Here is a 72,089-nt window from a genome sequence, read left to right on the forward strand (position 1 = left end):
GTGGGTATCCAGAAGCAGAGGGGTTAACGCAAGAGCAGTAGGTCACAGTATGATTTCAGGACTGAGCGTGTGCCAGGGCACCCCTTTACGTGATAGTCGGCGTGTACAAAGGGAGAGGAGTCATTTACTTAAGTTACAAAATAAAGGGGCTGGACTCTGAATAAAGAGATTGTAAAAATTACTAATGAAAACACAAAGACTTTTGTTGAGAGAATAGTTCAAACATATTGTTTCAATTATCCTCTCTCTGACCAGTATATCAGACAATCAGAAAAGTAATGAACAAAAGTTAAAAACAAACAAACAAACAAAAAACCGTTAGGGGCCCTTGGCTGGCTCAGTCGGTTAAGCATCTGCCTTCAGCTCATGTCATAATCCCAGGGTCCTGGGATCCAGCCCCGCAATGGTTCCATGCTCAGCCCGGAGCCTACTTCTCCCTCTTGTCCCCGCTCATTCTCTCTTGCTATCTCTGTCACTATCTCTGTCTGTCTCTCAAATAAATAAATAAAATCTTTTTAAAAAAAAAAAACCCCATCATAATCCACATAAATGTTTAGAGACCAGCATAGAGATAGTAGGAAAGTTAAAGTTATTTAACAATATGAATTCTTTTTTTAAAAGATTTTTTATTTATTTATTTGACAGAGATAGCCAGCCAGCGAGAGAGGGAACACAAGCAGGGGGAGTGGGAGAGGAAGAAGCAGGCTCATAGCGGAGGAGCCTGATGTGGGGCTCGATCCTGGAACACCGGGATCATGCCCTGAGCGGAAGGCAGCCACCTAACGACTGTGCTACCCAGGCGTCCCAATATGAATTCTTTAGTATATATTCAATTCAATATTGCCATCAATTTTAATAGATGAATAACAAGAATAATGACACAGGTAATATAGTATATATTTGGTTGTTTTCTCAATTTTTCCTTTTGTTAAAGAACTTATTAAATGAATAAAGCATGATTTGATTTCATATCTGTGGCTTCTGATAAAATTAGTTTATGTATCAGAAAAAGAATTCACTATCAGACAACGTGTCCAGATTTTTAGTTTGTCCAGTCATCACTGTCAAAGCAGAGAGGAGGGAATGACTAATTTCGCCTGGGGAAGTCTTTCACAAAGAAGGTGACTTTTGAGCTGGCTCCTAAAGCATGAGTTAGCCAAGCAGGGAAGGGGAGGATGGGCAAAGCTCAGAAGGAGTGAAAAAACGTTTTTGAAAGTTGCCATTAAGCTGCTCCCTTTTACAAAAGACCTATATCAGTACCCGTTTTCGCTAACCTAAAGAAATCTGGAGGATTTTTGTTTTTACAAAAAAAGGGGGGAAAAGGCAAAAAGCGAAGACAGCGTGGCTCAGCATTTGTCTTGCAGCCAGCCGTTATAGAGGCAGTGCACCCCCAAGCAGCAAGAGCGGCCTCGTCAAGCTCTTTCCCTGGGAACCATCCCCAGCCGCCATAGCTTTGAGCTATGTTTGTGAACATCTGTGGGTTTTTTTTTTTTGTGAACATCTGTGTTTTAGCTCAGTTTTGTGCCTCCGTTAGCAAGATGTGTCCTAAGGTATCAGAAAAGCCTAAGAGAGGTTATTTTTTGCGTCTGGGAATGCTCAAAACTTTTCCGAATAAATGAACGGTAATTGCTTCCCCTTTGCTTTGCACTATTTTGATTTCTGAAAGATGTCATAGGAATGCTGTACTTTTAGATAGCGAAGAATCTGTATTGAGCATAAGGTTTATGGGGGTAGCAAAAGGAGATGTGCCATGATCATCTCACTTTTACCATAGTCTCTTCTCCCGGGAGTGCCTTTCCTACCTCCCACTCCCACTCCACCTACTCGAAGGTCTTAACTTTTATTTTACCGCCCTGTGAATCTCTGACTTCTCAGACCTGGGTGAAGTCCTATAACCCTTTGATTTTACCTCCAGGAGAGCACTTGTGTCATGGGATTGTCCTTGCTAGTCCATTTATCTGTCTTCCCTGCTAGCATAAAAGCTCCTTAAGCACAGGCTCTGGGTCCACAGTTGTATTCCTAGCCCCAGGCACAGTGCCTGGCACACAGTATATGCTCAATAAAGACTTGTTAAATGAACACCTACAAGGGTCTGAATATATGTTCTCCAATTTAGCATCTACTCACCCTTCAGGCCTTAGCCTAGACCGGACCAACAAGTATGCTGTGAATGGGGTACCCGTGTGCTGAGACAGGGATCCTGTCGGTCCTCAGGGTGGCCAGGCAGAGCCTGAGACAGCTAGACGCCCTAGACGGTCACCTCCAGCCAAGAGCAATCTGTGTGTGCTGTGAGAAACTTTGAGAAGCACTTAGACATTACCTCCTTTGGGGTACTTCTTTCTGGTACCCTCACTTTAGCTTCTTGTTTGTGGCCGCCACAGACCACATGCTGAGCGAATGGTGTCTTTATCACAGTCGGATCCTTACCGCCTGAGCCAGGACTCTGCACATAGTTCAGTGTTCAACAAGTATTTGTTGAAAGAAGGCATGAGTGAGGGAGCATTTGTATTAAAATTTTAAAGACAGTCAGAATTTCAGTGTGTAGACGAAAAGCAGTCCGTGGAGAAGGATGACACATTTGAAGGAGAACTTCATCTGATTGTTTGATTTAGGGTCCAGCAGGTCCTCGAACAGTGTCTGGCACACAGACATTCAATGAATAATTTTGAATGACTAGAATGAAATGGCAATGAACATAGGCAGAGATCTGTGAAGAATCTGGAGTGGTATCGTGGAGGTGAGATTCTGTTTGTCTAGAATCAAAAGTGTATGAAGAAGAATACTGATAAGAGGTTGGTTTCCCCTTTACTGTAGTTCGATGAAGGCTTTGGCTACTTTATGCTTATATCTAAGTCAGATAAACTCGGGGGAAAACAGCAATTCTATCCAGGATTGGAGAAACAGCCTCTAATGCTGGGATTTTTAGGCCAAAAAAGGGCTAATTTATATAGTTAAGACTGTTGTATGGTGTTTAAGGCCCTTTCAGTGGGGGCCCCTTTTGCTGAAACTGCATCCTGCTCCAGGCAACCCGATGGCTGCTCTGGATTAGGACTATCTTGGCTCCAGTCTGATCTCTCAAGCCTTCTGCCTAGAGCCCCGGTGGTTATAAATGCTCATGCCGGCCAAACCCACAGATGGAATCATCAGCCCCCTTCAGGGAGGGGTGGTATTGATGAAACCTTAAACTGATTATGTAAGTCCCTTACGGAAAATAATTTACCCCCTTTTGCCCACTGGAATTACCCTATCCTAAAAGATTTATCAGTCATTTCCTTGCCTTCTTACCATTCTCTGCCTGCTTGGGTTTTCCGTGTTTTATTTGCTTTCCTTGACTAATAGCCAGGAGGCTGTAGCCTCCAAGAAACCTAGAGCACAGATCCCTTCGACATTTCTGTTCTTTGGCCGTCTACTAACATTTGACTGGAAAAAACATTACTGGCATATTACCGTGATTCAGTTTTCCAAAATGTCCAATTTCACTGATTCTGTAGGTAGACCTCCTTGTCATAAGGGCACAGTAAAAATGTCTTATGTTGGGAGTGCCTTTTGGATCTTTCTCTTGGATTTCTTTTTTTTCTTTTTTCTTTTTTTTTTAAAGATTTTATTTATTTATGTGACAGAGAGATAGCCAACGAGAGAGGGAACACAGCAGGGGAGAGGGAGAGGAAGAAGCAGGCTCCCAGCCGAGAAGCCCCATGTGGGATTCGATCCTGGAACGCAGGGATCACGCCCTGAGCCGAAGGCAGACGCTTAACGACTGCGCTACCCAGGTGCCCCAGATTTCTTTTTTTTTCTATATCGGGATTGATTATCCTTCTTAGAATTTTTCTGCCATGTGGGTGGCACAGAAAACGCCTGGGGCCTCTTCCCACTTGAGAGAGAACTGGGAAGATGAGTCAGGAGGTATCCCAAAGAAAGAGGGGAGCACGATGCGGCTGTATGCTAGGCAGGAATCCATGTGGCACCAGGGTGGTAATGCCTGGCTTAGAGTATTCATTCAAGATCTGGGCCAGGGCTCCCGCTACACTGTTCCTTGGCCTGGAGTATCCTCAGCATGTCTCTTCCATAGGGACCTCGCAGGGTTATAACCACATTAGGCAGTTGGTCAAAATTCAATGGTTTTGAATGTTGTGCTCCTGGCCTTGTACAATCATGAGTAAAGATCAAACATTCATGAAATTCCACAGAGATAGGGGCGCCTGGGTGGCACAGCGGTTAAGCGTCTGCCTTCAGCTCAGGGCGTGATCCCGGCGTTGTGGGATCGAGCCCCACATCAGGCTCCTCCGCTATGAGCCTGCTTCTTCCTCTCCCACTCCCCCTGCTTGTGTTCCCTCTCTCGCTGGCTATCTCTCTCTCTGTCGAATGAATAAATAAAAAATCTTAAAAAAAAAAAAAAAGAAATTCCACAGAGATAGGTTCAACTTCTAACAAAGATTTAGGAAAAAACACTACACTACTAAACTCAAATCAACATAGGCTATTTAAAAAATATGTAGGGGTGCCTGGGTGGCTCAGTTAAGCGTCTGCCTTTGGCTCAGATCATGACCCCGGGGTCCTGGGATGGAGCCCCACATCAGGCTCCCTGCTCAGCTGGAAGTCTGCTTCTCCCTCTCCCTCTGCCTCTGCCCCCTACTCGTGCTCTCTCTCTTTCTCGCTCTCAAATAAATAAATTTTTTAAAAAATGAAAAAAATAAGGCGCCTGGGTGGCTCAATCGGTTGAGCGTCTGCCTTTGGCTCAGGTCATGATCCCAGGGTCCCAGGATCGAGTCCGGTATCAGGCTCCTTGCTCAGCAGGGAGTCTGCTTCTCTCTCTGCCCTGCCCCGTTGTTTGTGCTCGCTCTCTCTCTCACACACAAAAAGAAAATAAAATCGGGGCGCCTGGGTGGCACAGCGGTTAAGCGTCTGCCTTCGGCTCAGGGCGTGATCCTGGCGTTCTGGGATCGAGCCCCACATCAGGCTCCTCCGCTATGAGCCTGCTTCTTCCTCTCCCACTCCCCCTGCTTGTGTTCCCTCTCTCGCTGGCTGTCTCTATCTCTGTCGAATAAATAAATAAAATCTTTAAAAAAAAAAAGAAAATAAAATCTTTAAAAATAAATAAATAAATAAAAATGAAAAAATATATGCTGTTTGTAATGTATCTTCGAAAATTATTTATTCCTCTATTGTAAACTTTTGCTTGAACTAAACAAAACAACCTCTTTGTCCCACCCTTGCCCCAAAGGGGTACAGAGATCCAGGGGAAAATTCTGAGAGGCATAGAAGTTTAGACCTAGATATGATCTTAGAAATTATCTAGTTTACTTCTCATTTGAGCTAAGAGAACTGAGAACCAGAGAGGCGAAGTGCTTGCTGTTCCTTAAGAGCAAAAGTAGGATATTGTTCATAGTGAAACTTCCAGCACCTACTGACATGTATATGACAAGCGCTCAGTAAAAGTTTGTCAAATGACTAAATCCGTTCCTTAATACACATAGTATAGTGCTTTGCATGCAGTAGGCACACCAATAAATTTTTATATTGCAATTATTCCACCAGGTGCAAATATAGCCAGAGAGTGGTAAGCCTGGAACCAGACCACAGATGTGTGGCCTTCCTGACTGGTACTCTCTCTACCCCTCTGGACTGTGCCTCTGGAAATGCCTGCAGTCATCTAGTCTCCTTGAGATTGAATGAGGGTTTGGGGTTTTTTTTGGGTTTGTTTTGTTTTGTTTTGAGAGAGAGAGAGAGTATAAGCGGGGGAAAGGGAGAAGCAGGCTCCTGGCCGAGCAGGGAGCCTGATGCGGGGCTCGATACCAGGACCCTGGAATTACTACCCACGCTGAAGGCAGGCAGACGCTTAACTGATTGAGCCTCTCTGGCGCCCTGAGATTGAATGCGGTTTAATCACGGAGTCTACTAAGCCTACATCCTAGTCTCAGCCTCCTGCCTTATTCTAGAAAGGAATGATCACTGGATTTGAGTGTGCATGGCAACTTTGAATTGACTTTAGAGCTAGAAAGAAGCAACAGTGCAAGTAATTGAAAAGTCACTGTGTTTGGCCAGTGCTTCTCTCCCTGACCGCAGCTGACTTCCTAAAGTTTGCTTAGGAAAATAATAAAAGCCATTAACCTTCCTTGAGCCCACATTAGCCAGATAGTGGGAGGAGGCCAATGGAAGCATAAAGAATTGTTCAGAGTCAACAGGTGAATACACGGGTAATTATGAGGTAATCAGAGCTCTATCCATGGAGATAAAGGTCAAATAAACAGTGATCCTTCTAATTACTATGAGTGATGATATGTAAGAATGCCTCAGAAACCAAAATGATTCTTCATGTTCTAGGCACAAAAGGTTAAACACTTGATATTCTTGTTAGAGATCTTTTAGTTGCAAGAAAGAGAACCCAGCTAGCTCAACAATGGGGAGTTTATCATTTTCACGAACATCTAGACGTAAGGTTAGTTATAGCCAAGGTCAAATGGGCTGTAACAACATCTATTAGGAATCAAGGTCACCCTTTGGTCTCTCAGGACCCTTCCTGCCTGTCATCCCCACCCCTGCATCTGTTTCATTCTCCTTCTCTTCCTACTTTATTCCCTCAGTATTCCAGTTTTAAGTTCTCTAGAGAGAGAATATGATTGGTCCAGCTAAGCAGAGATGTCATTCTTGATCAAATAGCTGTGGCCATAGCTAAGACATGACGGAGTCATCTAATCTGTAGATGATCAAAGCTCCATCTTGGAGCTGATGCTAGTGAGAGAATAGATTCACTTAGAAGGGACTACGTGGGGAAGTAATGACTGTCATTTCTTTATTATAAAAGTAATGTATATTTATTTTTAAAAATTCAAAAAGCACAAAATTGTGGGTAGAAGGTCTGATTCTCAGTTCACAAACTCCACTATACAGGAATTACAATTTTGTTTTCCAGATAATTTATTGTCTGACTTCATGACTCAAGCATCTGATCTGCTGGGTCTACGAGAAAATGTCACCATAGTCCTTCCTGAGGTTTATACCCTTCCCAGGGCTTACTTCATACTCTCGAGCTCTTCACAGGGCCAAGGGACCATATAAAAGCCAGAAAAAGAAAGACTACTGGCACTTTAGTACATATTTCTATGTATATATATGTATGACATAGCATATATGGTCATTTCCGTAGATGACCATTTTCTATATGCACACATCCATGATCTTTAACAACAGAAAACCTTGCTCTTATTTTTCAATTAACCATGTATTATGCCAGGTGAAATAAGTCAGTCAGAGAAAGACAAATGCTCTGTGATTTCATTCATATGTGGAACTTAACAAAACAAATGAGCAAAAAGAAAAGAGAGAGAAGCAAATCAAGAAACAGACTCTCAGCTATAGAGAACAAACTGACGGTCACCAGGTGGTGTTGAGGGGGATGGGTTAAATGGGTGATAGAGATTAAGGAGGGCACTTGTGATGAGCACCAGGTGTTGTACGAAACTAATATTACACTGTATGCTAACTAACTGGAATTTAAATTAAAACTTAAAAAAAACAGGGGCGCTTGGGTGGCACAGCGGTTAAGCGTCTGCCTTCGGCTCAGGGCGTGATCCCGGCGATCTGGGATCGAGCCCCACATCAGGCTCTTCCGCTATGAGACTGCTTCTTCCTCTCCCACTCCCCCTGCTTGTGTTCCCTCTCTCGCTGGCTGTCTCTATCTCTGTCGAATAAATAAATAAAATCTTAAAAAAAAAAACTTAAAGAAAACATTATGTAAGAGCTAATACTCTGGAGTTTTCCCCAGTTTTATAGAGATATAATTGGCATACAGCACTCTGAAAGTTTAGGTTGTACAGCATAATGACTTAATTTACATATATCATGCAACGATTACCACAGTAAGTTTAGTTAACATCCGTCATCTCATATGTATATAATTTTTTCCCTTGTGATTAGAGCTCTTAGGATCTACTCCCTTAATGACTTTCATATATATCATACAGCAGTGTTAATTATACTCATCGTGTTGTACATTGCTTCCCTAGGATTTGTCTTATAACTGGAAGTTTGTGGCTTTTGACCACCTTCATCCAATTTCCCCTCACCCCACTCCCTATAATATTCTCTTTTTAAAAGCTGAATAATTAATAATAATAATAATAATAATAATAGCTACCATATATTATGTACTTATCATGGGCCAGACACCATCTTAAGGGCTCTACATGTTTATTTAAGCCTCACAATAACTTTGATTGATGTAGATGCTCTTATTATCCCCATTTGATAGATAAGAAAATCAGCATTGAAGGGTTAAATAACTTTCCCAAGAGGACAGAGGGGAATAGTGTGAAAGTTCCACAATTAATTAACCAGTTCCCCATTAATGCACATTTAAGTTGCTTCCGAATTTCCTTACTTATAAGCAATACTACAATAACCATTATAGAGGATATTGGTTGCCATGCCAGCATCCATTTTTATACTTTCCCACCATTAATACCTTGTTTTTCACTTGGAAGTTTCATTTTTCAGTTTTGCACCTTGGATGAGATTGATCCCTAGGCCCTTCCTGGATTAAGCCATATGATCAGGGGTACTTTCTCCACCCACTCTCTATAAACACTTGGAAACATGGGATAAAAATTTACATTCTCACCTATAATGTGCTCATTGCATCACTCTCTTCCAATATTAGTATTATCCTCTCATTGCTACTGGTAGTGCCTTGAAATTAATTTTAAATATATATAATAAAATTGATAAGTATGATCTAATAAGAAAGAAACAGCATACATGACTTCCATGTCATTGTAGAAAAAGAGAAGGACCAAAGAGAACTGGATCATTCTGGCAAAATAAGAGGGAAGTAGGAGGAAACAAGAATATGTATTTAGCAGAAAATAAAAAAGAATAAGAGGATAGGACTAAGCCCAATCTAAATTATCACACTATATGTAAATAGGTTAAATTTCACTAATCAAAGACAAAAGCTCTCAGATTGAGTAAAGAACAGTCTAAATGTTGTTAATAAGAGACATTTAAAATGATACCAGGCACCTGGGTGGCTGAGTTGATTAAGCGTCTGCCTTCAGCTCAGGTCATGATCCCAGGATCCTGGGATGGAGTCCCACATCAGGCTCCCTGCTTGGCAGGGAGTCTGCTTCTCCCTCTGTCCCTCCCCCCTGCTCATGCTCTCTCTCTCTCTCTCTCTCTCTCTCTCACACACACACACACACAAATAAATAAAATCTTTAAAAAATATTAAAATGATACCAAATTAATCTATGACAAAGTAGGCAAAAATATATAATGGGGGAAAAGACGGTCTCTGCAATAAATGGTGCTGGGAAATCTGGACAGCCACATGCAGAAGAATGAAACTGGACCACTTTCTAACACCCTACATAAAAATAAGCTCAAAATGGATTAAAGACCTAAATGTGAGACCTAAAACCATAAAACTCCTAGAGGAGAACATAGGCAATAATTTCTTTGATGTTGGCAATTGCAACATTTTCCTAGATGTCTCTCATAAGGCAAGGAAAACAAAAGCAAAAAGAAACCATTGGGACTACATCAAAATAGAAAGCTGCACGGTGAAGGAGACCATCAACAAAACAAAAAGCAACCTACTGAATGGGAGAAGATATTTGCAAATGATATAACTGATAAAGGATTAATATCCAAAATATGTAAAGAATTTACATGACTCAACTCCAAAAAACAAACAATGCAATTCAAAAATGGGCAGAGGACTTGAATAGACATTTTTCTAAAGAAGATATGAAGATTTCCAACAGATACCTGAAAAGATGTTTAGCATCACTCATCATCAGGGAAATGTAAATCAAAACCAAAATGATGTGTCTTGAAAGAAGTTACTGTGGCCAATGTTGAAGAGATTACTGCCTATGTTCTCCTCTAGGATTTTAATGATTCCTGTCTCACATTGAGGTCTTTAATGCATTTTGAGTTTATCTTTGTGTATGGTTTAAGGGAATGGTCCAGTTTCATTCTTCTATATGTAGCTGTCCAATTTTCCCAGCACCACTGTCTTTTTTCCATTGGATATTTTTTCCTGATTTGTCAAAGATTAGTTGACCATAGATTTGAGGGTCCATTTCTGGAGTCTCTATTCTGTTCCATTGGTCTATGTGTCTGTTTTTGTGTTAGTACCATGCTGTCTTGGTGATCACAGCTTTATAATATAGCTCAAAGTCAGGCAAAGTGATACCCCCAGCTTTATTTTTCTTTTTCATCATTCCCTTGGCGATTTGGGGTCTTTTCCGGTTCCATACAAATTTTAGGATTGTTTGTTCCAGCTCTTTGAAAAATGCCAATGGTATTTTAATAGGGATGGCATTGAAAGTGTAAATTGCTCTGGGCAGGATAGAAATTTTAACAATGTTTATTCTTCTAATCCATGAGCATGGAATGTTTTTCCATCTTTTTTGTGTCTTCCTCAATTTCTTTCATAAGTGTTCTGTAGTTTCTAGAGTATAGATATTTACCTCCTTGGTTAGGTTTTTTCCTAGGTATCTTACGGTTTTTGTTGCTACTGTGAATGGAACTGATTTCCTTAATTTCTCTTTCTACAGTTACATTGTTAGTGTATAGAAAAGCAACTGATTTCTGTGCACTGGTTTTGTATCCTGCCACGTTGCTGAATTGCTGTATGAGATCTAGTAATTTGGGGGTGGAGTCTTTTGGGTTTTCCACATAAAGTTTCATGTTATCTGCAAAGACTGAGAGTTTGACTTCTTCTTTGCCCATTTGGATGCCTTTTACTTCTTTCTGTTGTCTGATTGCTGAGGCTAGGACTTCTAGCACTATGTTAAACAATTGTAGTGAGAGTGGGCATCCCTGTCATGTTCCTGACCTTAAGGGAAAAGCTCTCAGCTTTTCCTCATTGATAATGATATTTACTATGGGATTTTCATAGATGGTTTTTATGATATTGAGGAATGTTCCCTCTATTCCTACACTGTGGAGAGTTTTAAGCAGGAACAGACGTTGTATTTTGTCAAATGCTTTTTTTGCATCAATTGAGGGGATCATATGGTTCTTGTCTTTTCTTTTATTGATGTGCTCTATTACATTGGTTGATTTGTTAATGTTGAACCACCCTTGCATCCAAGTGAAAATGAACTTTTGGGACTTCATCAAGATAAAAAGCGTCTGCACAGCAAAAGGAACAGTCAATAAAACTAAGAGGCAGGCCTCGGAATGGGAGAAGATATTTGCAAATGACATTACAGATAAAGGGCTGATATCCAAGATATATAAAGAACTTCTCAAACTCAACACTCAAAAAACAAATAACCCAGTCAAAAAATGGGCAGTAGACACGAACAGACACTTCTCCAAAGAAGACATACAAACAGTTAACAGACACATGAAAAAAATGCTCAACATCACTAGCCATCAGGGAAATACAAATCAAAACCACAATAAGATACCACCTTACACCAATTAGAATGACAAAAATTAACAAAACAGGAAACAACAAATGATGGCGAGGATGTGGAGAAAGGGGAACCCTCTTACACTGTTGGTAGGAATGCAAGCTGGTACAGACACTCTGGAAAACAGTATGGAGGTTCCTCAAGATGTTAAGAATAGAGCTACCCTACAACCAGCAATTGTACTGCTAGGTATTTAGTCCAAAGATAGAGATGTAGTGAAAAGAAGGGGCACATGCACCCCATTGTTCATAACAGCAATGTCCACAATAGCCAAACTGTGGAAGGAGTCAAGATGTCCCTCAACAGATGAATGGATAAAGATGTGGTTCATACATACAATGGAATATTACTCAGCCATCAGAAAGGATGAATACCCACCATTTGCAACGGCATGGATGGAACTGGAGGGGATTATGCTAAGTGAAGTAAATCAAGCAGAGAAAGACACTTATCATATGGTTTCACTCATATGTGGAACATAAGCAATAGCACGGAGGACCATAGGGGAAAGGAGGAAAAACTGAAGCGGGTTAAATCATGGAGAGAAATCATGAGAGACTCTGGACTCCAGGAAACAGACTGGGAGTTTCAGAGGGGAGGTGGATGGGGGGAGGGGTAACTGCATGATGGGTATTAAGGAGGGCACGTGTTGTGATGAGAGCTGGGTGTTATACTTAACCAATGAGTCATTGAACACTACATCAAAAACTAATGATGTACTATACAGTGGCTAACTGAGCATAATAAAAAAATAAATAAAATAAAATAATTCAGTCACAAAAAGAATCCCACAAGATATCACATTACATCTGTCAGAATGGCTAAAATCAAAAAGAAAAAAAACAACAACTGTTGGCAAGGATGTGAAGAAAAAGGAAACCTCATGCAACATTGGGGGGAATATAAATTGGTACAGCCACTGTGGAAAACAGTGTGGAGGTTCCTCAAAAATTTAAAAATAGAAATACCATATGATCCAATAATTCCATTACTGGGTATTTACGCAAAAAAAATGAGAACACTAATTTGAAAATATATATGAACCCTTATATTTATTGCAGCATTATATACAATAGCCAAGCCTAAGTGTCCATCATTAGATATATGAATAAAGAAGATATGGGATGTACATATACACACACACATATATATGTACATATATCTCCCATATATATGTATGTATATAGAATAGAATATTATGCAGCCATAGAAAGGATGAGCTATTGCCACTTGCAATAACATGGATGGACCTAGAGGGTATTATGCTAAATGAAATAACACAGGGAAAAACAAATACCATATGATTTCACCCATATGTGGAATCTAAAATACAAAACAAACGAATAAACAAAAAGCAGAATCAGATCTCTAAATACAGAGAACAAACTGAAGGTTGCTGGAGGGAAAGGGGTGGGTGATGGGCAAAATGGGTGAAAGCGAGTGGAAGATACAGGCTTCCAGTTGTGAAGTAAGTCATGGGAATGAAAGGTCCAGCACAGGGAATATATCAGTGATATTGTAACAGTGTTGTATGGTGACAGATGGGAGCTACACTGTGGTGAGCCTAGCACAACATATAGAGAAGTTGATCCCCTATGTTGTACACCTGAAACTAATGTAACATTGTGGGTTAACTATACTCAAAAAAAAGAAAAATAAAATAAAATGATACCAAAATGATGACAGTTAAAGAATGGTGTATCAAAGATATACCAGGAGAATGTAAACAAAAAGAGAACAAAAAGAACAAGTTAACATCTGACATAACCCAAGGCAAAAAAAAAAAAAAAAAAGAACAAAGGTGAATATTTTTAATAATACAAGGTTCAAGTCACAAAGAAGATGGAAATCGTGAACCATCACACACCTAACAACAACAACAAAAAATAAATATAAAGCAAAAACTGGAAAAATTATAAGGGAAAAGAAAAAACGATAATTTTAGTAAGATAAATTAACATTTATCTGGGACTATTTTATCAAGTGCAGAAAAAGTAAATAATAAGAACATCTTGAAAAATATTAATAGCTTGAATGTAATCGATTTAGAATAATTTTCTTTTTTAAAAAAATTATTTATTTATTATTTATTTGGCAGAGAGAGAGAACACAAGCAAGGGGAGCTGCAGGCAGAGGGAGAGGGAGAAGCAGGCTTCTTGCTGTGCAAGGAGCCCAATGTGGGGCTCGATCCCAGGACTCTAGGATCATGACCTGAGCCAAAGGCAGACACTTAACTGACTGAACCACCCAGGTGTCCCTGGAATCATTTTCTACACAAGTAAATTTAAAGCTTTGCATCTTACACATTGTTTTTAAATGTCTATAGGAAGTTGAGAAAAACTGGCAAAAAACCAAATATTACTAAATTCCAAAAAGTGGAATTCTCTTTTTCATTTTTTGAGGTATAATTGACATATAACATCATATTAGGTTTAGGTGCACAACTTAATGATTTGATATTTATATATATTGAAAAATGATCATCACAATAGTCCAGTTAACATCCATCAGCAGACATAGTTACATTTTTTTTCTTGTGATGAGAAGCAAAAAGTAGAATTCTTATAGGACATGTTCTTTGAGCATAATATATTAAAACTAGAAAAAAATCTAAACATGTGGATATATTTTTAAAATTCTAAAAAAAGGGGTGTGTGGGTGGCTCATTTAGGTGTCCGACTCTTGATTTTGGCTCAGGTCATGATCTCAGAGTCCTGCGATTGAGCTCTGCATTGGGCCCTGTGCTCAGCAGGGAGTCTGCTTGAGATTCTATTCTCTCTCTCCCTCTGCCCCTCCGCCCACCCTCGTCTGCTCTCTCTCTCTCTGAAATAAATCTTTAAAAAATAATAAAAATAAAAGGACAACTAAACATACTAGAAAGCTTATGCTTTGATACAGTAATTTGAATATTCAAATTACTGTAGCTTCCCCTGTGTCCCAAGTTCAGACAGGAAAAAATATCCCAAAAGATACAAAAATACTGATTCGAAGGGGCACCTGTACCTGTTTATAGCAGCATTATCAGCAATAGCCAAATTATGGAGAGAGCTCAAATGTCCATCAACTGATGAAAAGATAAAGAAGATGTGGATTATTTATACAATGGAATATTACTGAGCCATCAAAAAGAATGAAATCTTGCCATTTGCAACAACGTGGATGGAGCTAGAGAGATTATGCTAAATGAAATAAATCAGTCAGAGAAAGACAAATACCATATGATTTCACTCATATGTGGAATTTTTAAAAAAGATTTATTTATTTATTTGGGAGGGTCCAATCAGTTCAATAAGGCAAATTTTATAAACGAAGAGACAGAATTATTGCTCTCTGATGACAATATAATGTTTACTTAGAAAACCCTAGAATTAGCCAAAGGAGCTATTGAAATTAAAATAAGTCAAGTGGCCTGTTAAAAGATACATACATAAACAAAAATAGCTGATTTATATGTTAGCAAAAATAAATTAAAAGTTGAAATGGGAAAAAAGTGGTTCACAAAAGCAAGTGGGTTAAGCTATGTAAAGCACCTAGCATGGTTCCTAGTAGATAAGAGGTTATATTAACAAGCTATAAAAATAATATTGATTTCATAGATTCCTAGAAGCGAAATTACTGAGACAAAAGATAAATTTTTGAGATTCTTGATTTTATATATTGAAATTATTATTTTAACTTTTAAATGATCAAAGTGTAGTGTATATATAGGACCCTGGTAAACAATGCCCAGATCAAGAAATAGAACATTCCCGGCACCCCTTGCGTGCCCCCTCCTAGTCCCTAGCCATCTTCCTCCCAGGGGTATTTCTGACTTCTGACGGCACAGATTTGTTTTGCCTGTTTTGCACGTCACATGAATGCAGTCCTACCGATGTAGTCTTCTGATCTGGCTTCTTTTGCTCCGCGCTGGGTTTATGAGATTCACCCACATTGCTCACGTGCTTGTAGATTATTCATAGAGCTATATAGTATTTCACTGTATGAATTACCACAGTTTTCCATTCTTCTGTTGATGGGCAGTTGGGTAGTTTCCAATTTGGGACTCACAACAGGTGCTGCTAGGGGCATGGTAATACACGTCTTTTGGTGGACATGTGGACACTTGTCTGTTGCCTACCTACCTAGAATGAGAAGGGCATGTGTTTATTCAGCTCCAGCAGTATGCCAAGCAGGCTTTCAGTGATCACACCAATTTACACTCCCAACAGAAGTGTATGAGGGTTCTAGTAGCTCTGCATACTTGCCAACACTTTTTCATTTGAACCATTCTGGTGGGTATGTAGTGATATTGCATTATGGTTCCTCTTTTTTTTTTCAAGTGGTGAACCCTTTTATTATCCAATAGAGGTAATTGACAGCGATCACATGTTATGTCAGGTTTCCCCTCAGAGAGGCTCTATGAAGTTCAGATTCTCCAGAACGCACTCTTAAAAATGAACAAGACACATTAATAGCCGCAGAATACTAATCACATTGAAAGAACAGAGATGCTCTCTACTTAACTTATTCCTATTCCAGTTCTACAGACAGATCAGTAATCTGGAACAGTAGTTGTCAAATTGTTGTGATCCAGCACAAAGAATAATCGCCCAGCCCCCCTATAATTCATAAATTATATACACAGATCGTTGTCATTCTAGGAAGAGCATCTAAGTACAAAATAGGAGTTTTAAAAGGATGAAATAAAACGTTGTACAAATTAAAGTTTATTACTTTCTCTGCATGTCCATGATCAGAGACTACTTTTACTAAATTTTAGGTGTTATTTGATTAAGAAACTCAAATATCACACTCTGTTGAGCACCATTCGAATGCTTTTTCAAGTATTAATTCATGTAATTCTCATAACTACCCTGAGAGAAAAGTACCGTTATTCCCATTTCACATATATGGAAATTGATGTATAGAAGGCTAGATAATGGGCCCAACATGTGAGAGCTAGTACGTCGTACTGCCAAAATTTTAATTGAGGCACAATCATAACTGCTACTCTATTCTGAAGAATCATCTATCTCAAAAGTCATTCATTGTTAACTCAATCCAAAATTCCCAGGTGCCCCGGTGAATTATGGTTTTTATTTGCATTTAATAAAGCCGAGCACCTTTTTGTAGGTTTATTTGGCCATTGTCATATCTGGCAGAACGTCAATTAAGGACTTTGCTTGTTTTTCTATTAGGCTGTCTCTCTCGTTGATTTGTAAGGGTTCTTTATATGTTCTTGCTATGAGTTTTTTGTTAGATGCACATACTGAAAAGATCTTACCCCGCTTTATGGATTGCCTTTTTACGTTCTCGGTGGTATCTTCTGGTGAATAGAAGTCCTCATTATTTTGTTTTGTTTTGTTTTATTTTATTTTATTATTTTATTTAGATTTATTTATTTGAGAGAGAGAGAAAGCACAAGCAGAGGGAACAGCAGAGAGAGAGGGAGAAGCAGGCTCCCCACTGAGCAAGGAGACCAGTGCAGAGAGAGCTCCATCCCAGGATCTGGGGACCACGACCTGAGTTGAAGGCAGACGCCCAACCAACCGAGCCACCCAGGCTCCCCTAGAAGTCCTGTTTGTTTGGTTTTTTTTTAAAGATTTTATTTATTTATTTGACAAACAGAGAGACAGCCAGTGAGAGAGGGAACACAAGCAGGGGGAGTGGGAGAGGAAGAAGCAGGCTCCCAACCGAGGAGCCTGATGCGGGGCTCGATCCCAGAACGCCGGGATCACGCCCTGAGCCAAAGGCAGACTGAGCCACCCAGGCGCCCCTAGAAGTCCTGTTTTTTTTTTTAATTAAAAAAAAAAATTCTTGGCCTACGGCAAGGTCGCAAATGTATTACTCTGTTTTCTTCTAACTAAACTGCTTTTTTTTTCAATGCCATGAAATTATTTTAAGTTCTTTTTCTTCATGACTGAACATACACAGATAACGGAAGTAATGGAAACATTCTTCTGCTGTAAAGATGGGTGGAATATACAGAAATTCACGTGTTGAATTTTCTTCAAGTTGTCCTCCAGAGCAACTCGAAGAAAAGCAGGAACTGCTTTCACAAGAACACTGCTGTGGAAGGACCTAGCATGCTTTCAGTGCCAGTGTGCTGGGCTAGCTATGACATAAATATTTCATCTCTCACATTTATACCTTGGTTCTTCCGTAGAAAATCCTCTTGTGAAACACCATGTACTGTATTTGTCAAACAGACAGACATCCAAGGGAAGGAACACCCTTCTTCTGCAACCGTGATAGGGCGCTGCTCTCAAGCATGTGACAATGCCCTGTGCTTTTCCAGTGTGACTTGCCACATGAGCTGTATGAAGTTCCCTTTTACCCAATAGTTCTAGTGTTAAATGAAGAGTGTTCTGTGCGTTTTCAGCATAATTTTTCACTTCCTGGTGTTATGATGTGCTTTGTCATCCAAATTGTGTCTCCTTTACCAGTGATTTTCATAAGCCATCTTTTAGTCAGAGTATATCTTTGGATAGGAGCTTCCCAGCCCCCTTTTTTTCTCTCAGTCCCCTGTGGTGGGGGCCTGGCTTTTCATCCCCCCTGAGACTCTGTGAGGTCAGTCTGGGGCCCAGGAGTGAGGCCTCCCTCTGCGGGTGCCTCCCCCTAATTCACTGGCCCCCGGCCACCGTGGTGGAATGTTACAGTATACACCATCCACATGTTTTTCCAAAACTGCATTCACATCAGTCCCATTGTTTTCTCAGAGACTGAGTCCTTAACCAGCCTGAGCCAGTTCCACATTGAAGGGCAGCAGGGCAAGAGCGGCGCTCCAGGATTCTGCAGGGAAGGGCTGGGAGCAGAAAGAGCCCTCATAATCTGGTTTCTGCCGCCGTTCCACGCTGTGTCAGGGTCCGATGGCTTCAGCCATGCTCCTTCTGGCCCCCGGACGCTGCAGGGCAGCGGCTGCCGCACAGCCTGGGGACCCCAAATTGCTTTTTAAAGTGGGGAAATGGCAGTATACACAGCCACCAGTGGTGCACCAATGCTTGTATTGTCATATGCATGCAGGCTCTAGTAAGTTCCCAGCTGGCCAGAGCATCCTACCTGTCAGTAGGCCTGAGAGTCCAACGGGGCCTGCCCTGTTCCTGCAATAGCTGGAGAGCTGCTTCATTTACCAATCAGACACTGGTCCCAAAATGACCTGTTAGCCCACATTACATCAGTATCCTCTCTTTGGGAACGTTCGGGTTTAGTGCTACCAGTGAAGTGGGGAGGGGTGACACGTTCGAGCCATCAACACGGGTATTTCATCTGTCTCAGGGTAGCCTGTGCCAAGGTCATGCTCCAGAAAACTTGGGAAGACAGTTTAAAAAAGAATAATAAGGCTGGCTGGCTCAGTCAGGAGACCAGGGGACCCTTGATCTCAGGGTCGTGAGTTCGAGTCCCACGTTGGGCATAGAGAGTACTAAAAAAAGTAAACTTAAAATTTTTTAAAAAAATTAGATAGTACTAAGGCATTATGCTAAGAGCTTTGTGCATATTATCTCATTTAATCCCACAAAATTCTATGAGGTAGGAATGATTATTAACCCAGTTTTAGAGATGAAGAAACTGACGATCAGTGAGGTCAAGGAAGTTGCCCCAAGGAACCTAGTCAGTAAGTGTGGGACGTAAGTAAGTGCTAGAACGGGGATTGAAATACAGGCCTGCGTATTCAATGCCTATGTCTAGCTCCCTAGGCATGCGCGCGCATCTCGCAGTCATGCCGTGCAAGCCAGTTTGCTGCAGGTGGAACAGTCTTTCCTATAATCAGGCCAGTAGTGCTTGTGTATTACATTAATTGAAACGTCACAATATAATTGCATGGCCCAAAGGACCTTTCGTGATCTCACTCTGGCCTATATCTGCGACCCTTGGAGTTTGTACCTAGCAGAACCACACTGCTTCTAGCGCCCCGAGAACCTCATGCTGTCCGTGGCTTCCTGCCTTGAGACATACTATTATCCTCGCCTCAAATGCCCTGTCACCTCTATTAGCTGGAAAATTCCTTTGAAATCCAGCTAATACATCACCTCTTCCGGTAAGCCTTCCCTTGTTTTCCTCTGACAATGTTAACCATTCTGTTCTCTGTACCAACCCTGTCTTTTATATAAAAATATATTGCCGGGCACCTGGGTGGCTCAGTCAGTTAAGTGCCTGCCTTCAGCTCAGGTCATGATCCCAGAGTCCTGGGATCGAGTCCCATATTGGGTTCCTTGCTCAGCAGAGAGCCTGCTTCTCCCTCTACCCTTCCCCCTTGCTCACGATCTCCCTCTTTCTCTCTTTCTCTCTCTCTCTCAAATAAATAAATAAAATCTTAATATATATATATATATATATATATATATATATATATATATGGCTCATTCATTCCTTTAACATTAAATACTATTCTTTCCTGGCACTGGGCTAAATACTGGGAAACAGAGAGTCAAATGACACTTCGAGAAAGAGGACTTCATGCTAGAGCATGGACATAAGCTAGCTAAGTGCCAGTTGTCCCCCCCAGCTGACATAAAGTATAGGTTTTGGCAGGTCGGGGCGGGCGAGGAGAGGGCATGCTGGGAGAAAAGTGTGATAGGGCATTCTGATTCAGCCCAAATTTAGGACTCAGAGTTTATCTGTTCGTGGAAAACAAGAGCTGGCAAAGCAGCTGGGCATTTATTTGAATAAATGTCCAGAATGGGGAACAGGATGGCGTCTGTTCAGCATCTTGGACTAATTTTGAGCCCTTGTGGGAGGAGGAGTTAGGACCAACGCTGAGAGAGTTGTTTGAAAAGAAGACTGTGAGCTCCTCTGGGCACAAGCTACGCTGGCTGTGGAGGCAGGGAAAGGCCATTCTCCTCGCTTTCACACAGACCCAACCCTGCCGCCGGCTCGTGAATGGTAGCTTTCAGCGCGCTGGCGGGTAGCCCCCTGTGCTGGGGAGACTGGCACTTTCACACGGGGGCCTGGCAGCCCTGGCCGCGGCGGGCAGGGGTGTAACGCCCTTCGATGGCTTCGTGAGTAGAGGGCATTGAAGAGCGGGAACTCGAGCAAGAAAGGAAGAAAAGGCTGGATGCTGCCTGCAGAACCGTGGCCGACAGACTGGTTCACGAGCCTCCGGAGACACACCTGGGCCCTTCCACTCAGCGGTGGGGCAAGAGCGTGAACGCCGTCCAGGCTGCTGGTCATCTTGAGTTCTAACCACAAGCTATTGTGTCCCCAAGACATCTGAGTTAACTTCTTTATTGGCTGTTGGGGAGCTGTCTCTTATTCATCTTTTTACCCAGATCCTAACACAAAGCCTGACACACAGCCACTGTTGACTGATGGAATATTTGTGGATTTATTTCATGAAGGAGCTGAAAGGAGTCAGAGAAGGGAGGGTGGGGAGTATCACATACACGTGCCCCTGATTAAAATGTGATGATTTGGTCCTGATCTGATCAGACCCAGAATATGAAACAGAAATGGAATCTGGGCCACGGGTTCTGGCCCCGTTTGGTTCTGCCAGCCTGTGCGGGAGGCGCGGAGACAAATTCCGTGGCAGTTAGAAAGCCAGATAGCTGCCAAGATGGAGAAGAGGGAACATTTAGTCTTGACCTTCTATAATCCTAAGGCTCCCAAAATTCAGGGGAACCGGAACTACCAAAGGGTGAGGAGGTACCTAATTGCAGGTCAGATGGGAGGAAGAGGACTTACTTCAAGGCGGGCCTAGACAGAGCGTCCTAAAGATAGAGAAAAGATCACCCTGGGTAGGGAGAGACATCCACAGATCACACCCACATGGGGAGACTCAAGGGAGAGATGAGTTGGAGACCCTGGGGATCAAGGGTGATCTTTCTGGGTAGGCAATGTTTCCCTCCTCCTTGTAGCCTACCCTCCCCAACAGACATCCAAGTGTCACGATGCCACCCCAGAGGCGACAGCAGCATGTGGATCGGACACACATTTACATCCAAATGTTCTGTGGCAGCCTGTGTGGTTTTGGTCTCCTAATGCTGATCTGCACAACCCCACTGAACTGGGTGCGGTTCCTGGTGATCAAGAATGGCCTTGAGCTCTACGCAGGACTCTGGATCTCATGCAGCCATGAGCTGTGCTGGAGCCGAACACCCCAACCGCCCTGTGAGTGCCACCAAACTAAATGCCACAGGCTCCGCAGTTCCCAGAGCTTTCTGCCACATGGGCTCTGCATCCTTCTTCCTCCAAGATCTCTTCGCCCTCACCTCTCCAAGTCCAAGATGGGTCTCAGGCAAATTGTGAATGTAGCCATCTTTTTCTTTGGTGTTCTCAGTGTACCCTTTCTCCCTTCTACTCCTAGTTGTTTCCTCTTGCAACTTAGTAGTTGATACTCTCTTTACTCTCTGGGAAGATCTCTTGGGGCCTTTATAAGCCATCACTGTGCAGCAATGTGATGAGTATTGTAATGTGGCTCGCAGAAATAGAAGTAATTGATCAGAAATGGAAAACAAAGCAAAGTGGCTCAACCTCTATCAGATTCAAATTTTTATAAATTTTCTTTAAGATTTTCTTTATTTATTTGAAAGAGAGAAAGCACAAGTAGGGGGAGAAGGAGAAGCAGACTCCCCACTGAGCAGGGAGTCCGATGCAGGGCCCGATCCCAGGACCCTGAGATCATGATCTGAGGCAAAGGCAGATGCTTCACTGACTGAGTCACCCAGGGGCCCCGCAGATTTAACTTTTAAGGTCAATTTGTTCTTCTGCTCACAGTAGGGGGAATACAAATGCATGTCAGATATGTGGTATAACAAATGCCAGCAATTTAGAGTAAATTATTAATGTCAAATTTTATGTGAATTTAGGTAAATCTGAAAATGCAATACAAAACATTTAAAAATAAGTTTCTAGGGCTAGAAGATACCATATGCATAAGTTTGGTTTTTTTAAATCAGAACCAAGACTTAGAGGAAAGACATAACTACACTGAACAGTTTCCCTCGAAAGATACATTTACACAGAGAAACAGATGTTGTGAAAGAAAACATACATGGATAAGGCATTTATTTCTCCTTCTCAGATAAGCAGGGGCCCTAGATGCTGGAGGTGGGGTTGGGGGTTGCACCTAGGCTCCACCCTGAGCTGGAGCATCTGTGGCATGTGGAATGAAAGAGTAGGACACTTACACAAGATCTTGAGAAGAAACTAAAATCAAAGGCAGGCAGACAATTCAATTGCATCTTCAGCTTAAAAGAAGAGCTAGGGGAAATATTTGCAACAAATAGGAAAGATAGAGGACTAATGGCCTTGATATTTTTTTAAAAAAGTATTATTAATAAAAAGGCAAATGCCCCAATAAATAAATTCTTGATAAACAGGCAATTCACAGAACAGAAACTAAAAATATCTAATAAACACAAGAAAAACTATTTTAACCTTAATCATCATTAAAGGAAGGCAAATTAAATGAACCATGAGATAGGATTTTTCAAACATGACAGGAGCAGAGATTTTTCCATGATGATGCACAATGCTGGACATTCTGATCTTCACTGGGGACCATAAATGGGTATAACCAAAGCAATATGATTATGTGTATCCAAAGATTTACACTCAAGAATTCCATTTCTAGAGAAATGGAGTAAAATATACAGGTATAAAAATTGAGCTGCCATCCTATTTACATAATTGTGCCAAGGCTAAAATTCAGGACTTGAGATTATTATTTAAATGTTAAATGAGTCAGAATCTTGGAATTTTGTCACTTACAGTAGCAAATAGTTCATTTCTTGCAGTCTGGAAGTCACCTGAGGCCAACTGTTAATGATTTAGAGAAGGTCAACTGAGTCCTTTAAGTACACAATTGTAAGTCAAGTAGCTACCCTATTTCCACTGTTAACTAGTCCTAATCCTAAGATCAGCAAGTAATCTGCAATACAGAGCTCATAATGAATTCCCCAAATGTAGTGAGTATGTCCAGGCTTCATCAACCTGTGACAACATGTTATTATTGCCTCAAACATTATTATCCAAATTCAAGAACTTTGAACTTTTACCTACTGATTGCAAGACTTTAGCCCCTTTTCCCATGGTACCCCCCTGTCGTTTCTGAGAGTTTCATGGGGACTCAGGTGGGCTCAAGAATATGTGTGCTCATGATCTTGTGTCCTGGACTCACATTAGGCCATTGTGGGTCTGGCTCTGACTTCACCTGGTTCTAGATGACCGATAGCCTCTCTGCTGTAGCTGCTGCTAATGGAATGGAGAAGGGGTGGGGAGTAGTAGGCACCATCCTCTCCTTTTATTGCTAGGTCTCAAGTGTGGAACAGACCCTTCTGCTAACTCCTCTGCAGCACAGGTGAGATCAGACCATCGCGTCAAGGAATGTGTTGCCACCGAGGGTAACTTGAACCATCTGGAGGACTGTAGGGAAGAAGGGTAGGTCTTTTAGTCAGAGCACTGGAGCCTCCAGAGCCAGGGCCCTGGGAACCACTGCACAAGAAACAGTCAAGCTGCCTGGGGATGCTTGATTCTGACATTCCAACCGGGTTACCAGGGAACCTAAATCTTAAGCCATTTTCACAGCCTCCTCTCCAGGGTGCTAGGTCTCCATCCACGATCTTGTCCATTTCCAAACCACCTTCTTTTCCTTGAGCCTGGGGAGGTTTCGTCTTGGCCTTATGTGGCTGGAAAGAAGGTGCAATGTCAGCAGTGTGGAGGTTTAGATTTGGCCAAATAAGTGGGCCGATCTCTCAGCAGCACCTTCTTCATCCATCTATCCATCCATCCAGCCCCCCACCTCCACTCACTCAGTCGAGTTCTTTCATAATTAAAAGAAGCCTGATCTTTTTAGAGCACTGCCTTCTTATCCTGGCCTTGAATTTTGCTGAAGGACCTAAGGTGCAGTGAGAGGAATCCCACCCCCAAATCTCTTTGGTACAGCTGAGTACCAGGCGCTTAGCATTTCTGATGGCTGGCTTCTCTCCTATGCTGCTTTCTTCTCATGTCATCTCAGCTTCCCCCATTGATTCCTTCCAGAGTATCAAGAGCTGTAAAAGAAAAGAGCATCTAGGGTTAGCTAGGCTTATTTGTTCACAAGAGCAAGTAGACTTATAGCCCTGCCCCTCTCACTTTCCAAAACCTCCAGGACAAAGTTTTACTTTCGTAACAGTAGAAGGAGATCCTGTCCACCAGTTACAAACTACCAAGTGATGAGTGTTCTCAGTTTGCTGAGAACCACTACTGGTTTCTGACAGAGTCGTATTCCTTCCAGTCTTGGTAGCTTTTATGTCCTACCTGATGGTGCTCTGAAGTACAGAATCACTGCCAAGGATCTTACCAAGCTTTTCAAATGATTCAGACTTCTTCCTCTCCAAACTGGAAGTGACATCCCCTCTCCTCCCAGGGCATTAACTTCATTGCCTTCAGTAAACTGGGATGTTTGCCTTGCTTTTCCTGCAACCCAAGGCCACATCAAAGAATATTACTAAGGAAATCTTCAGAAATGTTTGGATACAGATGACCTACGTGGGTGTTCCTTATATCTAGGGCACATCTCTTTCCCTGGACCAAAGCTTCTTACCGACAAGTAGGGCCTTTTAGTAACTTAGGTCCTAAGATCTTTGAAACTTTGACAAGTAAGCTGCTGTAAAACTGATGTTTAAAGGCTGGTATAGCTTTAGGTCTTATAGGAGATGGAGGTTCAAACTCAGCTTTAGGATATTTCTTTTGTTTTGCTCAGTGAATAAGAAAAAAAAAAACTATGAAGTTAACCAAATGCAGCCATTTTATATTATGGAGCTAAGTCTTCAGTTTGGTCAGATAATTAGTTGTGCATGATTATGACTAGTAGACTTGCTTTCTTTGGAGGTAAGACTATACCATGCTGCAAATCTCCAGCCGTTCCTTTGGAGGTATGAGTGATCTTATTTATGTAGTTTCAGGAGATGAGGATCTAAGACAGAGAAGACTGTAAGAACATGAAGGCAAGTCTTCCCCTCATTGGTGGAAGAAAGACTAGACTGTAACATATCTTAGACAGGACTGGATATCTTGGTACACTTTAGTGTTTTATTTCATCTGAACTAGCATAAGCTAAAGAGTGAACCTATTTATGAAGATTCAGAAGAATCTCATAGATTCCCAAAGGCAGGAAGCTCGTGTACCTGAGGAGATTCCAGAAGAGCCTGGGATCTCAGACGAAGAAAATCAAGCCTGCCACTCAGTCTCTCTAGAGTTGCTTTGGCGCTCATCTTTGTTTATACTTCGCTTTATCGCTACGGCTCAGTTTTTCCTGTTTATTAGTATACGAGTGCCCCCAAAGTGATATCTGTCTGGCTATGTATCTTCCTTGGTTCAAGCAAGCAAAAGAGGAAATTAGTATCAATCAGTCTCAAATCCAAATTTCCAAGCGTAAGAATCAAATTGGTCTAACATGGGTCAGATCGCCTTCCTTTTTCCAATTACCTGTGGTCGGGGGACTATAGGCAAAGGGCCAGGGCTACAGGCAAGTGCTGCTAAGGCCTGTGAGGGACTGTGGGCTAAATACCATGAACGATGCCTACCACACTGGGCTTCATGCAGCTCAAAGCAGCCTGATGGTTCTGACCGGCTACATATCCTGCTAATTCTAAATGACCCAGGTTTTAGGAAATGCGCTGCTCTTGGGTTATCATGGTTTAGTGTGGCATAACTTGTTTTGGCCACAGAACAAGTCACCTCTGTAGGTAAGAGTGTGATTTCTCTTCATGGACTTTACTATTATCGATGATGTTAGTCAGTGGTGAGTTCTAGAGAACAAAATAAGACTTAAGAGGCAGATCTTAAACTGGGATAAGCTTTGACATATTTTCTTCTCTCTGGGTTACTTGGAAGCTGGACTATGCTCAGGCATAGAAGTGCTTAGAGAACTTTCAATGGTAGAGACGAGCTGGCCCCGGCTACCTTGAGACAGGAAAAAAGCTAGTCAAGGAGGCACCCTCTAAAGGATATTGAAGAGACTGCAGGATCTGTAGCATCTCAGAAGAGTTCTATTTACTTGCAATTGTGTGTTATCCTTTATTTCTTTTTTTAAAGGTTTTTATTTAAATTTCCGCTAGTTAACATACAGTGTTTTATTAGTTTCAGGTATCCAATACAGTGATTCAACACTTCCATCCAACACCCGGTGTTCATCACAAGTGCACTCCTTAATACCCATTACCTATTTCACCCATCCCCCGACCCACGTCCCCTCTGGTAACCATCAGTTTGTTCTCTAGAGTTAAGAGTCTGTTTCTTGGTTTGCCCCTCTCTGTTTTTCTCTTTGCTTGTTTTGTTTCTTCAATTCCACATATGAATGAAATCCTATGGTATTTGTCTTTTCTCTGACTGACATATTTAGCTTAGCATAATACTCTGTAGCTCCAACCATGTCATTGCAAATGGCAAGATTTCATTGCTTTTTATGGCCGAGTAATATTCCACTATCGATATAGATATATAGATACAGATACCCACATATATCTATATATATCTATAGCACATCTTCTTTATCCATTCATCAATCGATGGACATGGGCTGTTTCCATAATTTGGCTACTGTAGATAATGCTGCTATAAACATCGGGGCGCATGTGTCTTAAAAAATTGCTGTAGAAGTCAAGGGAGGGATCTGTTTCGTATTAGGGAGGTGGTAGCTAAAAGTAATGTTTAGCATGCCCCTTCTTCTCTCTTACCAACATCCAGTCTGCAGAGAGCAGAGATCTTGAGCCAGGAGGTGAAGGAAGAAGCCGTGTACTTGGGTAAGGGCTTTGGAGCCAAAGAAACTTAGCAGACCTCCACCTGAGCAAACGCGTGGCAGGGCCTTGAAGGACTCTCAGGAAACAAAACAAAACAAATAGAAGGTATTTTTAGGGTGTGAAACTCCTGCAATCCAGTAAATTTAGGCTTGAAATCATTACGTATGGGAGTTGAAGTAAATGGGACTTCGTTTTGTAGTCATAGGCTGACAAGGCCCGTGCAGGCCAGATATATTTAAAAGAGAAATAACAAATAGAAACAAACTACAAGGGCAACAATGGTTAAATCATTCAGAGAAATATGTTAATATGATAAATTGTTCCGGGAACCATTAAAAATGATGTTTACAACAGATGACTTGGGAAAAGAATCTTACCATATAATCTTAAGAAAAAAAATCACCTGATAGTCACTATCATATTCACCATGTACAGAGGATAGAAAAACACTGGAAAGAAATAATGTAAAATGCTAACAATAGCTGCCCTGGGTAGTGGGACTGTGGCTGATTTTCTTCCTGCTTCTTGGTACTTTCGCAGCCTTTCCAAAGCTTATATTGAACATGTATTACTTTCAGAATTAGAATTAGGAATAAAAAAATGTTTTAATCTGTGTTGTGATTTTATTTTATTTTATTTTTTTTAAAGATTTTATTTATTTATTTGACAGAGATAGAGACAGCCAGTGAGAGAGGGAACACAGCAGGGGGAGTGGGAGAGGAGGAAGCAGGCTCATAGCAGAGGAGCCTGATGTGGGGCTCGATCCCGCAACGCCGGGATCACGCCCTGAGCCGAAGGCAGACGCTTAACCGCTGTGCCACCCAGGCGCCCCTGTGTTGTGATTTTAGAGTCACACCTCTTAGAAGCTAGTTTACATCTAAGTTAAACGGGTTAATACATCCAGAACTATTTGTATATTATCTTCAGTTTAACAACCAAGGCTTTGCGTTTACAGTAAGCAAATTCCAAGTATCAGTGAAAAACTGGGAAGTAAGATCCTTATTGGTGCCCTGGATGCCACATGGCGAGCTCTGCTTCATCTCCCTTAGTCCTCACATCCTTCTCTAAGACTCTGTCTGGTTTTCTTCTTTCTTTCTTTCTTTCTTTCTTTCTTTCTTTCTTTCTTTCTTCTTTCATGTGTTTTCATTTTTAAAAAGATTTTATTTATTTATTTGACAGAGAGAGACAGCCAGTGAGAGAGGGAACACAAGCAGGGGGAGTGAGAGAGGAAGAAGCAGGCTCCCAGCAGAGGACCCTGATACGGGGCTCAATCCCAGAACGCCAGGATCACGCCCTGAGCCGAAGGCAGACGCTTAACGACTGAGCCACCCAGGCGCCCCTCTGTCTGGATTTCTTAAGAGAGGTCCCCCACTGGACTAATCAAGCTTTCCCTCTCTCATTCTCTTTGGCAGATTACCTTCAATTTTCCAGGGCTTTCTTCCTCATCTCTGTCTTCTCCATACTCGTCGCCCTGGCCTGGCTCATCAGCTCTTGCCTGCCTAGAAGAGGAAGCATAACCACCAACTTGGATCTGAAGGTATCCATACTCAGCTTCATCTCAGGTACAGACCTAGATTGGCAGGGTAATACCAGGGTGAAACTGTCAAGGGAACTAAGTTTCTCCATGGGGCTTTCATCCTCTTTTTCTTGTCCCTCTCCTCTTCTTCAGTATCACATCAGGTTGCCAGCTACCTGCCCTTTCTTACTGTATAAAACACACTTCACCTGACTTAGCCCAGGGGAGAGGTAGAAGCCCCTTTCTCTTTCCTATCTTGGTCAATCCCTCAATTTTAATTCTGCCATACATATGGCATCTGGAAACAGAAGAAGAGTTGGGGGTGGTGGTCAAGGCAGACTGAAGACACTGATGGGTTGTGACATCTTTTCTTCTGGTCCTAGCCATCTCCCTGCTCCTCTGCCTCGTCCTGTTTCTGGCACAGGTTCACTGGCATGCTAAGAATGCCTTGGAGCCGGATCTCCTATGGGCCTATCATATTAATTGGTGGAGTGACTTCTTATACATGTTTTCTGGTGAGTCAGTCCCCTGCCTTATGCAAGAAGGATGGAAGAGGAGGTCACTGCTTGAAAGGGAGGTTGAATCTAGGAGAAATAGGAGCACTGACTGTTCCTATTTAGAACATTCATACATGGAGGGGCAGCATGGTATAGTGAGGAAAGCATGGATTTTGGAATCTGGAAACCTAGATTTATCGACCTGTTCTACCTTTAACTGAGGGAGGCATGCGCACGTTGAGTGACTTGCCTAAGACTACACAGAAAGTTGTGGAACTATCATTTGAATCCAGGAGGTTCAAGCTTTGTCTTCACCATGTGAGAAATACTATAATGCAATGAGAGCACAGGAAGATAAAGTAACTCTGCTGGGGGAGAGGAGGGTTGGCTTTTAGAGCTGAGGAAAGCATGAGCAGGAATTTTAAAAGTCAAAAGACTATCTATCTGTTGAAACTCACCTCAAATTCTTCTCCTCTAGGGATCATCTCCTTCCTCAACCACATAACTTTCAGATTTCCTTCCCTTGATCGAAATGTCAGTGCAATTCCCATAGAGCAGTCAAGGCTGGGGGTTGGTCCAGTGACTACGGTAGAATCTGGCAAAGATGAAAGGTTAAGTTCTGATAAGGAATCTCCAGTTGAGGAAGAGAAAACAGACCTAGAAGCAGAACCATGATGGTGATAGGAAAACCCAGCTACTGCTTGTCTTAAAAACGGAGGAGAGGCTGAACTGGAAATGATGGTGCAGATTCTAGGAAACTCTCCTAATATCATGTCCATGTTACTAAAGGAGAAAGCATTAAAGCTGCTGAAATGTGTTTTGTGTGCACTGGATCTAAAATATGTATTATAGTCATAAAGAAAATAATTAAAATTTACTTAAGAAAAAATTTGTAAGAGAAAACATCAGTAGTTAGGGTCACGAATGAAAGAAACTAGCAACAGATGCAGTGTGTGGATCAGAGATCTCTTCGGGCATCAGGGATCTTACAGACCAGAATGATTCCCGGAGAAGATGCCACCTAATTCTATTTGACGTTTTCTTTTTATGTGTGGCCTTGGGCACACTCAGGGTGGAAAGCATTTGGCCAATATTGTTGAATCTGAATTGTAGATCATTACCAGCAATGGAACGAATACCAGTGGAGATTATACCTACCATCCAAAGAAGCTGAAGGGTGCCTGGGTGGAGGCTGGGTTCTGGGGAATCCGTGAGGTCCCATTTCCTATGAGGATTGGTAATTTGAAACCCTTACAGTCTTATTACATTAACACACTGCTTCTCCCTCGGTGGGGAAATATCTTTTTTTAAATGTTTTTTTAATTATATTATGTTAGTCACCATACAGTACATCCCTGGTTTCTGATGTAAAGTTCGATGATTCATTAGTTGCGTATAACACCCAGTGCACCATGCAATACGTGCCCTCCTTACTACCCATCACCAGTCTATCCCATTCCCCCATCCCCCTCCCCTCTGAAGCCCTCAGTTTGTTTCTCAGAGTCCATAGTCTCTCATGCTTCATTCCCCCTTCTGATTACCCCCCTTTTCTTTATCCCTTTCTTCCCCTCCCGATCTTCCTAGTTCTTATGTTCCATAGATGAGAGAAATCATATGATAGTTGTCTTTCTCTGCTTGACTTATTTCACTTAGCATTATCTCCTCCAGTGCCGTCCATGTTGCAGCAAATGCTGAGAAATCGTTCTTTCTGATTGCTGGGTAATATTCCATTGTATATATGGACCACAACTTCTTAATCCAGTCATCTGTTGAAGGGCATCTCGGTGGGGAAATATTTTAACCAGACCCCCCAAGCTCTCTGAAATTCTACACAAAATTTACGTATGCAGTTTTCTGTGAAGAGAGCCACAGACTCCATCAGATTCTTGATAGGCCTGTGACTCTTCTGATTCCTTAGGCGTCAGTTTTGTTTTAATGAGCCAAACCAGGCTAAAGGACTTTGTTCAGCCTAAGTATATATGTGAACCAAGTTGAAAGATTATTCCATGTTTTCGGACACCTGGGTGGTTCAGTAGGTTAAGCAGCTGCCTTGGCTCGGGTTGTGCTCCCAGGGTCCTGGTATCGAGGTCAGCATCAGGCTTCTTGCACGGCGGGGAGCCTGCTTCTCCCTCTGCCTGCCGCTCCCTCTGCTTGTGCTCTCTCTCTCTGACAAATAAATAAAATCTTAAAAAAATTTTCTTTCCATGTTTTATATACCCTGTTAAACTAAGTAAGGGAGTGGGCAGTGATTTCAGGCCATCACATAAGTCTTTTGATGGCTAAAGATCCCTTTCAAACCCAAACTAGATTCCATGCAGAAAGTCCCTGACATTCATTTTGTCCTTTATTCCTTTAGAAGCTACCACTACTTCTCTATTGGTTGAGGTCCATACTTCTCCTCCTCAAATCTGGCAATGGAATGGACTAAAATGCCCAGCTTCACCCCTTGCTACTCTTGAAGATAAGTTTTTGGGTCCTTTTGGTTTAATTTAGAGATTTATTGGTAAGCTTTGTAGAAAACAAACATAGTGGGGGCACCTGGGTGGCTTAGTCATTAAGCATCTGCCTTCAGGCCAGGGCATGATCCCAGAGTTCTGGGATCGAGCCCCTCATTGGGCTCCCTGCTCCACTGGGAGCCTGCTTCTTCCTCTCCCACTCCCCTGCTTGTGTTCCCTCTCTCGCTGGCTGTCTTTCTCTGTCAAATAAATAAATAAAATCTTTAAAAAAAAAAAAAAGAAAGAAAAGGAAAAACATAGCAGACATGGAGCAATTATGTAGTTCTTTTTTTTTTGGTTTTTGCTTTTTTAAGAGAATTTTATTTGAGTGGTTCTTACAATTTATGTAGTTTTTATAATCCTGGTCCCTGAGCAGGAATACCCAAATATTTCCAGATGGTAACTGAAAGCCCATTAGATTAATATTTTTTTAAAGAATTTATTTATTTATTTGAGGGGGGGCATGAGCGGGAGGGGGAGGGGAGAGGGAGAGGGAGAAGCAGGCTCCCCACTGAGCAGGGAGCCTGATGAGGGACTCAATCCCAGGACCCTGGGATCATAACTCGAGCCAAAGGCAGACGCTTAACTGACTGAGCCACCCAGGCACCCTAGATTAATATTTTAGCTTTTATTCCTAAGGATAAGAGTTTAGCAGCACATGCACGTGTGCACCCACCCATAGAGACAAACACAAACACACATATATACACGCACTTCATTTTGACCCTATCTTAGAAAGCTCCTTCTCCATGTTGGCTCCTCTTCCAGGCAGGTGACCTTAGTTATAGCAAAATGACTGGTGCTTCCTTACTTCATGGGGCCTCATTTCAGAGGCACCTCAGGCTATTCCTGAGCCTTTGCAAGAACAGATATGTACTGAAGGCCATCTTCCCTTCCTCCCACTCCCCTCATACACTAAGCATACCCCACACATTGACCAATGAAGAGTTCATTTAGGTCACAAGCTTTATTTATAATTCAGTTTGAATGCTCTAGTTGTAGGACTAAACTGACAGAGAGTTAAGTATTCATGACTCTTTAGGAAATGGAAGTCTTAAGTGGGATGAGAAGAAGGAAGTAGGTATGAGTGAGAGTGGAAGATGCTAGATTATAAGAAAGTAACCATAAAGGCCCTGGCTATTAGGAGAGAATAGGTAGTAATTATAACGAAGTTTTCTACTTTGCAAGCAGGAAATGATCTTACAAGAAAGAGACAACATTTCATTACTCCTTGAGAAGCTGAATCTTCTATTTTCTTCTTTCTTCGCTAGTAGAGAATTCCTTTAAAAGCTTAAGTGAATTTCCAATACGATAGCTTAGTAAATCACCCTTGGATACCTTCCCTCTACTTCAAATATATTGCATGATAGATGAAGTGGAGAGGGGAGGGAGAGGGAGGCAGGGGTTGGGAGAGGGAGGGAGGGAGAGAGACGCAAGCTTGAAAATTATAGCCAGGTCAAAACAAGACAAGCATTTTCACAGACCAGAAAAATGAGCCAAACACAAGGCTGTGATTTGAGTTAAGCCATGGATTTAATGGGCTCTTAGTCCAAAAGTAAGTGGAAGTGAACAGGAACTGACTCTGGACTGGAGCACTTGGCCAAAGTAAGGAAACCCCAAAACCTTTCGATGGTATGCCCATGAGGGGAGAGAAAGAAAGAAAAAAGGCAACAAAAAATTTGTGTGCCTGCAAATAAGAATTCCAAACATGTAAAGAAATGCTCAGAAAAGAATTCAAAGTCAAAAATCAGAATATGAATTCATTTCAGATTAATTTGCGATATAGTATGATAGAGTCTTTAAGTATTCTTAGGATATATAAAGAAACATATGACAGAATCATAGATTACAAAAAAGACTCCAAATTATGAAACAAAAATAGATGGAAACAAACAAGAACAGGTTCAAATGAAAAAGAACACAATAGAAATCATAGAAATGAAAAATATAGTAGTCATTAAAATAAAAATTTAATAAATAAAAAATCTAGATAGTACACTCAACAAAAAAAGAAATATTTTATTTTCAGATATATCTAGAATAATTGACCAAATAATATGTCTGAAAGAAAGTTTCAACAATTTTTTTAAGAAAACTTTCTTTTTTTTTTTTTTTTTAGATTTTATTTATTTATTTGACAAAGAGAGAGAGAGCAAGCAGGTGGGGCAACAGGCAGAGGGAGAGGGAGAAACAGGCTCCCTGCTGGGAGCTCTACCCCAGGACCCTGGAATCATGACCTGAGCCTGAGATGAAGGCAGAAGTTTACTTGACTGAGCCACCCAGGAGCCCCGAGTTTCAACAATTTTAAAAGGCTATCAGTCTGTTTCCTGACCACAATGACATTAAGTTAGAATTCAATAAAAATAATAATCTTGTAAAAAATTCTCTATGTTTTATCTTAAAAATGATCCCTAAAAAAATCATGAGAAAAGGGGGAATCACAATGGAAATGACAAAATACCTAGAACAACAATAAAAGAATTGCTACCATAAAAACCCACAGGTGTGTTTATTTAAAACAAAATAAACAACAAAAAATAGTTTAAAATTAATGATGATACAGTCAACTCATGAACGTGAGGAAGAATAACTAGATAAACCAAAAGGAGAAGAACGGAAAAATGTAAATAGTAAAATCTGAGAAAGTTTTTAGGTTCGGATAACCTAAACCTGATTCTTTGAAAAACAATAAAATAAAAGACAAACTACAAGCAAATCTAATTAAGAGAAAAAAAGAAAAAGCACAAACAATTTCAGGAATGATATTGTATATGTTTTTATATATTTATATATATAACATTAAAAAATGTTACTCAGGCATATTTTATTGTTTAAAATTTCAGTTTCTTTTGTGTTGGTTGTTATTTCTCCTCTCTCACTTCTGATTTTATTTATTTGGGTCCCTTCTCTTTTCTTTCTGATAAGTCTGACCAGAGGTTTATCCGTTTTACTAATTTTTTTCAAAGAACGAACTCCCGGTTTAATTGATCTGTTCTATTGTGGGTTTTTTTTAGTTTCTATATCATATATTTCTAGTCTAATCTTTATTATGTGCTTCCTTCTGCTGGCTTTAGGCTTCATTTGTTGTTCTTTTTCTAGCTCCTTTAGTTGTGAGGTTAGGTTGTGTATTTGAGATTGTTCTCATTTCTTGAGGCAGGCCAGTATTGCTACATAATTCCATCTTAGGACTGTTTTTGCGACATCCCAAAGGTTTTGGACTGTTGTGTTTTCATTTTCATTTGTTTCCATGTGGTTTTTTTCAATTTCTTCTTTGATTTCCTGGTTGACCCATTCATTGCTTAGTAGATTGTTGTTTAACCTCTATGTATCTGTGGTCTTTCCAGATCTTTTCTTGTGGTTGATTTCTAGTTTCACAGTATTGGGGTAGAAAAGGTGCATGGTATGATCTCAATCTTTCTGTATTTGTTGAGACCTGTTTTGTGACATCATATGTAATCTGTTCTGGAGAATGTTCCATGCGCACTTGAAAAGACTATGTATTCTGCAGTTTTAGGATAAAATGTTTTGAATATATCTGTGAAGTCCATCTAGTCCAGTGTGTCATTCAAAGCCCTTGTTTCCTTGTTGATTTTCTGTTTAGGTGATCTGTTCATAGATATCAGTGGGTTTTTTTAATAATATTTTTTTATTATATTATGTTAGTCACCATACAGTACATCTCTGGTTTTTGATGTAAAGTTCGATGATTCATTAGTTGCGTATAACACCCAGTGCACCATGCAATACGTGCCCTCCTTACTACCCATCACCAGCCTATCCCATTCCCCCATCCCCCTCCCCTCTGAAGCCCTCAGTTTGTTTCTCAGAGTCCATAGTCTCTCATGCTTCATTCTCCCTTCTGATTACCCCCCCTTTCTTTATCCCTTTCTTCTCCTACCAATCTTCCTAGTTCTTATGTTCCATAGATGAGAGAAACCATATGATAATTGTCTTTCTCTGCTTGACTTATTTCACTTAGCATTATCTCTGGAGGAGCTAATCCATGGGGTTTTAAAGTGGGTTGCAAGGTGGTTCAGTATTCACAAATCAATCATCATGATATACCACATTAATAAAAGAAAGGTTAAGAACCATATGATCATTTCAATAGATGCAGAAAAAGCATTCAACAAAGTACAACATCCATTCATGATGAAAAACCCTCAACAAAGTAGATTTAGAGGAAACATATCTCAATATAATAAAGGCCATATATGAAAAACCCACAGCTAATATCATCTTAAGTGGGGAAAAACTGAGAGCTCTCCCCTAAGATCAGGAACAAGACAAGGACATCCACTTCCACCACTGTTATTTAACATAGTACTATAAGTCCTAGCCTCAATAATCAGAAAACAAAAAGAAATAAAAGGCATCCTAATCAGCAAGATAGAAGTAAAAACTTCCACTATTTGCAGATGACATGATACTATATATAGAAAACTCAAAAGACACCACCAAAAAATTGCTAGAACTGAGATACAAATTCAGTAAAGTTGCAGGATGCAAAATCAACATACAGAAATCTGTTGCATTTCTATACACTAAAAATGAAGCAGCAGAAAGAGAAAGTAAAGAATCGATTCCATTTATAACTGCACCAAAAACAGTAAAATACCTAGGAATAAACCTAACCAAAGAGGTAAAAGACCTGTACTATAAAACACTGATGAAGGTGACACGAAGAAATGGAAAGATATTCCATGCTCATGGATTAGAAGAACAAATATTGTTAAAATGTCTATACTACACAAAACAATCTACACATTTAACACAAACCTTATCAAAATACCAGCAGCATTTTTCACAGAACTAGAACAAATTATCCTAAAGTTTGTATGGAACTACAAAAGACCCCAAATAGCCAAAGCAATTGTGAAAAAGAAAAGAAAAGCTTGGGACACCTGGGTGGCTTAGTTGGTTAAGCATCTGCCTTCTGCTCAGGTCATGATCCCATGGTCCTGGGTTTGAGTCCCACATCAGGCTCTCTGCTCAGTGGGAAGCCTGCTCCTCCCTCTGCCTGCCTCTCCCCCTGCTGTGCTCTCTCTCTCTCATAAATAAATAAATAAATAAATAAATAAATAAATAAATAAAATCTTTAAAAAATATAAAAAGCAAAGCAAAGCTGGAGTCATCACAATTCCAGACTTCGAGTTATATTATAAAACTGTAATAATCAGAACAGTATAATATTGGCACAAAAATAAACACATAGACCAATGGAACAGAATAGGAAATCAAAAAATGAATCCATAACTGCATGGTCTTCGACAAAGCAGGAAGAGATATTCAATGGGAAAAAGAGTCTCCTCAACAAATGGTATTGGGAAAACTGGACAACAACATGCAAAAGAATGAAACTGGACCACTTTCTTACACCCTTTACAAAAGTAAATTCAAAATAGATTAAAGAGGGCCTGGATAGCTCCTTTGATTAAGCATCTGACTCTTGATTTCAGCTCAGGTCATGATCTCAGGGTCATGAGATCAAGCCCCATATCAGTATATGTGCTCAGCGGGGAGTCTGCTTGAGATTCTCTCTCTCCCTCTTCCCCTGCCCCTCCCCCCTTTCTCTAAAATAAGACATACAAATGGCTAACAGACACATGAAAAAATGTTCAAAGTCATTAGCCATCAGGGAAATTCAAATCAAAACCACATTGAGATACCACCTTACGCCAGTTAGAATGGCAAAAATGGACAAGGCAGGAAACAACAAATGTTGGAGAGGATGTGGAGAAAGGGGATCCCTCTTACATTGTTGGTGGGAATGCAAGTTGGTACAGCCACTCTGGAAAACAGTGTGGAGGTCCCTTAAAAAGTTAAAAATTGAGCTACCCTATGATCCAGCCATTGCACTACTGGGTATTTACACCAAAGATACAGATGTAGTGAAGAGAAGGGCCATATGCACCCCAATATTCATAGCAGCATTGCCCACAATAGCTAAATCATGGAAGGAGCCGAGATGCCCTTCAACAGATGACTGGATTAAGAAGATGTGGTCCATATATACAATGGAATATTACTCAGCCATCAAAAAGAATGATTTCTCAACATTTGCTGCAACATGGACGGCACTGGAGGAGATAATGCTAAGTGAAATAAATCAAGCAGAGAAAGACAATTATCATATGGTTTCACTCATTTATGGAACATAAGAAGTCAGAAGATCAGTAGGAGAAGAAAGGGAAGAAGAAAGGGGGGGGGTAAACAGAAGGGGGAATGAACCATGAGAGACTATGGACTCTGGGAAACAAACTGAGGGCTTCAGAGAGGAGGGGGGGGAAATGGGATAGGCTGGTGATGGGTAGTAAGGAGGGCACATATTGCATGGTGCACTGAGTGTTATACGCAAGTAATGAATCATCGAACTTTACATCAAAAACCAGAGATGTACTGTATGGTGACTAACATAATATAATAAAAAAAATATTATTATAAAAAAAAAAAAAAAAAGAAAAGTAGCCGTAGGGGCGTCTGGGTGGCTCAGTTGTTAAGCGTCTGCCAGGGTCCTGGGATTGAGCCCCACATCGGGCTCCTTGCTTCACTGGGAGCCTGCTTTTCCTCTCCCACTCCCCCTGCTTATGTTCCCTCTCTTGCTGGCTCTCTCTCTCTCTGTCAAATAAATAAATAAAATATTTTTAAAAATTTAAAAATATAAAATAAAATAAAAATAAATGAATCTTTAAAAAAACCTCCAAAATGGATTAAAGACCTAAATGTGAGACAGAAAACCATAAAAATCCTAGAAGAGGACACAGGCAGTAACTTCTTTGACAATGGCCATAGCAACTTCTTTCTAGATATGTCTCCTGAGCAAGGGAAACAAAAGCAAAAATAAACTATTGGGACTACATCAAGATAAAAATCTTCTGCACAAATGCCATATCTGATAAAGGGTTGGTATCCACAATATGTAAAAAGCTTACAAAATTCAGCACCCCAAAAATGAATAATCCAATTTAGAAATGGGCAGAAGACATGAACAGAATTTTGCCAAAGAAGACATACAAATAGCCAACAGACACATGAAGATCCCCAACATCACTGATCATCAGGGAAATGCAAATCAAGACTGTAATGAGATATCACCTCACACCTATCAGAATGGCTAAAATCAACAACACAAGAAACAACAGGTGTTGGAGAGAATGTAGAGCAAGGGGAACCCTCTTGCACTGTTGGTGGGAATGCAAATTGGTGCAGCCACGGTGGAAAACATTATGGAGTTTCCCCAAAAAGTTAAAAATGGAACTACCCTATGATCCACCAATTGCACTATAGCTATTTACCCAAAGGATACAAAATACTAATTGAAAGGGATACATGCACCCCAGTGTTTAGAGTAGCATTATCTCCAATAGCCAAATTATGGAAACAGCCCAAGTTTCCATCGACTGATGAATGGATAAAAAAAGATGTGGTATATACATATATACCATGGGATATTATGTGGCCATAAAAAAGAATGAAATCTTGCCATTTGCAATGACATGGATGGAGCTAGACAGTATAATGCTAAGCGAAATAAGTCAGAGAAAGACAGATATCTTCTGATTTCACTCATATGTGAAATTTAAGAAACAAAACAAAGGATCAAAGGGGAAAAAAGAGAGGCAAACCAAGAAATAGACCCTGAAATACTACAGAGAACAAACTAATGGTTAGCAGAGGGGAGGTTGGTGGAGGGTTGGGTGAAAAAGGTGATGGGGATTAAGGAGTGCACTTGTGATGAGCGCCAGGTGATGTATGGAAGTGTTGAATTACTATACTGTACACGTGAAACTAGTGTTGCACTGTTTGTTAATAGCTGGAATTTTAATAAAATCTTTAAAAATGTTTCTGTTTTGGGACACCTGGGTGCCTCAGTCAGTTAAGCATCTGCCTTTGGCTCAGGTCATGATCCCATGGTCCTGGGATTGAGGCCTGCATCAGGATCCGCTGTGAGGCCTGCATCAGGCTCCTTGCTCAGCGGGGAGCCTGCTTCTTCCTCTGCCTGCCGTTCCCCCTGCTTGTGCTTTCTCTCTCCCTGTCTCTGTCTAACAAATAAATAAATAAAATCTTTAAAAAATATGAAAATGTTTCTGTTTCTTTACTACTCTTTATGTGTTTCTCTATGTTAAAATCTCCCATGATGGCTTTAGATTTTCCCATTTTTCCCCCTTGTAATCCTATCAGTGTCTACTTAACATTTTGAACCATTAAGGTATCAAATCTCTAAATTATAATAAAATGTGGATTCAATGCAATTCCAAACAAAGTCTGACAGCTTTTTGTTTTGTTTTGTTTTTTGTTTTGTTTTTTTGTGAAGAATGTCAAGCAGGTCCTAAGATATAGGGCAATTATTCTCTTCTCCTTGCATAGAACCAAAAAGAGGCAAGATTGTTTTGAAAAATAAGAAGATGGAGACATTTATCCTAACTGATATGGAGATAACTTATTAATTTATTGTAATCAAGACAGTGTGTTATTAGCACAGGTATAAACAAACAAATGGAACAGAACAGAAAACCTAAAAATAGACACAAGTGGAAATGTAACATATGATAGTGGTAGTATTAAGAAAATGAAGAAAGTGTGAACTATTCATAAATGAGGAAACTATGAACTGTTTAACTAGTAGGGCTGGGGCAACTGGTTAAATAAGGGAAAAAACATAAAACTAGATCTTTTGTCTATGGCCATATTAAAGAAAAACATAGGAAGTCTACATAGAGTAAGGACCTAAATGTGAAATGCAAAACTGCAGAAACCTCCATTGGCCCTTCTGGAAGAAATGTGAGCATCAAAAATAATCATGACAGTAATTGTTTACAACACTTGAATTTAAAAAAAAAATCCGTGAGTTTGTAGTGACACTCAACAAAAGAGAGAAAAGGTGAAAGGGGAAAGAAAAGAGGAGGCAGATTTTCTTCAAAGAAAAATGTCAGCCAATAAATACAGAAGGAATGATAGATACTGAAAATCATTATTTTATAACCCCCAATATCATTCAGCAAAGATCACCAGTGTATCATCATTGAGTGAAAAGTTCTTGGGGAACAGGATGTCAAATTATCCCTTCACTGAATACTTACTAATTTCAAAGGGGGAAATGTACAATAGAAGGATCTGGCAATCACAATCGTAACTAAATTGTCAAGCTTGTCATCATCAATAGAAGGATAGCTTAACATCACGCGCTACATGATGTAAAACAGTGGGAGGTGTATACCATCATCCGTGTGGGGTTTTTGCTAGAAATGTTTGACTTGAGTTTAGCGATAGTCATACAAATCAGGAATGCGGGGCATTCTACCAGACAACTGACCCAAACTATTCAGGGATTTAATATCGTGAAGAACAGAGGGAGGTGATAGGATTGTTCTAGCTGAAGGAGACTACAGACATAAAACAGATGAAGTTCATTGATTCTGAATTTTTTCTAATTTTTAAATAAAAAAAAAAAGACTTTATTTCTTTGAAGGAGAGAATGAGTGTGGGAGGGGGCAGAGGGAGAAGCAAACTCCCTGCTGAGCAGGGAGGCTGAGGGGGGACTTGATCCCAAGACTCCCAGATCATGACCTGAACCAAACGCAGCCACTTAACTGACTGAGCCATCCAGAAGCCCGATTCTGAGTGTTTTTTAGATGTATAAACACTTTTTGACAAGTGGGGGAATTTGAGTGTAGAGAGTATGTTGGGAGTTGTATTGAAATTGTGTGTTTTTTCTCAGAGGTATTAATGATTCTGTGGATATGTATGAAATGTACTTGTTTCTAAGGAGATACGCTGAAATATTTTGGGGTGAAATGTCAGGATTTCCATAATCTCAGATGATTTAGCAAAAAGAAAAAAAGATAAAGACAGAAAGATAAAGCAAATGTGTCAAGACGTTAATAGTTGGTAAATACAGGTGAGGGGTCGGGCACCCGGATGCCTTAGTTAGTCAGTCAAGTGTCCTACTCTTGGTTTCAGCTCAGATCATGATCTCAGGGGTTGTGAGATTAAGCCCTGCATCAGGCTCTGTGCTCAGCTCGGAGTCTGCTTGAGATTCTTTCTCCTCCCTCTACCAACCCCTGCTCCTCCCCCTGCTCCCACTCTCTCTCTCTCTCTCTCAAAAAAATAAATAAATAAAATCTTTTTAAAAATATAGGTGAGGGGTATAACAATATTTATTTTACTGTTTTCAACTTTTCTCTGGGTTTGAGATTTTGCAAAATAAAAAAAGATGAATATTTTTAAAGCAAAAATTTTAAGAAAAATATAAAAAGTTTTATGACTTCAGGTGTTTTTAATATAAATAAAATGTATAAGCCACAATGAAAAATCTTTATAAATTTGACTAATTTAAAATAAAACTTCTGTACTACAAAATATAGCAGCAAAGAAACACGCTCATCTGCAGGAAGATATATATATCTGACAAAGGGTCAGTATCCAGAATATATAGAGAAATTCCATGTAAAGAAAAAAGAGTTAGGGTCAAATAACCCAAACGAAAAATTGGCAAAGATCTGCACAAGCAGTTTCCAAAAGGAAATCCAAATGACAATAATATTTTTAAAATGTTCAACTTCACCAGTAATTAGGGAAATTTAAAATTAAACAGCAATGATAAAATGTTATCATAATAGTTATATTATGATAACATTATTAATATGTTAGAGTAAAATGTGTAATTAAATACCATAATAAGATTATTTTTATATTAAAATTTTGACATTACCAACTGCAAATTGTAATTTTATGCACTGCCAGTGAGAGTGCGCCTCGGTTAAAAAACGCTTTGGATGGGGCGCCTGGGAGGCTCAGTCGTTAAGCGTCTGCCTTTGGCTCAGGGCGTGATCCCAGAGTCCTGGGATCGAGCCCCGCCATCAGGTTCCCTGCTCTGCTGGGAGCCTGCTTCTCCCTCTCCCACTCCCCCTGCTTGTGTTCCCTCTCTCGCTGGCTGTGTCTCTCGCTGTCAAATAAATAAATAAAATCTTAGAAAAAAATGCTTTGGAAAGGAAATTTTTAATACTTAGTAAACTCGAAGATATGTGTATACCCTATGACTTAGTCATTGTATCTCTAGATATTAACCCTAAAGAAAGATTTTATCACATGCATAAAGAGGCATCACGTAAGGATAGTCAGTCTAGTACTTTTTGTTACAATAAAAAATCAGAAACAACTTAAATATCTATTGACAAAAGAATGGGCTTCGTTTTATACTGCTTTCCCTCTTGCTCATTATACTCTAGCCATGCAGGATTTCTTGAAATTCCTTGATCCCTTCAGGTAAGCTCCCACCTTGGGGCCTTTTCATTTACTGTTCTTTCTTTTTCACAATGTTCTTATCCCAGAAATCCACAAATCTTGTTTCCTCACTTCCTTCAGGACTCTGCTCAAATGCCACCCTTTCAGAAAAGCTTTCCCTGACCATCCTATCTAAAAGATTACTCCTTCTTTTCATTTTCTATGCCATTAACTTGCTTCATATATTTGATATATATTTATTTGTTTCCTGTCTCCGAACCCTTCATCATGGTAGTTTGAATCATTTTTTTCAATTCTGCCCAAGCTGTCACCATGTGACTCTGCAAAGCCTCCTACTACAGTGATATGTATTTTTCTGCTCTATTGGACATAGCATGTGGCATGCTTTGGCTCGTGGGATGTAAGCAGAGGTGGCCGTGACAATCCTGAGTTGAGGACTTGAAAGATTTCTACTCACCTTTCTTTTATTTCTGTCATCCACCATGGGAAGAAAATGCTTCAGGCAGGTGGTTTGTCCCAGAATGGTGAAGACATGTGATGGGAAACTGAACTTGACCTGAAGCCTCACCCAGCCAAACATTGGCAAACCAAGTCAAGATCAGCCAAACCTCATCTGATCTGCAGACCTGTACGTGAAAAGAATAAGTACCTGCTATTGTAAGCTACTGAGAACATTGGGAGTGTTTATTATACAGCATTGTTGTAATGATAGCTGACTGATATACCCCCTTCTAGAATGTAAACTTCAGCATGGCAGGGATTTTGTCCGTTTTGTTCACCCCTGTATATGGTCAATGACAAAAACAGTGCCTAGTATGCATAAATGCTTAGTGATATTTATTGAATAGATTGATTAATGTATTTATACTGAAGCTATAAAACTGTTGGTGATCCCAAAGAGCAAGGCAAGAGTTTGAGTGTGCAAAGAAATAATTATAACTGGTTCTGTTATAAATGTACTCAGTCCGAAGCTGACCCCAATGTATGACTACCAATCAAATAAACAAACAGCATCTTAAACTAGCAATAGATCCACATAAAACTGAAGGATAATTGATGAAAGGATCAGAAGTAAAAGGTCCTGGCAGGACTTCAATAACATAAGTATTTTTTTAAATATTTAATTAATTTATTTGACAGAGAGAGAGATCGCGAGCGAGCAAGAGAGCACAAGCAGGCAGAGCACTAGGCAGAGGGAGAAGCTTGCTCCCCACTGAGCAAGGAGCCTGACGTGGGGCTCGATCCCAGGACCCTGGGATCATGGCCTGAGCAGAAGGCAGACACTTAACCAACTGAGCCACCCAGGTGCCCCAATAATATAAATATTTACTCAAATATTACCATCACCTCTGAATTGGAGACTGTTTTCAGGAACAGAAGAGCCCCATTTCTCACGGAAAAGGTGAAATGAACTATCATCGTGTATGAGCTGGCTGGTGGTAAAAATAGAAGTTGAATAGGCCTTATGAAACATCCCTGTGTATTTAGATAGATAAAAGAACAGATATTGAAGTTAAAGGAGCAAAATGTTAATAAGTGAATTTAGGTAAAGAGTATGGGGGGCACCTGGGTGGCTCAGGGGCGGCTGGGTGGCTCAGTGGGGTGCCTGGGTGGCTCAGTCGTTAAGCGTCTGCCTTCGGCTCAGGGTGTGATCCCAGCATTATGGGATCGAGCCCCACATCAGGCTCCTTCGCTGGAAGCCTGTTTCTTCCTCTCCCACTCCCCCTGCTTGTGTTCCCTCTCTCGCTGGCTGTCCCTATCTCTGTCAAATAAATAAATAAATAAATAAAATCTTTAAAAAAAAAAAAGAGTATGGGATATTCCTTTACTATTCTTGCTACTTTTCTCTAAGGTCACAGTTTATTTCCAAATTTTTTTAAAAAGAAAAAAGAGTTGTTCCAGTATATCCAGTAAGAAACTGAATATGACTAATCCTGAATAGGGCAACTTTTGTGGTCTTGAATGACTTAGACACATAGCAACTGTCTAGTTCTTATGTGGTTCAATGGAACATACATTGTCAGAATGGTCAGATGCATGTTGCCTCCCATTTGAATGACTTTATCTTATGTCTGCTGTTCATATGTTCCTTATACTTTCTCTTGCCATACCTGGGATTATCTTGAGGATCCGTCATGCTGTTTCTCTTGGAAGTTTGTCATCTCCCTCAGTTGTGTTGAGATTAAGAACCTTTACAGTTTTGAATGAGCATTAAATTCTGCCTCTTTAACTGGGTCAGCCCAGTGTGTCACCTGTCTTTGTTTGAGATCCTCCAGAAGATATCTTAGAGGTTCAAGTATAAATAAGTTATTTGAAAGGTGCAAATGGAATGTTGGGAAGAGCTGATGCCCCAACTGGCATCAATGCTTTTTCCCTTTCACTTTGTTCTCCATTTCAGGATGTTAGGCTATATGTAAAGTGAAAAAGAGGAGAAGAAGTGAGAAAAGGGAGAGAAAGCAATCAATAAAGGATGTAGTTTTATGCTACCTACCACTATGGTCAATTGGAGCTTAATCCTGCAGAGATAATGGGAGACGATACAAAACCCGAGCTTCAGAATTACACTTCCCACACACAGAGGTAGGGAGCTAGTTGGGGGCTACTCATAACTAGACTTTAATTCCCCAGAACATCTGGGTCAGTTTAGGAGAGAAGCTGTTAGGAAAAGAGGTGCAGATGTTGGCTACTGGGAAGCTTCCAGAAAACACTCGAGTGTTAAGGCCCAAGAGATATAGGAAGGGCACTAACAGCATCTGCTATTAGACCTAGGAATGTCTACAAAACACCCACTAGTGAGCCAAGGAACTGACTAGCACTAGGTCCCAGAAAGGCAATCCAAATTAAAGGTATATATAGCTCTCCTCTTGACAAATAGATACCAAGATGATATGTAGTTTTCCTTTTAACAAATAGACACTATCTACCTTGGTTGAAATAGAAGGACCACTACTTAGGACATTTACATTCCATCCACAACCATCTACACATAAAGATTCACCCTATTTTCTACCACATTATACAATATCTGGGCCCAAAATTCCTCTTTCCCATCTTGTGCTCAGCCCTAACATCCTAGGATGAAAAGATATGAAATGAAAGTATTGATGCCATTTGGGGCATTACGTTCAGATTCCATCAATGATAACAGGAAGAAGATGAGCCAGAAAAAATAGGAACCTGCCTCCTACCTCAATAACCATTGACACAATTCTACTAGGTAAACCTAGGAAAGTTTTGCTATTTCATACAAAGAGGAGGAAGTCTAACTCATTCTTGGGCCACGAGACAGATCTACGCATCTAGATATGATGTCCACATCAGATTCACCACTCAGAACTTGGTCCAAATTGTTTCTTTTTATCTCATTTCCCATTCATTCATTCATTTAGTAATATTTATTGAGTATCTACAGTAGATCCGACAGCTAAACAAGATAAATGCATACTCTGAAGCTTATAATTTAGTGGAGGAAGTAAATTATACAACAAAGAATTACTTAATTACAATTGTGTTAAATGCTAAAGGAAGAAAAGTACAGAAGATTGTGAGTATATAATTGAGGGATTACTCAATCCAGGCTGAAGTGGGATGTCAGGGAAGCCTCCACTGAGGAAGCAATATTTCATCTAAGACGAAGAGTCAAGTTTGGCCAAAAGAAGAAAGACCATTTGAAAAACAGCATTTGCAAGAAGGAGTCTAGGACATTCCTGAGACTGAAAGATAGCCAGTATTGCTGGAGAGTAGTACTTACAGAGAAGCATAGTGGAGGACGAGGCCAGACAGATGAGAAGAGTCAGTTCATGTAGACAAAGAGAAGAAAATTTTTGAAAGTCAGAGTGGAGGAACATCAAGATCAATTTTTCCTTTTTGTATACGTAAGTGTACACATTTATGCAAATGGAAATATACACTCTTTTGTGTCTAGTCTCTTTCATTCAACATAACATCTATGGAGTCATTTATGTTGTGTGTACAGTTTCTTCCTTTTTTATTGCAGAGTTGTTATTCAATTATATGAATATGCCACAGGTTCTTTATCCATTTTCCTATTGATGGACATTTGGGTTGCTTCTAGGTTTGGCTACTGTGAATGAAGCTGCTGTGAACATTCTTGTGAAGTCCTATTGTGTACATAAGGGTACAATTCTCTTAAATACCTAAGAGAGGAATCACAGGTCATAAGACATAGATGTGTGCCACTGAAATTGCCAAATTGTTCTGCGTGGTTGTACTATTTTACATTCCCACCAGCAAGAATGAGAGTTGCAGTTGCTCTACATCTTTGCCAGCACTTATTGTCAATCCTTTTAAATGTAGCCATTCTGAGTGGGCATAAAATAGTATCTCACTGTTGTTTTAATTTACACTTCTTTGATGTCTAATGCTTTTAAAGCACCTTTTCCATTTGTATATCTTCCTTTGTAAAGTATGGTTATCCTTCTGCTAGTTTTTAAACTCAAGTTGTTTATCTCATTATTAGTTGTAGGAGTTCTTTGTATATTTTGGTTACAAGTTCTTTGGCAGCTATGTTTTGCAAATCTTTTCTCGTGCTTATATGTAAATCTTTTAAAACCCAACTTACAGATACAGGAACGGATTGTTGGGAGCTGGGGGATGGGTGAAATAGCTGAAGGTGGTCAAAAGGTACACACTTTCAGTTATAAAGTAAGTAAGTCCTGGGGATGTAATGTACAGCATGGTGACTATAGTTAATAATACTGTATTATATATATCAAAATTGCTAAGAGAGTAAGTCTTAAAAGTTCCCGTTACAAGAAAAGAAATTTCTAACTACGTATGGTAATGGAGGTTAAGTAAACTTAATGTGGTAATCATTTTATTGTACATTCATGTATCAAATAATTATGTTGTACACCTAAAACTAACAGAATGTTATATGTCAATTATATATATTTGAAAAAGTCATTCCATTGCCATCTAGGATCCTGTTATTTCTGATGAGAAATCAGATATGTATCATTGTTCTTCTGTCACATGTAGCTTTAGTCTGGCTGCTTTCAAGATTTTATCTTTGGATTCAGCAATTGATGATGTGCTTAGGTGTGGTTTTCTTTGTACTTATCTTTTTTGGTTTCTTTAAGTCTTTTGGATCCATACATTTGTATCATTCATAAAATTTGGTACGTTTGCAGCCACTATTTTTCTGCCCCATTCTCACTTATTCCAGGACTCCAATTTCACCTTTTATTTTTTGTTCAATTGGAATTCGACACTGTTTATTTTTCTTCATTTTTTTCTCTGTTCTTCAGATTGGTCACTTTCCATTAACTTATATTCAAGTTCACTTACTCTTTTTTCCCCACTGCCTCCAATTTGCTATTAAGTCCATACAGTGAGTTTTTCATTTTAGGTATCGTATTTTCAGTTCCAGAATTTCCAATTACCTTTTAAAGTATTTGCTCTTTGTTGCGATCCCCTATCTGTTCATTGATTATGCATTTATCTTCTTTTCAGTCCTTTTAAAAATTTATAATGGCTGTTTTAAAGTCCTATTCTGATCATTATGACATCTGGATCATCTTGAGGTTAGTTTCTCTTGACTGCCTTTTTCTTGAATAAGATTATATTTTCCTGTTTCTTCACATGTTTAGTTTTTTTGTTGACTATTGGACGTTATGTTTGATACATTGTAGCACCTCTGGTCACTGTTACATTCCTCTGAAGAGTGATTTTCAGGTCTGTCATCCATTTTTATTTATTTTTATTTATTTATTTTTAAAGATTTTTTTTTATTTATTTGACAGAGAGAGAGACAGCCAGCGAGAGAGGGAACACAAGCAGGGGGAGTGGGAGAGGAAGAAGCAGGCTCCCAGCAGAGGAGCCTGATGTGGGGCTCGATCCCAGAACGCCGGGATCACACCCTGAGCCGAAGGCAGACGCTTAATGATTGAGCCACCCAGGCACCCCCGTGTCATCCATTTTTAAATCAGGTTATTTGTCTTCATATTTTTTAGTTGTAAGCCATCTTTTTTTATTTTTTATTGCTAAAATAAATAAATCTTTATTTATGAGAGAGAGAGTGTGCACACACAGGGCGAGGGGCAAAGAGAGAGGGAGAGAGAAAATCCTCAAGTAGACTCCCCTCTGAGTGCAGAGCTCCATGCAGGGCTCAATCCAGGGCCCTGAGATCATGACTGAGCAGAAACCAAGAGCTGGCTGCCCAACCAGCTGAGACACCACACACCTCTGGCTGTAAGGCTTCTTTGTAATTTTTGGATAACAGTCCTTTATCAGATGTGTCATTTGCAAATATTTCCTCCCAGTCTGTGGCTTGTCTGCACATTTTTTTCTAACCATATCTTTGCAGAACAGAAACTTTTCATTGTATTGAAGTCTAGTTTATCAATTATTTCTTTCATGGGTTGTGTTTTTGGTGTTGTATCGAAAAGTCATTGTCATACCCCAGTGTCATCTTTTTTTCTCCTATGTTTTCTTCTAGGAGTTTTATAGTTTTGTGTTTTGCACTTAGGTCTATGACCCATTTAATTTTGAGGAATTGTGTAAAGTTTGTGTCTAGATTCGTTTTTTGGGCTGTGGATGTCCAGTTGTTCCAACATCATTTGTTGAAAAAACTATCTTTGCTCCGTTGTATTCCCTTTGTCCTGTATCAAATACCAGAAGACTCTATTTGTGTGGGTCAATTTCTGGGGTCTTTGTTCTGTTCTGTTGATCTAATTGTCTATTCTTTCTCCAGTACCAACTGTCTTGATTACTATAGCTTTATAGTAAGTCTTGAAGTTGGGTAGTGTCAGTCTTCTAACTTTGTTCTTCTCTTTCATTATTGTGTTGGCTATTCCAGGGTTTTTGCCTCTTCATATAAATATTAGAATCAGTTTGTTGGTATCCACAAAATAACTTGCTGGGATTTTTTTGAAGATTTTATTTATTTGAAAGACAGAGAGAGAGAAAGAGCACAAGCAGGGGGGAGGGACACAGAGACAAGAAGACTCCTGCTGAATGGGGATTCTGAGGCAGAGCTCGATCCCAGACCCTGAGATCATGACCTGAGCTGAAGTCAGATGCTTAACCAACTGAGCAGCCCAGGTGCCCCAACTTGCTGGGATTTTGATCGGAATTATATTGAATCTAGAAATTGAGTTGGGAAGAACTGACATCTTGACAATATTGAGTCTCATTACCCATGAACATGGAATATCTTGCCATCTATTTATTTATGTATTTATTTATTTAACTTATTTTATTTAAGTTCAATTAGTTAAAGATAGTTTATCATTAGTTTCTAACATAGAGTTCAGTTATTCATCCATTGCATATAACACCCAGTGCTCATTATATCTCATGCCCTCCTTAGTGCCTGTAACCCAGTTACCCCATCCCCTCTCCTCACTTCTTGCGACCCTCAGTTTGTTTCCTATAGTTAAGAGTCTCTTATGGTTTGTCTCCCTCTCTGATTTTGTCTTATTTTATTTTTCCCTCCCTTCCCCTATGATCCTCTGTTTTGTTTCTTAAATTCCACATATGAGTGAAACCATATGATAATTGTCTTTCTCTGATTGACTTATTTCTCTTAGCATAATACCCTCCAGTTCTGCCCATGTTGATGTGAATGATAAGATTTCATTTTTTTGATGGCTGAGTAATATTCCATTGTGTGTGTGTGTGTGTGTGTGTGTGTGTGTGTGTGTGTGTATACCACATCTTCTTTATCCATCATCTGTTGATGGACATCTGGGCTCTTCCTATAGCTTGGCTATTGTAGCCATTGCTGCTATAAACATTGGTGTGATCCCTTTGGATCACAACGTTTGTGTCCCTTGGGTAAATACCTAGTAGAGCAATTTCTGGGTCGTAGGGTAGCTCTATTTTTAACTTCTTGAGGAAACTTCATACTGTTTTCCAGAGTGGCTGTACCAGTTTGCATTCCCATCAACAGTGTAGGAGGGTTCCCCTTTCTCTGCAACCTCACCAACATTTGTTGTTTCCTGACTTGTTAATTTTAGCCATTCTGACTGGTGTGAGGTGGTATCTCATTGTGGTTTTGATTTGTATTTTCCTGATGCCGAGTGAGGTAGAGCATTTTTTTCATGTGTCTGTTGGCCATTTGTATGTCTTCTTTGGAGAAATATCTGTTCATGTCTTCTGTGCATTTCTTGACTGGATTATTTGGGTTTTGGGTGTTGAGTTTGTTAAGTTCTTTATAGATCTTGGATAGTAGCCCTTTATCTGAAAAGACATTTGCAAATATCTTCTCCCATTCTGTAGGTTGTCTTTTGGTTTTGTTGACTGTTTCCTTTGCTGTGCAGAAGCTTTTCATCTTGATGAAGTCCCAATAGTTCATTTTTGCTTTTGTGAAACCCTTGGCTTTGGAGACATGTCTAGAAAGAAGTTGCCACAGCCGAGGGGAAAGAGGTTGTTGCCTGTGTTCTCCACTAGAATTTTGATGGATTCCTGTCTCACATTTAGGTCTTTCATCCATTTTGAGTTTATCTTTGTGTATGGTGTAAGAAAATGGTCCAGTTTCATTCTTCTGCATGTGCCTGTTCAATTTTCTCAATGCTATTTGTTGAAGAGACTGTCCTTTTTCCATTGGAAATTCTTTCCGGCTTTGTTGAAGATTAGTTGGCCACAGAGTTGAGGGTCCATTTCTGGGTTCTCTATTCTGTTCCATTGATCCATGTGTCTGTTTTTGTGTCAGTACCATACTGTCTTGATGATTACAGCTCTGTAATATAGCTTGAAGTCCAGAATTGTGATGCCTCCAGCTTTGGTTTTCTTTTTCAACATTCCTCTAGCTATTTGGGGTCTTTTCAGGTTCCATATAAATTTTAGAATTATTTGGTACAGTTCTGTGAAAAATGTTGATGGTATTTTGACAGGGATTGCATTGAAATTGTAGATTGCTCTGGGTAGCATAGACATTATAACAATATTTCTTCTTCCAGTCCATGAGCATGGAATGTTTTTCCATTTCTTTGTATCTTCCTCAATTTCTTTCGTAAGTGTTCTGTAGTTTTCAGAGTACAGATCCTTTATCTCTTTGGTTAGGTTTATTCCTAGGTGTCTCATGGGATTTGGTGCAATTGTAAATGGGATTGACTCCTTAATTTCTCTTTTTTCTGTCTCATTGTTAGTGTATAGAAATGCAACTCACTTCTATGTATTGATTTTATATTCTGCCACTTTGCTGAGTTCCTATATGAGATCTAGCGATTTTTGGGTGGAGTCTTTTGGGTTTTCCACATAAAGTATCATGTCACCTGCAAAGACTGAGAGTTTGACTTCTTTGCTGATTTGGGTGCCTTTTGTTTCTTTTTGTTGTGTGATTGCTGAGGCTAGGACTTCTAGTACTATGTTGAACAACAGTGGTGAGAGTTGACATCCCTGTCGTGTTCCTGACCTTAGGAGAAAAACTCTCAGTTTTTCCCCATTGAGAATGATATTTGCTGTGGGCTTTTCATATATGGCTTTTATGATATTGAGGTATGTTCCCTCTATCCCTACACTGTGGAGAGTTTTATTTTTTTATTTTTATTTTAAATAATTTTTATTATGTTATGTTATTCACCATACAGTATATCCTTAGTTTTTGATGTAGTGTTCCATGATTCATTATTTGTGTATAACACCCAGTGCACCATGCAATACGTGCCCTCCTTAAAACCCGTCACTGGCCTATTCCAACCCCCCCCCCCCCCGAAGCCCTCAGTTTGTTTCCCAGAGTCCATAGTCTCTCATGGTTCATTCCCCCTTCTGTTTACTGCCCCCCTTCATTTGTGGAGAGTTTTAATCAAGAAAGGATGTCGCATTATGTCAAATGCTTTTTCTGCATCAATTGAGAAGATCATATGGTTCTTGTCTTTTCTTTTATTAATGTGGTATATCACATTGATTGATTTGCAGATGTTGAGTCAGGAATAAATCCCACTTGGTCATGGTGAATAATTCTTTTAATGTATTGTTGAATCCTATTGGCTAGTATCTTGGAGAGGATTTTGGCATCCATATTAATCAGGGATATTGGTCTGTAATTCTCCTTTTTGGTGGGGTCTTTGGTTTGGGGATCAAGGTAAGCTAGCCTCAAAGAATGAGTTTGGAAGTTTTCCTCCCATTTATATTTTTTTGAAACACCTTCAGAAGAATAGGTATTAATTCTTCTTTAAGTGTTAGGTAAAATTCCCCTGGGAAGCCATCTGGCCCTGGACTGTTGTTTTTTGGGAGTTTTTTGATTACTGCTTCAATTTCCTTGCTGGTTATGGGTCTGTTCAGGTTTTCTATTTCTTCCTGTTTCCGTTTTGGTAGTTTATAGGTTTCTAGGAATGCATCCATTTCTTCCAGATTGCCTAATTTGTTGGCATATAGTTGCTCATAATATGTTCTTATAGTTGTACATATTTCTTCAATGTTGGTTATGATCGCTCTTCTTTCATTTGTGGTTTTATTTATTTGGGTCCTTTCTCTTTTCTTTTTGATAAGTCTGGCTAGGAGTTTATAAATCATCTAAGCAGAAGATCAGTAAGGAAACAAGGACTTTGAATGACACACTGGACTAGATGGACTTCACAGATACATTCAGGGCATTCCATCCTAAAGCAACAGAATACACATTCTTCTCAAATGCACATGGAACATTCTCCAGAATAGATCACGTACTGGGTCACCAATCAGGTCTCAACCAGTACCAAAAGACTGGAATTATTCCCTGCATATTTTCAGATCCCAATGCTTTGAAACTGGAACTCAATCACAAGAGGAAATTTGGAAGGAACTCAAATACTTGGAGGTTAAAGAGCATCCTACTAAAGAATGAATGTGTCAACTGGGAAATTAAAGAATTAAAAATTTCATGGAAGCAAATGAAAATGAAAATACAACAGTTCAGAACTTTTGGGATGAAGCAAAGGCAGTCCTAAGAGGGAAATATATAACAATACAGGCCTTTCTCAAGAAACAAGAAAAGTCTCAGGTACACAAGCTAAACTTACACCTAAAGAAGCTGGAAAAAGAACAGCAAATAGGGGCGCCTGGGTGGCTCAGTCGTTAAGCGTCTGCCTTTGGCTCAGGGCGTGATCCCAGCGTTCTAGGATTGAGCCCCACATCAGGCTCCCTGCTCTGCTGGGAGCCTGCTTCTTCCTCTCCCACTCCCCCTGCTTGTGTTCCCTCTCTCGCTGCCTGTCTCTCTCTGTCAAATAAATAAATAAAATCTTTAAAAAAAACCAGCAAATAAAGCCTAACTCCAGCAGGAGAAGAGAAATAATAAAGATCAGAGCAGAAATCGACAAAATAGAAACCAAAAGAACAGTAGAACAGATCAACGAAATCAGGAGCTGGTTCTTTGAAAGAATTAATAAGATCAATAAACCCCCTGCCATTCATTTAATTCTTTGTTTTCTTTTATCAGTTTTGTATTTTTCCTTCTATAGATCTTGTACATATTTTGTTAGCTTTAAACACAAGTGTTTCATTGGGGAAATGATATTATGTTTTTAATTTCAAATTCCACTTGCTCATTACTGATAAAGAAAATGATTGACTTTTCTTTTTAAGTAATTTCTACACCCAATGTGGGGCTTGAACTCACAACCCCAATATCAAGAGTCACATACTCTACCAACTGAGCCAGCCAGGCACCCCAGAAAATGATTGGCTTGTGTATACTAACTTTATATCCTGCAACTTTGCTATAATCACTTCTTGTTTCCAGAATTTTTGTTGTTGTCAATTCATTTAGACTTCCTACACAATCATGTCATTTGTAAACACAGTTTTATTTCTTCCGTCCCAATTTTTATACATCTCCTTTTCTTTTCTTGTCTTATTGCATTCTAGTATGATGTTGAAAATGAGTGGTAAGAGGGGACATCCTTTCCTTGTTCCCAATCTTAGTGGGAAAGCTTCTGTGAAATTCATAAGTGCTTCTCAGTTCCCCGTCCTTAGGAGGGACAGGATGGCAGAGTGGGCTGAGGTTGGGTATTTCTCTTTCCCCACACAAAATGTTAGAGCAGGCTGGAGTTGAGTTTTTTCTTTTCAGATTGGTTAAGTTCTGATAAAATCCAATAGTTTAGATGTTGGTAAGATAGTTTCTCTTCAGGGAAGGCCTTGTTAAGAACAGAATATTCTATGTTTCAAAATGGTTCCTTTTCTCCTCCTGCCAGAAGCGTAAGGGGAGTTTTCTCTGATATTCATTGTGAAAACCTGGTCAAGCTGCTGGAGGTAAAATTCACTACAATGTACAGACCTCCCTAAGATTGGATAGCCCCAGAGTTTGTAATCTCTTAGACTTGTCCTCACTGAACCTTCATTAGTTCACCAATTACAATTCAGATTTACCTATCCTTGTACTGGTTCCTGCAGGGACTTTTGCTCTAGTAGTTGTGATTCTCTGTATTTATCTTTCCATCTCTCCAATTTTGGGAACCACAGTTTGCCTTGTAATCTCATTTCTCTGATGAACCTAAAAAGAGTTGTTGATTTTTCAGTTTGTTTAGCTTTCTACTTATTTTATAATGGAGTGACCACCTCCAAGCTCCTTGCATGCCAGACTAGAAATTAGAAGTCCACTCTTCCTTTTTTTTACCTTTTTTTATTTTCACTCAATCAATAAGAATTTCCTGAATCATTATTATGTTCCAAGCACTGTGCTAGATATCATGTATTACACAGCTGAATAGGATAAGTCCTTGCTGCTGAAGTTCACAGAAAAATTATAAAAGGCAATATAGACAGACAAATTACAATACTGTGTATAGAGGCCATGAAAGAAGTAAGTACAAGATGCTGCAGGAGCACAAAGTCTGGGACTGAGGATTGAATTCAGAAAAGGCTTCCCCCAAAGGGTTAGGCTAAAATGAATCTTGACTAATGTTAACTCAGATAAAGAAAAAGTGGGAAGTGTGATAGATACAATATACAAGGTAGATACCATTTGCACCATGTGCAAAGGAAGGACCGAGGTAGGTTTAAGCAACTGCAAGAAAAATAAAGTTGTTTGGAGCACAAGAGAACATGGAGGGAGAGAATGAGCCTAAATGTCACTAGGCTTTCTACTTCATGAAAATAAGGACCATGTTCAGCAGGAAACAGATGGCTTGCTCAAACAAGTTAATCTGGGGGAGTTAAGGGACTATTTATAAAGTCCTCTTTGAACTGAAAAGGATTTGGGGAAACCATCAGTGAAAAGTTATTGCGACTCCTAAGCCTGATCACATAAGTGAAAGGAGAAGAAAGGAAAAAGGTGGCTCTATGGAGAAGGCCGCCTGCCTGCGAGAAACTACTTCAGGTAAGAGAACACAGACAACCTTCAGTAATCTGGTAAGTAAAACCCAGTGAATAAACACATAGATCTCTGGACCTCTGATCTTTTGCGCATGACTGCCATTGGTTAAACCTAATCAGAAACTGGATGGCAAGGGAACCCATTGACAGAGTCCATATCGGTCAGCCTCTTTAAAAAAGGATGGAGAGTGGATCCAAAGGGACGTATGAAAGATACCCAACACATCACTACACCCTCAGTACCTAACACCACACCTGGCGCAGAGGAGGTATTGAATGATTGAATGGAGTTGGATAGCAGGCAGAAACCCAATCTTGCTGGGTTTAACTAATTCATGCTAACAAGTTAGGACCTTACCTCATAGCAGTGGGGTGCAATCAGAGCATTTTAAGCACAGGAGAGACATCAGATTTGCATTTTAGAGACAACTTTGTCGAGAATAAACTGAAGCCTTGTAGCAGAGGTATCAGGTAAAAAGCCGTTATAGCAATCGAGGACAGAGATGACAAGATGGTCTAAGAAAGAGGAAACAGAAATACAAGATGGGCTTGAGAACATCAAAGAGTTGGAATTGCCAGGACATGTTGTGATTGACTGGCAAGAGATAAGTAAAGGACACAGGAAGGGGGTGTAGGTTGAAGAGAAAAGATGCCTGCATTTCTCAATGACCTCTTGGGTGTGGTGTATCTGCGGGAAACCTGGGTTTGGCAGGCAGTTTGCTTTAGGTATCTGGAGTTCAACAGACACCTGCATGGGAGAAAGGGATTGAACCAGATCTGGCAAATAAGACAGAGACACTGTACACTTCCTGTTAGTTCTGTTTCCTGGGGTGGGGGAGGGGCAGGAAAGTGTGTGAGGTCAGAGTGGGTTAGGTTCTATGGCAGTTGAGAAGAGCAGTGAACCGGAGACTAGGATGTAAAGAAGGGAAGGACATGCCATGGCCTTCCACAGTATTTACAATTCCAGCATCCTGGGTTACCCAACATACAGGGTGAGGAAGCCTTTTGTAGGCTAGGTAGTGGTGGGGTCCTTTTGCAGGAAGCAGCTTGTGTATGGCATAGGGGAAATGTCAAGGTAGGAGAGGCAAAGGTCACTCCATATTTTTTTTTTAACTGGGGACAGGTTAAAAAGGAATATATTTGAAAAGTTGTGGGAGGCTCTGGAGCCAGAGGAGAAAAAGACCCGGGAGTGTGGAGGGAGGAGGAGTTCCTGCCCAGGAGAGGACCCAAGGCTTGTCTTTTCTGTGAGTGGAGATGGGGATGCCTAAGATGACATTCCTTTCATGACGTCCTCCTCCCTTCCCACCACAGCCAATTCTCCCCTACCACATGCACCGCTTCTCTTCTCTGTCACCATACCAGCGAGAGCTTCTGCAGAAGACCCGAAGCTACATTCGTATGTTCTGTGCTGTCCTCCTGGGCTTCATCTTTGTCCTGCTGCTGTGCTTGTCCCCTTTACATTGGGTGAAGTTCAAGGTATTGAAAGACAAGAAGACGTTCTTTGCAGGGCTCTGGACTGTGTGTCACCATGATCTCTGCTGGAGCCATGTGCCAAAGGCACCCTGTGAGTGCCTTCCAAATCCTAGAGCCCCCTCCTTTGGTAGATTTGCTCAGATCCTCCACAGCTCACCTCTCTCCCTTTCTCCTTCCCACAACCTTGTCCCTCCTTTTCTCCCCCGATTCACAAGCATGTAAGGACAACTCCTCCGAACAGGGTAAATTGACCCGGGTTTGTTTTGGCTAGACTTCCCCAATGACCTAAAAACACAACTCCTTAATTGTTGGGAGCTAATGCCTAGTGACCTTGTGCTTTTTATTACCTTTGCACTCACAACTCCTTAGGACAAAGAAATATTAGTCATTTTCACCTTAATATGAAAGTTACCTCTTAATGTACCTCTCAAGGTTATAGTTCTAATTTCAACTTTTCACTCATTGTGGAATACATTTCTTTCCTTGTTAAAGGAATTCCACATGTCAATGAGGAGATGGAAAGAGGGTCCTTACTGGTGCTTGTGAAGCCACCCACTTGGTGGCTCCTTACTCTGACTCCATTACATGTAAGACATGCCCTAATTCTGTCCTCCTTTGTCCCTCAGTCCCTTCCCTAGAGCCTGTCTACCCTTATTTAAGGGCAGGTCACCTCTGCTCCAGCCAAACATCTCCTTTTCCACTTTTCCTGGCAGACTACCTCCAATTCTCCAGGGCCTTCTTCCTCATCTCTGCTCTCGTCATCCTCATTATTATTATATGGCTCAGCATCTCTCTCGTCAAAGGGCCAGGAGACAAAACCTACATAGATCTGGGCATATCCATCTTCTCTTTCATCTCAGGTACATGGTGATGTTGGAAAAGTTTGTCCCTGAAGTCTTTGTATTTCTTCCCCTTCTATGCCATTTTCCCTTGTTTTACCAAGTTGTTCCCTCCCTCACATGAACACTGCTATCATAGGACAGTGTCTCTTCCCAAAGGGAAGAAAGCTTTTGGTAAGCTTTTACTCCTTATGGGGCTATTACCTCTTAAGGAGGGGACCCTGAAGAGATTATGCTTAACCCAATAGAAACATCTCTAGGAGTTGTTACCTGATGGACTAGAAGAGGAGACATCATAGGCTGGAGCCCCTTCTGGCACCCAGAAAATTACTATGCAGCTAGCTAGCCACCTGTTCTATTGGTCTTGTCTATAGGCTCCACCTTGACAACCTTAGTCCAGTCAAAGCAGAAGCCTTTTGCTCTCCCATCTTGCTTAATTGGCAGTTGGGTCTTCCCATGACCACTGCCATGGGTAATAGGCCTCCATGACATAAATGAGATGGTTTGGGTGACAAGGAAGTACAAAGAGAGGGAAGAGGGTGGAATGGGAGGGATGGCAGAAGGAGGGTTATGATGGGTAGTGATAGCTTTCATTCTGATCCCAGGCACCTGCCTACTCCTCTGCCTCATTTTGTTCCTGATGCAAGTGAAATTGTACAGTAGGAACGTGTTGGACCTGCATTTTCTATTAGTCTACCGCCTCAATTGGTGGGGCAGTATCTTCTACATGATAGCTGGTGAGTCAATGCTCCTGTAAACTGTGAAGGCACAGAAAAGATGTAGAAATGTCTACATGGTTGGTGCCATCTCTCCCTCTTTTGCTTTCTTTTGGTTTGACATATTAGAATCTCATAATTTGGAAGGGCTCTGAAAGAGTTATTTCCATGTCAATAAACGATTCTTAAGAGCAAGTCCTTCCAATTTATCTAAAACATTTTTTTTCTATAATGATACCTGTCCATACACAGATAGGAGCAAGATTCAGGAAGTAGAGGAAGAAGGCATAGACATTAACTGAGCTATTCAGAGTTCTTCTGTCCTTCCAGAAGACAGTTCTTAAATCCACCTCTCCTTTTATCGTATCAAATAAAGTCTCCACCTTTATGATTCTCCAAAGTAAAGCTTCAACATATGACATATGTTCCTCTATCAGATTACCAATATAAAGCAGAGCAGTAACATAGGAGTTTTGCCTTTACAACACTTCTCCTTTCATCCTTCTAAGCCATATACTTATTTTTATTCATTAATTAACAGTGGTCTCCAAACCATTGCATCACACACCCTATTAGTAAAACACTTCTCAGCCAGCATTCCAAAAAGACATATGGTTATTTATAAAGTAAGTCCATGTGCTATATCATTAATATATTCATTACACTGTAAAATATACTCAAAAATAGACCTGAAAACAGAATTTGCTAAAAATACAAAAAGAAACTACTATTTTCTTCCCATGCCCCACTGAATTGGCTTGCATACCCCTTGGGAAACACTGTACCATAGAAAAACTGGAATTAATGCTTTGAATCCCAGGTCCCAGATAATGAATAGGATATTCAGAAATGTATTATAAATCAAATTCTATTATAATTAAGCCAGCGTATCAGGGGTGTTTGATGACTTAAGATTTTGTCTAACACTAATACGTAGCACTGACGCTGACCTTTTCTTTTTCTCTAGGGTTCCTCTCTGGACTCAATCACATAAGTTCTCAGGTTACCCATCCAGATCAAAATCTCCTTGTGATCCCTATAACAAGGACAAGGATAGGAAATATAGCCACAGTACAGCCGGGGCCAACTGGAACGAATGTAGGTGCTTCTACATGGATGAGTCAGGTACTAGAAAGGCTGTCAGGTTCAGTGGCACAACCAAGGGTCCATGGAGCAGGGACTCAAACAGAGGTAGGGACCCAGACAGAGCCAGTGATAGGAAATAAATCAGTAATAAGAGATGCATTGACAATTACAAGGTTTACTACTGAGATAGAACCAAATGACACAGGAGAGCCAAGGCCTAAGACGGAGATAATTGGGAATGTGACTGGTGATATGTCAAGCAATAGTCTTGAGGGTAATGAAAACAGAATGACCAAAGTCAAGGATTGTGAGGACAGAGAATCAGCTGAGAAAAATGAGGATGACAAGACAAAAAATTAATCTTAGATATAAGGCAGTGAGAGCAGAGATATTAAAAAAAAAAGCCTGGCAGAAAGGTTTCCCTTCAGGCTTAACAATGTTTTGTTGGGTCTGTAAGAAGTGTGGTAGAGGAATATCAGAAGTAATTCTGAGGTAACAGTAGAACGACTCTGTGGAACTCCCCTGGATTATACCTCCATCACTGAGCAAGTTAATATTATGGGTGAACCACGTTAGACATTTGGATGGTTTAGGCAAAGCACCAATAATGTAAGGATCATAAGGAAAGCAATGCAAAGCTTATTAAAGGAAGTTTCCATGTTGGTGTTGTGTGCTGTGACTGGGAGAGGCTGGCAAGAGACGACATACCCAGGCCAACAAGACTTTCCCGATTTCCATGAGCCCATGATGGAACCTCTCGGCAGGTTTGAAAGAGCTTCTGGTTTGGAAATTCAAACTCTCATTTTTGGTCCTTAGCTCTCTATTCTTTAGGCTGACTTTTGGCAAACATTTCTTGGGCCCCATATCCTTCATTGACCAGGTAGACTCTGAGATTTCTTTTAGTGCTATCTATGGCCACGAATGCTAAGCAATGAAGTTATTCCTGTTGGCTCAGACAGCCCTGGATTATTTTAGCAGGTAACTCAGTGTAGTCAGAAGAACTAAATTCAGTTATCTACCTCCAAGGCTACTTTGGCAACTCACTTCTTATCTTTTATTTAGTCATCTCATTTAAAAATATAGGTGAATCTCAGTGTTTTCAACTGGTTAGAAGAAGTGGAAAGGAAGGAAAAAGGGCCCAGATTCTCTGACAGAGAGCATACCATATAGACTGAGGGAATTTCATTGAGGCCTTAAACAGTTTCACAGAAGGGACTGCGGCCTTTGAAACCGGAAGCTAGTTTTTTGATTGGAAATATTAGTAGTTCACCATGAGAACCCACTCTTAAACCGTTCACTATTTTACTATTGCTGGCTGCCTGTGCCTCTAGCTACTTAATCAAATTTTCTGACCCTTAATTTTGTTATCTTTAAAAGTAACTTCAACAAATGATATCATCTCCATTTCACATATTTGACTTTCCGGAACATTAGCTAAGGAACCAGGAGAGAGAAGAAGATGGACAGGGCAGGAAGCATGAAAAGATATTCCTTCCAGCAAATATGAATTAACAGATGTCTGCCTTAGAGTACAAATTCTCTAAGGGGGTAGTTAAGATTTTGGTTGTACTTCAATTTGTGTTACTTACATCAATCAGATAATAACATAGCCAAATACAACGAAGCAGATGCTTTGACAGGTGGGAGAAGAGAAGAAACTTTGCAAAGTGAAGGTCTAACGAGTGGGAGAATTTTGAGAGCTTTCAGTCACCATGAAGGGACTGACTACCTGTGGGTGCAGGCATACTGAAAGAGTAAGAAGAAATGTGGAAGATTGATAAAGACAAACTTCACCTCCATTACAATTTTGTCTAAAACCATGGAAGTATCCAAAGTTTGGCTGCTTTGGAAACCTGTACGCTCCATTTTCTGGTATTTATACTCATCCTCCCATGCACTATTCGTCCATCAAGAAATTGGGAAAGATTTATTGACCAAGTAGCTCACTGCATAGAGGGGGATAGAGACAATAAGAGTAAAGGGTAAAAAACAGGTTTCAGGCATGCTAATAGTACCCAAAAGACGCAGCCCAATTCAGTCTAGGGGCTTAATGGAAAGCTACTTGAATTGGTAAAACATGAATGAACTCGGTCTTGAAAAAGAAAAATGATTAACAGGATTTCATCTAGGAGAAGAATCACTGAACAAGTCTTTAGTGTGAAGCTGACTTTCTCAAAGATTCTGGAAACAGAATAACATTACAGCGACACAACAACTTAAAATTGTATTTCAGTAAACTTGTTCTTTAAAAGTAAAAAGCAAAAACAAAATTTACTCAGTCATTTTTGCTCCTTGGACTCTAACTTTTTGTTATAAATCATTGGCTTGCCTTTCTCCTTTCTTTCCTTGGTCTTCTTTTACTTTTTGCTGCCCTACTTTTTTGGGGGGTGCAATATCCATGTCTTCCCCCCCATTTTCTTACACAGAAATTTCACCTCTATTCAAACCTTATGCCCTATATCACCTCTGGGTCTCCTTATGGAGACCCCAGGACTCAGCTAATTACTTGAAAATATTGTGTTTAAAACTCTAGGTTTTAGAGAAGGTCCATCCTTATTTCCTTATTTCCTCAGTTACACTTGCTTGTTGCAGTATTTTTTATAATAATATTTTTTTATTATATTATGTTAGTCACCATACAGTACATCCCTGGTTTTTGATGTAAAGTTCGATGATTCATTAGTTGCATATAACACCCAGTGCACCATGCAATACGTGCCCTCCTTACTACCCATCACCAGCCTATCCCATTCCCCCACCTCACTCCCCTCTGAAGCCCTCAGTTTGTTTCTCAGAGTCCATAGTCTCTCATGCTTCATTCCCCCTTCTGATTATCCCCCTTTTTTTATCCCTTTCTTCCCCTACTGATCATCCTTGTTCTTATGTTCCATTGATGAGAGAAACCATTTGTTGCAGTATTTTTGAAAACCTGTTCTATGAGTTCCCCTTCTGAGAGTAGATGAAAAGATAAAACAGTATTAAATTGTGATGCTTTTCTTTCTCGTGCTTCTGTTGTGGGCAATTGCTATAGCTCTTCCACTCTTAGAGGAGGTATTTGCTCCCCTGCTCTCCTCTTTGAGGCCTCCAGGTCTTTCTGGGTGACTAAGCCGGCTCAATGGGTCTACCTTTGCAGTACGGTTTAAGGAAGAGGCGGTACTGATGCCTCATTCCAGAGTGTCAGAAGTTCCATCCTCCTCATTCACTTCACCGTCCCAACTTACTTTCAGAACTAATATAAAAAGTTTAGTTTTATGGGTGAGTAAAAAAGCCGTATAATCAACATTCAAAAATCAACAGCTAATTTAAAAACTAGTAATATAAACAGTAGAGAAAAAGAAAATGCATAAGAATAAACACAAATGTGAAGAAAAGTAGAACTTTCTTGTAAGACAGAGCAGAAAACGTATTTAAAGTAATATACCACCTAATTAGTCACATTCCAGCCTCCTTTAGAGCTAGCGATGATCATGTTACATGTTAGTGGCTGATGAGACATCAGAGCAAGTATGTTGTGGAGTAATAGAGATTATGCATTTGCTTTAGAGACACTCAGGGTGCTGCTCCTAGCTTTTTCGTTTTGTCTTAGATGTTAGTGTCATGGCTAGAGCTGCAGCCGTCATCTAGAAACACAAAGCGACAGGCATGAAGTCAAGAGCCAACATCTCAGGATGGCATAGCAGAAATGTAGGAAAAAGCTCAAGTCCTTAATGACAGTATTGAGCAGGTGAAACAATGCCGACAATGACCTCCTTCCAGAATTCTTGTTCTGTGAGAAAAATAAAGATTTACTTTTAAAGATAGTGTTAGTTGAGTTTTCTATTCTTTTTTTTTTTTAAAGATTTTATTTATTTATTTGACAGAGAGAGACAGCCAGTGAGAGAGGGAACACAAGCAGGGGGAGTGGGAGAGGAAGAAGCAGGCTCTCAGCAGAGGAGCCTGATGTGGGGCTCAATCCCAGAACACCGGGATCACGCCCTGAGCCGAAGGCAGACGCTTAACCGCTGTGCCACCCAGGCGCCCCTGAGTTTTCTATTCTAGGCAGCTATATACTTTCCTAGCAAATACAAAGTGTGACTACTACAAATATAAAATCAGATGGTGGAAGAGAAGGAAAATACTACTACTGATTTAATCATTCTCCTAAAAGGAAGTCTTTAGACCCATCTACAGAAAATGAGAAAGGTTTTAGAAAGTTATCATTATAATTGTGTTCAATAGAAAAAATGCAAACTTTCCAACTTACCAGAATAAATATAAACACAAATGAAGGAAGCACAGACCACATTTTGAAGAAAATTAAAGCTATAACAGAAGCATATCTGAAATTGATACGCTCAAAAACCAAATATAACTCATTAATGAATGTAAACACTTAATTTTTAACTAATAAAAGAGCGACATGTTTCAGATTAGACCACAAAACAAAATCTTGAGTGTTATATACAAAATATATCCCCCACACAAAGGGATTCAGAGGTTTTTAAAATCAGATTGAACAATGAATACGTAGAAACCAAAATTCAGATAATAATACCATTACAATTCAAAGAAAAATGAAATACGTAGGTATAAACCTAACAAAACAGGATCTGTGTGCTGAAAATTATAAGACACTGATAAAAAGAAATCAGTGAAAGTCTAAATAAATGGAGAGACATACCATTTTTGTGGATTAGGAGACAACATAGTAACAATGTTCATTCTCCCCAGATTATCTATGGGTTTAAGATAATTGCCATCAGAACCCCAGCAAGGATTTTTGGTGACATTGATAAGCTTATTCTAAAATTTAATGGAAAGTCACTGGCCTTAGAAAACCTAAGACCAGTAAAAAGAAAAAGTAGGAGGAATCACTGTATTAAGTCTTGCTTATAGAACCGCATAATAAAGACAATGTAGTATTGGTGGAGGAATAGATACATAGATCAATGAAACAAAATAGAGATCACACAAATATACCCAACTGAAGAAAAAAAAAACACAACAATTTAGTGGATGTAGGTTAGCCTTTTCAAGAAATGGTGCTGGAGTAATTAGACATCCCATAGCTAAAAATATGAATGTCAACCTAAACCACACACCTTTTCCAAAAGTGAACTCAAAATAGATCATGGACTAAAATGCAAACTGTAGAGTTCTTTGATATGACACCAAAGCAACAATAAAAGGAAAAGTTGATAAACTGGATCCCATGAAAATTAAAAACTTTGGTTCTGTGAAAGACCCCATTAAGAAGAAGAAAAACATGCTACAGAGGACTGGGAGAACATAGTTGCAAGCCATGTATCTGACAAAAGACAAGCGTCTAGAATATAGAACTCTCAAAACTCAACAACTAAAAAAGAAACACACAAATGGAACAATGCAATTAACAAATGTGCAAGATATATGAACAGGCAATTTACCATACAGGATATACAGTCAGCAAATAAGCACATGGAAAGATATCCAGCCTCATTAGACATTAGAAAAACGTAAGTTAAAAACCACAGTGCACCTGTGTAGAATGGCTAAAATAAAACATAGTAATACTCACAAATGCTACTGAGAACGCAGAGAAACCAGATCACACATACATTGCTGGTGAGAAGATAAAGTGGTACCACCATTCTGGAAAATAGTTTGGTAATTTCTTATAAAACTAAACATACAGTTACCATATGATCCAGCAATTGCACTCTAGGGCTTTTATCCTAAAGAAATGAAAACTTATATTCATGTAAAAAACACGCACATGAATGGTTGTAGCAGCTTTTTTCATAATAGCCCCAAACTGGAAGAAATGTAAATGTGAACAGTTTAGCTGTGGTCTATAAATACCATGGACTATTACTCAGCAGTAAAAAGGAAAAAAAAACTATTGATTTGGATGGATCTCAAGGGAATTATGAAAAAAAACCCATGGGAAGTAACATACTAAATGATTCCATTTATATAAAATTCTTGAAATGACAACATTTTAGAGATGGAAAAAAAAATTGGTGGTTGCCACAGGTTAGGGATGAGTGAGGGAACAGGGTGAAACGGTTTTAAAAGACACAGAAGGGATCCTTGTGTTAATGGAACTATTTTGTATCTTGGCTGTAGTAGTGAATACATGAATCTAACCCCATGATAAAATAGACTAGAACTAAATATAAAGTTTCTAGAAGAAAGCATAAAAGAACATCTCCATGACATCAGAATAGCCAAAGATTTCTTAAACAGGAAACACACACACAAAAATAACACTAATCATAAAAGAAAAATGGATATGCTGGATTTCATTAAAATTAAGAACTCCTGTTCATCAAAAAATATCCCTAAGAAGGTAAAAATCCAAAGCAATTCAGGAATCATCTGGATTTCATTTTCTGAGAGCCAGCTGTAATTATATGGATTGTCTTTTCACTTTCTTGATGGGACTGCTGGCAGCACAAAAGTTGTTAATCTTGATTAATCCAATTTATTTTTCTTTTTAAAAAAGATTTATTTATTTGAGAGAGAGCGAGCATGCGTGTGAGTGGGGGGAGGGGCAGAGGGAGCATGGAGCCCAATGGGGGACTCAGTCTCACAACCCATGAGATCATGACCTGAACCAAAACCAACTCTGATGCCCAACTGACTGAGCCACCCCGGCGCCCCCCAATTTATTTTCTCTTGTGTCACCTGTGGTTTTGGTGTCATATCGAAGAAACCATTACCTAATTCAAGGTCTCAAAGAATTACTCCTATGTTTTCTTATAAGTGGTTTATATTTTTACCTCTTACCTTTAGGTCTAAGGTATGGTATAAATGTACAGGCTTATTTCTGAATAAACCCTATTCTATTGATGTAAATATCTATCCTTCTGCCGGTGTCACACTGTATGTAGCTTTGGAGTAAGATTTGAAATTAGAAACTGCGGAGCCTCCAATTTTGTTCTTCTTTTTCAAGATGGTGTTGGCTGTTCTAGTTACCCTATATATTTCTATATGAATTTTAGAATCGATTTATACATTTCTGCAAAAAAAAAAGCAAGCTGGGTTTTTTTGTTGTTGTTAAAGATTGTGTTGCATCTTCAGATCGATTTGGCAAAAACTGCCCTCCAAACAATATTAAGGTTTTGACCCATGAGCCTGGGATGTCTTTCCATTTACTTAGATCTTCTTAATTTCTTTCTTTTTGTAGTTTTCAGCTTACAAGCATTGCACTTCTTTTGTTAAATTTATACCTAAGTATTTTATTCTTTTTGATGTTACTGTAAATGGAATTGTGTTCATTAGTTTCATTTTGGAGCCCAAGATATGCATTGCTGAGAAGAACTACTAACAATTTTTTGCAGCCAATCTAGCACCAGTTCCTGGGTGCATATTTAGTTACCTCTGGATCAGATTTTGTTTTTATAGATTAGTTTAAAAATACAAGTTAATCATCCATTACAGTGAAAAGGGCATTGCCCTTGAAGTTAGGTAATTGCAATTCTAATGCCAGCTCTGCTGTTGGTCACTTCGAGAACAGGCAAGTCAGTTTCCTCTGTGGAGCTTTAGTTTCTCCTCTTACGAAATGAGGGACTGGGATGCCTGGATGGCTCTGGTTAAGGGTCTGCCTTCAGTTCAGGTCTTGGTCCCAGGCTCCCTGCTCAGCAGGGAGTCTGCTTGTCCCTTTCCCTCTGCCCCTCCCCCTGCTCGTGCTCACTCTTGCTCTCTCTCGGTCACAGATAAATAAATCTTTTAAAAAACGTAAAAAATAACTAAAATGAGGAATTTTTTAAGTCCCTGCCAGTTCGAAACCTAGTCAATTCTACTTGTTTGAACATTCAGGGGAGCCAAGCACATGTTATAAAGATTTTAATTCCAATTCTCTCTGCCATTTAAGAGAGATTATGCATGTGGTGCCCTGTCTTCTCAGAAGAAAAGTTCTAGATAGGGTCCATAGAACTGGCGGTATAATGGTAACTTTGAACAAATCTCTGGAAAAAGGGGTGACAAAAGCCATAAACTGTGGACAAAAGCCTCTTTGTTTACCAAAGGTAAATGGGTGTGCCAGCAGCTACCCCCCGAAACTGTTTTGGCCCTGACTCTAGGTTTGGTAGGATACTGCAAACCACATCACACTTAGGCCAGCTTTTTAAGAGCATAAGGAATTACCTTTTTGGGGCGCCTGGGTGGCGCAGTCGTTAAGCATCTGCCTTCGGCTCAGGGCGTGAGCCCAGCGTTCTGGAATCGAGCCCCACATCAGGCTCCTCCCTTGGGAGCCTGCTTCTTCCTCTCCCACTCCCCTGCTTGTGTTCCCTCTCTCGCTGGCTGTCTCTGTCAAAAATAAATAAAATCTTTAAAAAAAAAAGGAATTGCCTTTTGATGACTAACAGTTATGGACGATTTGTCTTAGAGTGTTCCTTAGTTCTACGCATTTACGTCCAATATCTTGACCTCATTCCTTCAATGTAGCCGTCTCTCCTGTGCCTCGGTTTCCCAAAAGAAGCCTAGTAACATCTTCCTAATCCTTTGCTATTTCTACCCACTTCCACTCAGCTCCTTCCTTCAGTTGCTCTGGGCGGACAAGCATCTAACTCGCTGGGCTCAGGAAACATGGTCTTGGAAACTATTTCTACTAACACTCAAAGTCTCACCGTTGCACTGCTGCCCAGATTTCCACTGAGATTTTGGTCCATCATTGATTTAAAATTCTCATACAATCCAGTTTTCTTCTGGTTATCTTTCTCTAATTAACTCAATCCTAGTATATTTCCTAATCCATAGTTTCTCTCTCCACCCCTTTTCCTTTTCTCTCTCCCCCACCTCCACACATAAATTAAACTTCTTTGACTCCCTGTTCTACAATGTTTTAGTCACATTCCTGCCTATCATGTTACCATTTTAAAAAGTTTACATTGAATAGTAAATAGCTACTGTTTACCAAGTGCTTACTATCTGTCGTTTTATAATAATAGATGTCATTAAGCATTTTACATATAATATCTCAATCTTAACACACTCTTGTGAAGTTCTGGTAGTTCCTCCACTCCCCTCCCCTGTTTTTTTAATTTAAATTCAATTAGCCAACATATAGTACATCATTAGTTTTTGGTGCAGTGTTCGATGTTTCATTAGTTGCGTATAACATCCATTGCTCATCACATTGCGCGCCCTCCTTAATGCCCATCACCTAATTACCCCATCCCCCCACCCACCTCCCTTTCCACAAACCTCAGTTTGTTTCCTGGAGTCCAGAGTCTCTCATGGTTTGTCTCCCTCTCTGATTTCTTCCCATTCATTCCCCTCCTCCTTCCCCACGGTCCCTGTGTTGTTTCCTATATTCCACATGTGAGCGAAACCATATGATAACTGTCTTTCTCTGATTATTTCACTTAGCATAGTGCCCTCCAGTTCCATCCATGTTGATGCAAATGGTAGGCATTCATCCTTTCTGATGGCTGAGTAATATTCCATTGTATATATGAGCCACATCTTCTTTATCCATTCACCTGCTGAAGGACATCTTGGCTCCTTCCACAGTTTGGCTGTTGTGGACAACGCTGCTATGAGATGAGAGTCAAGAGGATGAAGAGACCTACCAAAGATTACATAGCTAGCTAGGTGGCGACCCAAGATTTGAAATCACTTTTTAAAAAAATTTTAATTCCACATAGTTAACATACAGTGTTATATTAGTTTCAGGTGTACAATACAGTGATTCAACATTTCCATACAACACCCAGTGCTCATCACAACAAGTGCACTCGTTAATCCCCATCACCTATTTAACCCCCCCACCTCCCCTCTGGTAACCATCAGTTTGTTCTCTAGAGTTAAGAGTCTGTTTTTGTCTTTTTTTCTTTGTGAAACCAAACACTTCAATTCCAGAGCCGCTACTATATTGCTTCCCATAAAAACATGGCTTAATAAAAAGCAGTACATTAAGAGGAAAGAAATGAGGGTTTTAAGTTTTTTTGACACTAAGCTAATAATATCACTGTGGACAGATCATGATCTTTCTGATTTTCTCATTCATAAAATAAAGAGATTGAAATAGAGATAACTAGTCTCTCATTTCATAATATTCTGTGATCCAATTGTGAGAAAAATGTATTTTGGGATTTTATTTTTTCCTAGCGTTGCATGGAAAGGTTTTGGAATTTCACCCAGTTCTCCCATATTTTCACATGCATTCCAGAACTAATTTACATACTAGCAGTGAAACACAGGTATGTGTTTTATTTCTATAAAACAAAATATCTTTGGGTAGGATAAAACTTCAGAAAATTGCAAATCTCATCCCTGTGTATTTGGCATTTTAAGATCTGATCTCTCCATGGTGGCATGAGATGTTTATTTTTATTTTTATTTTTTTAAAAGATTTTATTTATTTATTTTGACAGAGAGAGACAGCCAGCGAGAGAGGGAACACAAGCAGGGGGAGTGGGTGAGGAAGAAGCAGGCTCATAGCGGAGGAGCCCGATGTGGGGCTTGATCCCAGAACGCCGGGATCACTCCCTGAGCCGAAGGCAGACGCTTAACGACTGCGCCACCCAGGTGCCCTGGCATGAGATTTTTAAAGTTGGAAAATTACTGTGGTTTCGCCCATGAAATCAATGTTTCTCTGGTACATATCATATAGTTTCCACAGCTATAACAACCAGTTATTACATGTTGATCCTTGAAACATCAATCTATTCTGTTATCATTTTTTTCTGATTCCATGTTCTTCCATGTTCCTATTTATTTCTTGAATTCATTTTCCCTTACGTTCATCAAGTCTAAGTCCAATTTCCTTTTAAGAATTAAGATTGAATTAGGGGCACCTGGCTGGCTCAGTTGGTAGAGCATGTGACTCTTGATATCCAGGTAGTGAGTTGAAGTCCCATGTAAGGTGTAGAGCCTACTTAAAAAAAAAAATCAGAAGAATTAGGATTGAATTAGAAATTTTAATGGCTCGAGAACTAAAACTCTTTATTCCTTTAAGCTGAAACATGTTGAGAGGATCAGCAAGGTCAAGGAGAGAGGGCAGGTGGAGATAAAAGAGTAAAGCCCTTTTGCAAATAAGCATACTTCCACAAACTGAAAGCAGGTCTTTCGACCTCTGTGTGTCTTCAGTCCCTCTATAAGAATTAAAGTGTGTTTGCTCGCTTCCTTTTTCATTCTTTGGAAAACATTTTAACTACCACTGTAGTTATTTTGACATTTCATATTTTGCCACCTCTTTTTTTGGAGAAGTCAGTAGTAAAGGAGGAATTTAACTTTTTTTTATAAAGATTTTATTATTTATTTGACAGAGATAGCCAGCGAGAGAGGGAACACAAGCAGGGGGAGTGGAAGAGGAAGAAGCAGGCTCACAGCAGAGGAGCCTGACGTGGAGCTCGACCCCACAATGCCGGGATCACGCCCTGAGCCAAAGGCAGACGCTTAACCGCTGTGCCACCCAGGCGCCCCAGGAGGAATTTAACTTTTAAAATGACCAGTCACATACACTTATTGCAGAAGTATTAAAAAAAAAGTAAATAAGAAAAAATTCCTTTGACCGAAATGTGATGATTGCAAAACTCTGTAAACATATTAAAAAGAATTGACTCATACACTTAAAATGGGGGAATTTTATGATACATAAATAAAATTTTACAATATGTAAATTAAAAATCTTAACTTGCTTTCTTTCTGCCCATACAAATGTACACGCACCATACGACCATCCTCTAATACTAGATTTAACTTCCTTTCCCCCCCATTTACCTAGATATCACCATCTCTACAGATCAGATATTTTTCTACAGTATCATTTTAAATAGTAGCATAGTTTTTGATTTTATAATTTTTTAACCAATTCATTCTCTGAACATTTTTGCAGCTAGATTTTGGTACAAATTTCCTTAGGTTAAGTTATTAGAAAAAA

General features: G+C 39.9%; 1 protein-coding gene and 1 pseudogene across 1 annotated transcript; one reads left to right on the top strand and one right to left on the bottom strand.

Annotated features, from left to right (window-relative positions):
- Nucleotides 1-17,304: 17,304 nt before the first annotated feature.
- LOC113241017 (NADH dehydrogenase (ubiquinone) complex I, assembly factor 6-like) lies at nucleotides 17,305-18,252 on the bottom strand (annotated as a pseudogene).
- A 2,703-nt stretch (nucleotides 18,253-20,955) lies between these two features.
- Nucleotides 20,956-29,809, top strand: TMEM202 (transmembrane protein 202). Its single transcript, XM_026478606.1, has 5 exons — nucleotides 20,956-21,036; nucleotides 21,257-21,509; nucleotides 28,534-28,683; nucleotides 29,021-29,152; nucleotides 29,613-29,809. The coding sequence occupies exons 1-5, from the start codon at nucleotides 20,956-20,958 to the stop codon at nucleotides 29,807-29,809; spliced, it is 813 nt and encodes a 270-aa protein (XP_026334391.1).
- The last annotated feature ends 42,280 nt before the right edge of the window (nucleotides 29,810-72,089 follow it).

The sequence above is a fragment of the Ursus arctos genome, unplaced genomic scaffold, assembly GCF_023065955.2.
Source record: "Ursus arctos isolate Adak ecotype North America unplaced genomic scaffold, UrsArc2.0 scaffold_28, whole genome shotgun sequence".
NCBI classification, from domain to species: domain Eukaryota; kingdom Metazoa; phylum Chordata; class Mammalia; order Carnivora; family Ursidae; genus Ursus; species Ursus arctos.

Excerpts from the sequence above, each read along its gene's own strand:
- TMEM202 (XM_026478606.1), top strand. The coding sequence starts at position 20,956 with ATGGAGAAGAGGGAACATTTAGTCTTGACCTTCTATAATCCTAAGGCT. Across the intron at positions 21,037-21,256 it reads GGAACCGGAACTACCAAAGG|CCTACCCTCCCCAACAGACA; the intron begins GTGAGGAGGTAC and ends TCCTCCTTGTAG. Across the intron at positions 21,510-28,533 it reads CCGAACACCCCAACCGCCCT|ATTACCTTCAATTTTCCAGG; the intron begins GTGAGTGCCACC and ends TCTCTTTGGCAG.